Source organism: Lactuca saligna, chromosome 4 (genome assembly GCF_052625555.1).
Source record: "Lactuca saligna cultivar CGN05327 chromosome 4, ASM5262555v1, whole genome shotgun sequence".
NCBI lineage: Eukaryota > Viridiplantae > Streptophyta > Magnoliopsida > Asterales > Asteraceae > Lactuca > Lactuca saligna.
In genome coordinates, this window is record NC_136420.1 from 213,859,785 (window position 1) to 213,931,873 (window position 72,089).

Genomic DNA, 72,089 nt, shown 5'->3' on the forward strand with positions numbered 1-72,089 from the left:
CGAAGGGATGCGAAAGGTGTAAGAATGAAAATGCGAAGTACTTCACAGTAGAATGCGAATTGGGGAAAGAAAACAGAAGGTTTCAAATATTGTCCCTGGAGTTTCGCATTTTTGGAAATAAATACTCAACTTCGCAAATGGGGGTCATAAAATGATGAAATTGCAGAATTTTTTTTTTTTTTTTTTTTTTTTTTAGAGATACACACACATAGACAACCACACATATATTTAGGTTAAGGAGGTATAGGTGTTCGCACTTTTTGCTTTATGATTTCTCATTAGAATAGAGAGTTATGTAGAAGTTTCATAGTGTGAATTTTAGTACTCATGGGCAAATTGAGTCGAACGGTTTGACTTGCTGACTTTAGTTGACTTTGACTTGACCGAAATTTGACGGTTGTCACATCATCCCCCCGTTAGAGGGAATTTCGTCCCGAAATTTGAATTTAGGAAAGGAGTAGGCATGAATAATCAAGCTGAGAAGTGAGGATACTTCTTAATCGACTGACTCACGCCCTCCCATGTGACTCTAGGTCCGTGGTTAATATTCCAGCGAACTTTCACTAATGGGAAGTGGCGTTGTTACATCCGCTTGACCTCGTTCCATGGTCACCATGGTTCTTCTGAGAAGGTGAGGCTCTTGTGGAACTCGATCTCGTCGAGGGGAATTGCAAGAGTCCTGTCGGATAGGTACTGCTTGTAACTTTGGGACGTGTTGGGTAGAGCGTACTTTACTAAACTCGCGGGAGTAGATTGAAGGAGCGAGTTACAGGGCTGATTCTGACAAGAATCTCGAAAGACACAATTATTTGGGGTATTGGCTTTCCATGCTTTCCGAAGCGTACTAAGCCTTCCCAGAGTGAGTGTTTCTAGAGGAATTCGGTCGGTCATACCGGAGTTCTAGAGGTTTCTTCTTCTTGTTTCTCTTCCTGTCACGGGTTGCTCCCTTTAGGGTCAAAGTTGGGAGGGGTTTCGTATTTTTTTGAGAAGTTCCAAAGGAACTAAGACAGTAGGTCAGCAAGACCCAGAATCTTGGCGTATTTCTGCTAACGCCTTCGGTGCTGACTGTTTCTCTATGGTTTTGATCGATTGAAAGGTTCCTTATGAATTTCCACCCTGGGTAATGATGTGTCTTGGGAATTGAACTCCTCAATTCCTAAACTCGTATCTGGAGAACTTCGGGAAATACTTCTCTTATCGTATTTCTTCCGTGGTTTGTTGTAGCTGCTCTCCTTGGTTTCCTTCTTACTACGAGGGTAGATAAGTAAGTCATTTGTAATGACGATGATGAGTTGATCTTAGCAAGAAGGGTATATCCTATTTATTACGTTCATGAATCCAACGAGTGGATCTGGTCCTATCCGAGGGTTATCACAACGAACTTTCAGCGTTCTTATCGAAATTGGAGGATCGTTCTCAGATATCTTTCTTCAATACTCGTGACTGGTGATATTCAGATCTCAGGTCCAATTCCTGAAGGGTACCTCGTCTCTTGAGGTTGGCCGGCCTATTCGTCAATGCGAGGTAGATAGTAAAGGTTTCTATAGAGATGTTGTCGGGGCCTCTGAAGTCGATGGAATCATGAGCAATTTGTCTTTCTAATTTGAAAAAAAAATAAGATGAGAGCTTTTCAGGGTGAGAAACTTGGTTCTTCAATTTCATTGTTGAGTAGTTCGACAGGTTTGACCCGACAGCTCTTGTAGCTCGGTAGGAAGTATGTGGGTTTGGTCCACACGACTATGACCTTTTTTTTTTTTTTTTTTTTTTTTTTTTTTTTTTTTTTTTGAAAGGTAGGGGATTTACTCGTCCTTCTGGGCAACCTTAGCCCAAAGCTCATGGCAGGACTCGTACTCTATCTGTCCCAAGCTTCTATGCTTGAACCTTGTCAGCTACATGTGTGACATTCCCGAAGGTCTCCTGTATATACATGTGATAAAGCTTCGGGAAGTATGACACTCCTCTGGTGCGTGTTTTGGAGCTCCACAGCGAGAGACGACCCAAAGGTCCGTGCTGGGTGTTTACGAGAGACGATAGTTTCGATAATCAAGGGTTAGGCGAAAAGCCCCTTTTTATAGTCGTTTAATCAAGAAGACGAGGGCAATATCAATCAAAATTGGAATACGACAACACTATCTTTTTAGATAGCAGGAGATAAGTTGTATTCGAAGGAAGAGATCACTAGAGTGATAGAGTGTCCTGTATTTCTTTTCTGTGTGTTCCGTTTTGTTTAATGTTATGATTATTGTAGATGATTTCATACCACAGTGTCTAGCACTGGTAGCGGGTGTGTTTTCGATAGCCAGTAATGATACTTGATATCATGACTCCTGGAAGGTCTCCTTACGATCGAGCGGTATATGATTGTCGTATGAAAATTGACATCGTGAAATTTGTCGAGTGGGTGACCCCACTCAACCCCTAATACTAGACATGGAATCGGAGCCAGGATGGAATTTTCTATTTCAAGACTTAAGTATTTCGATTTTAAATTAACCCCGATGTATGGACAAGGTCATTACAACTTACAAGTAATGCTCCTATGGTCACATATGAATGTCTTTGGTTTGATTTGCATGAGAGAGAGAAAATATTTTAGCTACTTTTTTTTTTTTTTTGGAAAGAAGGTTACTTTAGTAAGTGTACCAAATTCATTACAAACATATAGTACTTAAACGTTTTATCGTTGGGAACATTACAAAAGTCCTAACATGGTTCCCTTGCTGCTCCTGTTGGTGTGTTCATCACATTCCTCCTGTTCCTTCGTCATTCTTCTCAGTTGGACATTTTCTCTTGAAGTGTCCCATTTCACCACATAGGTAGCATACTGGGCCTACCTTGGTGAAGTTGATTGAAGGGAGGTGATGGGCCGAGGCCCTACAGAAACGAGCGGTATGGCCTTTCCTGTTGCAGTTTTTACAGTGTATCTCCCGGCAAGCCCCATGGTGATGAAAGCCACATTTGTTGCACTTTGGGAGTGATCCCTCATATGGTCTGGCAGGCATTTGGGTGGCAAACCCCGAGGCTAGTGTCGAGGCATTTGTCATGACTGCTGTTGTGATGGTAGGGGCGGCCTTAGGCTGTTGTCTTTTAGTGTATCCCTTTGATTGGTGGCACTTTTTCGTGTCCCAAAACTTTCTCTTCTTGTTCGTAGGTTCGTGGCCTGAGGTATTTTTGTTGGTAGGTACCGATTGGTGTCCCTGATTGTTACCACAATTTGTATTGTTAGTACCGCTTCCACCCTTGTTGATGTTGTTAGCATTGAAATGCACCATGATGGCTGCCACGGCTGCTGTGACTGCAGCTTGAAAAGTAGCAGCGTCTATCCGAAGTGTGGGCGCCTTGCTAGTTGGTTTGTTGCCTCTTGGTGAAGACATAGCTCTGTTTCATGACGAAAAACGACTTCGTTAGTGGAAATGATTGTCTTAAGTGCATCCTTACAATTTATATTTACGCATATAAATTTTTGCACATTACTGTACTATCCTTAGTGTTTCTACTAACGCTCCCGAGATGGAGTTATGGCAGTAGGTAGGAGTGGGTTTCATACGGACGTTAAATCTTACTCCTCTTAGAATCATGTTTGTCCTAACAATCTTGGCTGAGGAAATTTTGAGGGGATCCGGTGCATTAGTGCTGGTATGATCGCACACATAGGTCTGTGAAGAAGAAACTTCTCAATAAATGCTTAAAGGCAAGACGATAATGAGTTTCTGGGATGGCTATATGTCGCGAGTTTTTCTAACTAAGTTTATCTCATATCGATTTGTATCAAAGTTTGGTTGTTTAGGGTGTTCTGAAAACAATTTATAACGAGATTCTTTGTATAATAAACTCATGTACTTTAGTAGTTCTGTTTCCAAGTGAAACCTTATACTTGACCCAAGCTAGGTCCTTATCACGACCTATTGATGTATGCTTAATTATATAATTAAGGCTAGATAATCCTTCGAGTCTGTTAGGTACGTCCTAAATCCATCTTGTTAATATGACTCTAGAAATCGTGGTTTCAGTGAAAATTCTGACCTCGATGCAGGTCTACTTCACATTTGTGCATGGGCGGGTTTTGATAATAGATAGTTTCCTCGATTAGTATGACCATTTAGTTTGTAGTGTCGTGATTTTACTTACAATAGAGTAGCACCAACGCGTACTTATGGAGCTAATTTACCAGGTCTGGTGAGCGGCATGAACTCTACTCACGATGATCCATCCCTTGTGATGCCTGAGGCAAGGTCGATGCAATTTTGTAGCTTTGCCAATCAACGCCTGGCTACAATCATCCTTTCTTTGAATGATGTGTGTCCTACCCTGTTACTCTCTTTCCTCTTCACGAGTTGCGATAAGGTCCTAAAAAGAGAGTTGGTCTCGGGAATAGTAGTATAATTCTGAGTCACCGGTACATGAGATGGTGGGGTTTATAGTAGCGTGCAGTTTTCTGAACTCAGATTGTAGTCTTCCTGTTTTGATCCATGATCATCGCGATCTGCCGGGTCCTTGCCGAGAGGGCTTTGTCCGTCGGTCCCCCGTGGTTGAGGTCATAGCACCCTCGTTGGTCTCCACATGGTGGTTGTTTTCATTGTTGTCGACATTCAACCCTCGATCACGATTGCCCAACGGTTCACGGTTTCGTTATAGTCGAAACGGTTCACGGAACCCTTGCTATGCATGGAGGATTGATTACCTCCGGTCCCGCTTATGATTCTTCTCATAATCATTCACCATTCCTCGAGTTCAGATTAGGAAAGTAAGGATCGTCCGGTGAGTAGGATTTTTTTGCTAGGCCGTATTTGCGAGAGTAGAAGTGGAGGAGTTAAGTACTATGCGTCTAACTCTATTATCAATTACTCATAGGGGGGGTGATCCTTATTAGTTACTTCTATAATGACATAGTGCATACTAATTACATATAACACGATACGATAGACCTTTGAATAAGTGATCCCACTCTAAGTCCACATCCAAACAAGAAAAAGGAAATAAAGTAATGACCACAAATTCTAAGTCTATAATTTCTAAGTTATATATAACCTTAAGGTATCCACCTAGGGACTATAGACCTATCATTGAGGATCTATTTACTTTTCATATAAATTATGATATTACAAAATACTCCTATAGTATTTTAAACTCATGATCTATTCTTATGTTCTCATTGTGGTAGTGTTGGTAAGTTTTTAGACTTGTTGCCGTATCACAACTATTCTTGGGCATGTGCTAATCACTCCTCGGACCAGCATAGTTGATCAGGCTATGCCACTCCCAAGACTGACCATACATCCCCGAGCTTACCTGTGATATTCAACAATCATTACTTTTCTTTTATTCTAGAGTGGTGCTGACTTTAATATGTATGTATGCATGTATACCTTTTATAAGAAACTATTTATTTCTAAAAGTATGGTTGTTTTGAAACTTTAAATCAGAGACTTAGTCCCAATGCATTTATAGTTTGTATATCTTATGTGGGTTGATATACTGAGTTCACTATAAACAATGCTCTGATACCAATCTGTCACACCCCCAAACCAAGGATGGCGGAAACGTCCGGGGGTGGAGGACTTCATGTAGAGTATCACAACAATGAGTATAATAGTGCTCAAAGTAAAAACAACCAACACAAATATAATTGAAAACGTTACATCAAAGCACAAGTTTACATAATTCACATCAATTACATTATAATACAAAATGAACTGTTTGACGATTTATCGTCCCATCCTCAAAACGTTGTTGATTTCCTGTTTTCACTGAATTCCTGAGAATACAAGTAGTTTTGAAAAGTGTCAACACAAAGGTTGGTGAGTTCATAAGAGATTTCGTTAGAACAGTAAATCGTTTTCCAAAAAAAAAAAAAAAAAAAAAAAAAAACGTTAGAGTATGTATCCAGAAAACCCGATGTTTTCTTTAAAACCTGTGTAATGTCGTTCTACGACTGAAGACCAAAATGTATAAGTAACCCTTCTTATTGGTAGAAAATGTTATGTATTTAAATGGACATGGACGCTTTTGAATTAAACGAAATTTCTGTACGTTCTCATGTTTGTTAATACATTATCTATATGTAGCCCTAAATTAGAGGACCGAGTAATACAAGTATTGACCATACTTAAAAGTATAAATGTGGTTTCAAATGATGTGTAGTCGTAACTACCAAAACCAAAGGTGTACAGTAATATCTGTACTCATAGAGATAAAAAGGTGATTTTAAATCGACATAAAACTCAGCTAGGTTTTAAAAATAAAATCCCGTAAACTTATGGATTGTTCCCTATGTGAGCCGTTATAATCATACTATGACTATGTGAACCTGCCACGACGTTCTCAGTGTCGCGAAAAATAAAATGACATTTGTCACCCGTAGACCTGCAGGTCCAACTGTAGCTAGCAGCAAGGTGTGGGGTGTCAATCCCAATATAGATCTATATACAAGTATCACGTTCTCCCTCAAGGAGATTCTGATTATAACTACCAGGAATTATATCCCGCACTCGGACGTACGGGGAGATAGAGAGATAGGGATCGAAAAATAGAGAAACTCACAATATAGGATAACAAGTTTACGTTAATTGTGTGTGAATATAAATATTTCTTGTATGAATGTACCTTTCTTGTACGAGTGCGTAGAGTGATGTATCATAAACTATACCTATTATAGTTTATCTAAAATGTATGTACTATGTATGAACCCTTTTTATGGAAATGTAACTAGTGTTGTGAATTTATCAAAACATAGATTAACTTTCGTGAAATGTGTGCGAATAGAAATCTTTCTTGTATGAATGTACCCTTTTTGTACGAGTGCGTAGAGTGATATATCATAAACTATACCTGTTATAGTTTATCTAAAATGTTTTTAATATGTATGAATTCTTTTATGAACATGTATTAGTATTGTGAATTTATCAAACTATACCTCTTATAGTCTAATAATACGTGTTCCAAAATGAATGAATAATATTTAATATTTAATATGAATGTCTTAATTCCAGTTCATAATGATAAACTAACATGGAAACACATTCAAATATTAGAACTTATGATTATACACTTTGCTCAACATAATACAAAGTGTTATGATATTTACACGCTGTTGGCTAACTTTAGCCATTCTGCCCTGTATTTGGAAAAATCATAGAAAAATCATACGAAGTCGAAAACTAGATCCGTAAATTTTGAGAGTTCACAAAATGTGTCTAGTTTGCTCATAAATTTTATCTCAATTTATAATGACCTCTAACTTGGGTGAAAAAGTCCAAAATCACAGACTGGTCCGGATTGTTGTTTGAAATGATAGGCAGTTTTGTAAAAATCACCATAAATTGTAGAAAAATCGTATGGAGATGTGCAAGTAGCCATTTTAAAGCTAAAAACTCGAACTATTTGCACCTTGTACAGTTTTGAAAACAAAATGTTTAAGATGCCCAAAACAGTCCGTGAATGGAGTTGAACTTTTCTGATGAAGGCTGTTAGAAAAATCTAGTTATATTCTTAGTGTTTTAACTTGTATTCCCCCCCTGAAAACTTGAGAAAACATGAAAATGTAGGGGTATGAACTCACCTTGAGTGATTTCAGTAGATGATTGTTGAAGAATGGAAGTGTTTAATTCAAGAACACTTGGAGATGCCTTGAAGGTTTCGAGAATCTAACATCATAGTTAGGGAGTTTGTGTAAGATATTCATGACTTGAGTAGAATGAAGTGAAATAATCATAAGGAGGATGACTTTTACTTACTAAGAGTGGAAGAACACTTGAAAACCAGCCTTGAATCTCGAAATTTGAGTGGGAAAAGTTTGAGAGAAAAGTGGTGTTTGATACTTAGTGAAATGAGGGCAAATGAGAGGAAATGAGGAGAGAGGATGAATAATCAGCCCTCAAAAACGTGGGAAGAGGGATAATTGAGTGGAAAAGACATTGATGTGACATAGGTAAGGTGGGGAGGTATGGCTGGTCATAGAGTGGGTGTGGGGTGGTTGCTTGTGACTGCGGATCAATAACACTGCTTTGAATGCGAAGTTGGATTTAGCTTTGCTATAAGTTTCAATCGATTTTGAAATTGAGTATTGTTCGCATTTGTATGAGTGTAGTCGATGAATCGATAAAGCAAGAACATATGAGTTTTGATTCGCAATTGGATTGATGATTGAGGGATGATTCGTGAAGAAAAACGCGAAGTCAAGGACTATGAAATTGTTGTTTGCAAGAATTTAAAACCTCGATTGTGGATTTGTTGATGCTCATTTTGCGAAAGTAAAACAATCGAGTGTTCGCATCTATGAATCAATTTGAAGTCAATTGGGTTAATATTCGCATATGGGTTCAACATATGAATTTTTGATTTCGCAAGTTTAGAGTTCAAGAACTAAACTGTGTTCGCATCTGGAATGAAAATTTTGTGAATCGCATTTGATTAATTAGGTTAAAATGCGAAGGTGATTAATGCGAAGGGATGCGAAAGGTGTAAGAATGAAAATGCGAAGTATTTCACAGTAGAATGCGAATTGGGGAAGAAAACAGAAGATTTCAATTATTGTCCCTGGAGTTTCGCATTTTTGGAATGAAAATTTTGTGAATCGCATTTGATTAATTAGGTTAAAATGCGAAGGTGATTAATGCGAAGGGATGCGAAATGTGTAAGAATGAAAATGCGAAGTATTTCACAGTAGAATGCGAATTGGGGAAGAAAACAGAAGATTTCAATTATTGTCCCTGGAGTTTCGCATTTTTGGAATGAAAATTTTGTGAATCGCATTTGATTAATTAGGTTAAAATGCGAAGGTGATTAATGCGAAGGGATGCGAAAGGTGTAAGAATGAAAATGCGAAGTATTTCACAGTAGAATGCGAATTGGGGAAGAAAACAGAAGATTTCAATTATTGTCCCTGGAGTTTCGCATTTTTGGAATGAAAATTTTGTGAATCGCATTTGATTAATTAGGTTAAAATGCGAAGGTGATTAATGCGAAGGGATGCGAAAGGTGTAAGAATGAAAATGCGAAGTACTTCACAGTAGAATGCGAATTGGGGAAAGAAAACAGAAGGTTTCAAATATTGTCCCTGGAGTTTCGCATTTTTGGAAATAAATACTCAACTTCGCAAATGGGGGTCATAAAATGATGAAATTGCAGAATTTTTTTTTTTTTTTTTTTTAGAGATACACACACATAGACAACCACACATATATTTAGGTTAAGGAGGTATAGGTGTTCGCACTTTTTGCTTTATGATTTCTCATTAGAATAGAGAGTTATGTAGAAGTTTCATAGTGTGAATTTTAGTACTCATGGGCAAATTGAGTCGAACGGTTTGACTTGCTGACTTTAGTTGACTTTGACTTGACCGAAATTTGACGGTTGTCACAGTTCAATACATACGTGGGAATACACAAACATCGATACACCATCTTTGGGCCCAAAAGTGTCAAATCTTGCTTGTTGGGCCTAGCTAGCCCAATGACCTGATCTTTAGGCCCGAAGACAACTTACTTACATGGTTGTTGGGTCTTACATGACCTAACTCCGTGTAAAAGGACTTTCAATGGCTTTTAGGCTATTGGGCCCCAAGGGTCCTTTGGTATGGCTAGTAAAGTCGAGAATTCACAAAAATGCGGGTCGGGCCAAGGGCCCTTCGCATTCACTATAGCCTTGAACGACTTATGGAATTATTGAGGTCTTTGTGCCCTCTTTTCTCCTCGGTTGTGGGGCTACGAGAAGTCAGAGTGGTTGGATTAAGTGAATAGTACGGATGACGCCTAAGGGATCGTTAGTATGGTTGTAAATTAGTCGTTTCTATTAATGCGTGTTTATAACAATTCACAATTCACATTTAATTCAATGTCACCTGGAATCATTGACTTCACATGTCGCAACGATACAACACCACACAAAAAGCGTAATTCAAAGTATTAGGAAAACATCGGGTTTTCCTAGGGTTTTTCAATACATACAACTACGAGATGCATAACAAGTACAACATTTTTTTTTTTTTTTTTTTTTTTTTTTTTTTTTTTTTTTTTTTTACATTTATAGAAACAAACAAGCATACTTATGGATCCTCACACTTTTTATACGATACTCTTTTTAGAAAATATCGGATTTTCTGGTGGTTTTTAAAACGTTTTATTTCAAACATTACTTATGAACTCACCAACATTTCATATGTTGACGTTTTTCAAAATGCTTGTATTCTCAGGTAATAGGTAAATCGAAGGGAAAATGTATTCAGTGACGTCATGTTGTTTGTTTAACTATTATCTAACAATTTACTTTTGGGGATGTAATGTTTAAAACAATGTACTAAGTGTAAACTCTACCAGTTCTACTATCTCAATGCATGGTGATGAATGATGTTATGTTTCATGTATATTCAATGTAATGGTATTCAATTGACTTACAACAGCCCTCGGACGTTTCCGCCGTCTGGTTCGGGGGTGTGACAGTTTGATTCTAATTGTGATTCTTATTGGCTATTTGAATTAGGGTTAGATCATTCAAGTTATCTAATTGCAAAATCCGCAATTGTTTTGTAAATTGGACTATGTAACAAACACTAATATGATTTCTATTGAATGAAATTAGTGTAAATCTTTTCACACATTCTTACGCTCCCGAGCTTGTGAGGTGTATTGAGTGTTGTTGGGAACTTTCACATAAATTTTAAAGCAACATTTTAATCTAATTCTAAGAGATTGTTTAGATTATGTTAGTAAGGTTAGGATTAATCACAGAGCTTATTTTGGTTAATTATTATGGTGAATGGGAAGTGTTAGAGTTTGTTAACACTTTCAAGTACCAACTTAGATAGAATTAAACAAATATCTTGTCATCCATGGAATCACATTTCTAATTTGTCTTGCATAGAGTTGGAGTTCTCACAAATCCTGAATTTGTTTCATTTAATTGATCATTTACTTATTGCTTTATTCTTTTGTTTAAATCATTGCATACCAACCCCCCATTTATGTGACCATTATTGTACCTTCTGCAAAAAGGTATAAACACTTGTCTTGTGTCTCTGTGGATCGACCCTGCTCACCTTGTATTACATATTTAGTGCAAAGTAACAGTGTTTTGGAGTCATTTTGTACCATTTTATTTGTTGGGTTTGACACGCCTAACAAAACTCAAGTTGAGATAAAAAATCAAATGGATTAAAATCCGGGCCGGGTTGTGGTAGTGGTTGTGCTGGTCGTTGTGGAAAATATGGAAACATACCGCCGTAGTGGTAATATGGAGGTGAGAAAATCGGTTGATCAAATGAAGGTATTGGTGTTTCCGACTGGTGTTTTTTCTTTGATGGGTCGTTTGGAATATGACATTTTTCAAAAAAAATTGAGAATAGGTGTAGAGATATGGTTAAAGGTTGTGTAAAATGGTAATATATATATATATATATATATATATATATATATATATATATATATATGTGTGTGTGTGTGTGTGTGTGTGTATGTGTGTGTGTAGTAAAGTTAAAAAAAAAAGAAATTAACCACAAAGACTGATTCAACGGTCAAAAAAGCAGTGAAAACCCAAGGACAAATCATAGCACGCGGTATTTTCTAACCGCAGTGCAGCCAAGACTACACCAAACCGCGGCCTGGAGGCGGTGTTCGCAGTTGACGTGGCACAAACCCCGGTCCTAGACCGCGGCCACACCCTTCAGCCGTTATAAACATTGATTAATTTTGTAGTAAAAAGACATTATGGTTATTAAATTAGAATTATGATTTGGTGAGGACTCAAAAATTGATAATGGACAAATATTTACCGTAACATTAAAAAAATAAAGTATAGAGATTTGATTTTATTTATCTGCAAAATCTCAAAAATTCATATGACATTTTGATAATTATGTATGTTATATTAATAACTTTTGACATTATTAAATGCTAAGGGTATGAATGAAAAATCAAAAATAAAAATATGGAGAAAATAATGGACATACCAACTCTTTCCTCCACCCTCATTTTCTCTCTCTTACCATTGGGTGAATTCTTTTTAATGTATTTCGTTTTTTAACCACAACTTAAAAAAAAAATTAAAGTTTTTAAAATTTAATTTTTTACAAAATGAATATAATCATGAAAATTAAAAATAATTTATTATATAAAACCTACAAAAGAATTTTCTAAAAATCATAAAAATTTAAGGGATACTTTCATTCACTATACTGGTGACTTATACTAGTGATTTTGTAAAAAGATTTTTTTAAAAAATAATTTTGTGAAGTTATAATATTTTAATTTTAAGAAATAATAGTTTTTATGGGATATCATTTTGTCAAGGGATGAGCATAACCGGGTACCCGCCTATTTTAGTTGGAACCGGAACAGCTTCCGAAACCGGCGGTTCTTAAGTTATTGGAACAGAAACCAGAACCACCTACAACGGTTCCTATAAAATTGGAACTGCTCCAGGAACTGGTTCCGGTTCCAGGTACCCTTAAATATAAATTTTTTTATTTATAAATTATAGATTACATGACATGGATATTAATGTTTACAAACATCCGAATTAGAAATGGTATGAAACTAAACCAATTATAAAAACTTGATCTTTTACATAACCACCTATTAAACTTTAAAAACACTTCTCACAATTAAAAAATCATAGAAAACAATTGCCATCAAGTGAAATTTAACAAATAGAGATGACAAAAATGACAAATTACGAACAATAAACATAAAACAGCAACATCAAAAACAACACATCAAAAAATCATAACCTTGAATTGGATCCATTGATCTTGTCAGCTCATCTGTCGAGAATAGTATACTGCATGGATATAACACAAGATTTAGTATGTGACTGTTAAGATTCCTGTAAAGGTATATAGAAGAACACCATCAGAAGTTAACGAATATGGTAATCCATTTTAACAATCAAACTAACAAAAAAATCAACAAAAAAAATCAAAAGTAACAGTTTAACAATCTAATCGAGATTCACAGATGGAGGTTGAACAACCTAATAAATCGATAATAGAGATATCCGATTTCACAGTCAACAGATACAATCATATTTTAGAGTTATGATTGAGAATCTGACCTTGAAGATGAGAGAGGCGAGGAAGACGAGGGAGAGCGTAAGTAGGGATGATCGGAGCGACGTGGTCCACCTTGAAGTGTCGAACGAAGTGTTGATTAAGAGAAAGAGAGACAAGGGAGACAAGTGAATTTCAAGTCCTAGAACAGATTGAAGTGCCGACTGAAGCTTCGATTAAAGCTTGGAGATTGAAGTACAGACTGAAGCTTCGATTGAAGCTTAGATTGAACAGAACGATGATTGGAGTCTGGAGCGATTGAAGCTTCGATTAACCAAAGGATGGATTTGAGAGGGGAGAGAGGATAGAGACGAGAATAGAAGACGACCTTTTTTTTTGGAATGAAAATCATAAACCCTAAAAATGAATAAGGACTAAGGTAATCGGTATAAGTTCTCAACCCAAATTTTTTAAAACAAATGCACCAAAATATAAAAACTAAATATTTTTTTTTTTATAAAATGGTGGGTACCCGTCGGTACCGGTTCCGAGTAACCACCAATTCCGGGTACCCGGTATTGGAACCGGAACCGGCGGTTATCTAGCGGGTTTGGATTTCGTAAAATGAGAATTGGAACCGAAACCGCTTAAGGTGGTTCCTAGACTTTAGGAACCGGAACCGCCTAAGGCAGTTCTAGTTCAAGAACTGGCAGTTCCGAGGCGGTTCCGGTTCCAAAAGCATGTACCCGCTTCCGCTGCTCATCCCTAATTTTGTCTATATTTCCTAATATCAAGGATTAGATTATCCTTTTCAGCCCTCGACCCTTTCAAACGAAACCCAAACTTCCTTCGAGTGAATCTTATTGTACTGCTGGTGATTCTTGAAGTTTTAAGCTTTGCCTTGCATTTTTGGAAGATAGAGTCGTGTGCTTGTTGTAACACCCGGTTCCTGGTACATAATTTATTTATAAAATTTTGCATTTTTGTTCTGGGACTCGGCAAGTTGGAGGCCCCAACTCATCGAGTACAGGTTAAATTTGGACATGGGAAGGAGAACCTACTAGCCGAGTCGGATGCCCTAACTCGACGAGTAAGTGTGTCTGGATAAAACCCTAATATTTAGGGTTTGCACCCTTTTTAAACGCCTTATCTTATCCTAACCCAACCTCCATCATCCCTTTCAATCCAGAAAATCCCTAACTCGAAACCCTAAATAAGTTGGAGTGTCCTTGAGCCATTTTTGTGTGTTTTTGGATGTTTTAAGCTTGAAGAAGGAAGTAGAAACTTGGGAGTTCTAGAAGAAGCAAGTAGATTTAGAGGTTTTACTTCATTTCCAGCTCATTCAAGGTAAAAACCTTCAACCTTGACCATCTACCTCTTAGATCTCTAGTTAGGGTTCATTTCCACCTTTTCTAAGCTTTTATAGAGTCATACTCGGGATTTTGTGGTTATAAAGGAGTATGAATTTAGATCTAGAACCATAGAGGGTTCTCAGGGCATAAAGGTGACAACTTTATGGCCATAAGCACCCCATGCATCTTGTAGAGTCCATTTTAGGGCCATTTGAGCCAAATACCCCATGCATGGATGTCAAGTTTGGAACTTTACGTGTATTATGGACCCTAAGAGGTCAGATCTATGTTTTGAACGCATCAAGACCCACCGAAATCGAGTTTATAATTTTGGACATAGAGGGACTCGGCGAGTCGGGTCGAGTTTCCCACAAAAACCCTTTTGATAACGGACCAGAGTTAAGTTAGAAGAAAACGCAGTCAGTTGGACTCATTGAGGACCTGGAAAACCATAGGACTCGGCGAGTGTATGAACTAACTCGGCAAGTTCAAGGCTATGTCCCAATAATATGAAGATGGACTCAACGAGTCAAAGAAGAACTCGGCGAGTCCAGTACTAAGAGCACCACCTTGCATGAAGATGAACTCGATGAGTCATGGACCAAACGTCCCGATTATCATGAAGATGGGCTCGGCGAGTCAAAGGATGAACTCGCCGAGTTAATTGCAAAGGGTCCCGAATTAGTAATAGGGAACCCGACGAGTTGGTGGACCAACTCAACGAGTTGACTCAAAGTTGACTTTGACTTTGACTTTGACCTATGTTGACCATGAAATGGTAATTAAGGAAGATGATTATGTGTAGTATTTGAGAGGAGTTGATCCCGACAGCGAGGAAAGTTCAGACACTTCACGACACTGAGGTGAGTTACCTTCCAGTAGAAGTGGGTCAAAAGCACTAATATCGGCCTACTAGTAATTGATTATAGTTGAGATGATTGTCTTTTTGATAATCTTCTGGTTTGCTACTACCTGATATGTTTATATGCTAGCATGATACATTTTATGTGATAGTGATAGTATGAGGGGAATAGTCCCAAAGTTCGGTTGTTAGGACCGAAGGGTAGGTTGGGCACCCCGTATATACTTGACCGTATGTTTATGTTATGTTTTGTGTGGTAGTAGTAGGGGTGAAATAGTCCCCGAAGCCAGTTGGAATAAATCGGAGGGTAGGTCAGCACCCCAGAACTGTCTGACATGGGTAGGTCGGGCACCCAAGAATCGCCTGGCAGGGTAGGTCAGCACCCCAGAACTTCTTGACATGGGTAGGTCGGGCACCCCAGAATTGCCCGGAAGTATGTTTGTTGTATCGTATGTGGTATGATGGGGGAACTCATTAAGCTTCATGCTTACAGTTTTCAGTTTTGTTTTGGGTACCTCTTCAGTGAAGGGGAAGGAGCCAGTGCGATAGCTACACATCACACACACACACACACACACCAGATTTCCGCATTTTAAGATTCTTCGGATTGTACTCTGACATTAATAGTATTCCACGACACGTTTTATGACATTAACTCATGGGATTTTGTATTTATATGATATTGATGATTTTTTTAGTAAGTTGTTTTATAAGTAACATATCTAAAATGAAATTTTTTTTCTTGAAATTTGGGGATGTTACAAGTTGGTATCAGAGCCTTGTTTTGAGGGATTCGGACACACCTTCAGGGGTGTCTGGACTCAAATTGAGGGTTTGGAAGATTTTTCACAAGAAAATGGTTTTTCTAAAGTTAAAGTAAATTTTTTTGGAGAAAGAACAAGGTGTGTGATGTGCGCGGCCGACCGAGCTCAAGTAAGTTTTCCCTAAGATACTCATACATTTTATGTTATGATATGATTATGAGAACTGCATGCTAGATTAGGGGTAAGGGTCTAGGAAGGATGCCTTTTTTTGCCTATTGTATGAGTCTGAAGAACTGCATGCTAGAATAGGGCTAAGGATCCAGGAAGATGCCTGATATGCATGTTGTATCTGCTTATTGAGTTGCATGATAATATTGATTAGACAGTGATATGATATCCTGAATAGGATATGTTTGGTTTGGGTTACTCAATGCCCAAATGTTGCCTGCTTCGTGCTAATAGGAGTTCTAGCTACATTTAGCTAACTAATTAATGAATACATCACATTACATATTGCGAGGGCTGAATAATTTCAGAAGGTTTGGTTTAGCCCTGTTTCGTAGCTCTTGTTTGAGTCCAATCGTTGTAGGGCAGAACCTATCATTCGAAGAATTATCTAGTCTTAGTAATATGTAATGGTATTCGCAAGATAGTTATATAAAGGTGGCAGGGACTTCTTATGCAATTGATGGCGGAGAGTGGGTTGGAGAGTTACCCTAGGGTAAGCCTAGGATGATATTAGCAAAGGGTGCAGCAGTAGTAGAAGGGACTTGGTGAAGTCGAAGCAATCCTTGAGGAAAGTACGGATAGATGTGGAAGGTAGTATGGGCCTGTACTACTGAAAGTAGAGGATTCGTACTCGGGTCAAGGAGGGCCGAGATAGAACCAAGGAACTTATAGAATGTATGAGATCTCTCGAGATTATGTATGACCCTGGTATTTATGTATTTTGTTTCAGAATGGTGATGATTGCACATCACAGAGAAGGAGGATCGCGATTAGGGTTAGGATCAGGATCAGGATCGGGTTCGGGTTCCGAGCCAGTGAATGAGAGACTACGCGAGTTCATTGCGTTGGAGATCACGAGAGGTATCCTTGAGGTGACCTCAATTATCTTTGGGTCGATCAAGGAAGGGATCACAGAGCTGATGGAGAATCGCCTCAGGGAGTTTATGAGTGACATGACATCCAACCAGTCAGGATCGCGCACACTATCCTTCAAGGACTTCAGGGGGTGTTGTAACGCCCGTAGATCCGGGCTAGTCAATTTAGAGACGATAAGCATCAAAAATGAATTTTTGATGGAAGATTATTTAGAAGGATTAACCTTAACCAAGTTTTAGTATATGTCACAAGGTTTCCATGTATATAAAGAACGCCAAAATCTGAGTTATAACGAAGAAGTTATAATCTGTCGAAGTTTCACGATAGAACCGGCACGACACAACGTAATGTAAATAGTGAATTTACGTTAAGAGCGATATTTATCCAAAACAATCTAAATGAGAATTGAATATCTCATCGATAGTAGTCCAACAATAAAAAGACAGACGAAAACGAAGTTCAGATGAAGGAGTTATGACTTTATAACGGAGTTTTCCTGTCCCGGCCTACTAAAAATAATGTATAAGTAATATAATTATAATATATTAAAAATAAAGTCAAAATTATCCAATGGAGTCTAAACGAGAGTTGTAGAGCATAATCTCACCTTCGCGTCGATATAAAGAACGTTAAAAACGGAGTTCGTATGCGAAAGTTATGAATTTCTGAAGTTCGGGGCGCGAAACCCCAAACCTGTCAGAGACCACAACGTGGAAAGCAGTGCCACGATGTGGCAAGTCCCCTGACACCTTCGGGAGTCCCCCAGATGCAACTTGGGATGACGCATGTAGTGACGATCAAGCCCACGACGTGACAAAAGGTTCCACGACGTGGCAAGGGTCAGTTTTGCCCTATAAATAGATTTGAAGGGCCATCCGAGTTTGGTTGCTCATTCTATCATTTCTCTCCCATATTACATCGATTTACGTGCAAAGAAGTACCCCCGAAGACCCGGTATAAACCCCGAGACCCGAAGCAAGTACCGAAGCCCGAAGATCACGAGAAGAAAAGAGTTTCTGAGCCGAAGCTCTACCCGCGAGAAACTAGGTGTGTGAAGTGATCCCGGTTTCACCAAAGAATACTACTTCTACAAGTCGTAGTGCTGTCCGATCATCTTCTGATCAAGTGAGTGTATAGTAACTTTCATCTTACACATAGATATGAAGTATTTTATAAAATACGTGCTATGTGTATATATCTTGTTTTTATACGTGTGAGTATGTGATCACTTTCTTCTAACATATATATATATATATATATATATATATATATATATATATATATATATATAAAGTATTTGCTATGAAATACATGCTATGTGTTTATATATTGTTGTTTATTTGAGATGAGTGTGGAATGGATGTTTATATAGGTGTTAACTGAGTTAATATGTATATGTATTTTATATCTACAAATATGTTGGGTAGAACATGGGTATATGAATTAGATGATGTGTGATGATAATTAGGTGATGATAATTAGGTGATGAGAAATAGGTGATGATATAAAGGTGATGATAGATAGGTGATGATAAATAGGTGATGTGAGATGAGAGGAGATACCATAACCTTGATCGGCGATGTGGCAATTCGGCGATGTAGTCATCTACCAGAGTATAGATGGCGACCACGGACTATTCTAGATGACCCCGTGGAAACACCAGCAGGCTCATAACCTGTAGGTGATGAATTACGAGTCCAGGCGATGTTGTGGCTATGTATTCATGCGATGATACTCTAACCCTTACTATGAATCACGAGTCCAGGCGATGTTGTGGCTACGTATTCATGCGATGATAGACTAACCCTTACTATGAATTACGAGTCCAGGCGATGTTGTGGCTACGTATTCATGCGATGATAGTCTAACCCTTATTATGATTTACGAGTCCAGGCGATGTTGTGACTGCATAATCAAGCGATGATACCCTAACCCTTACTAGACATATATTGAGGGAGTGATCCCCGAATTAGTATTGTCTATGAAATGTAGGCGATGATCCTTAGGAAAAGTTCTTAGGAACAAGCATATAAGAATATAAGATGTAAGGAGATGAGCGGTAAATATGATATAGGAGATGACCCTTAGGATAATATCTTTAAGGAAGATTAAAAGAAGATAATGGGGATGGGTAATTGGGTTGATTGTTTGATAATTAAATATAATAATTATATTATTATGGGTTGAAAACCCTATATACTCACCAGGCTCCCAAGCCTGACCCACTCAGTTTAATTGTATCACATGTATCGATACGAAGCTGCTTTGCACTGAGAGATTAAAGGAGATGTAAATCACTAGAGCAAATAAATGTATGTTCTGTTTATGCTTATGTGTCTGTATCAGAACATGACATCCCGAAGTTTTATTATTTAATGAAAATACATTCTCTTTGAGAAATGTTTTGATAAGTTTTTATCATATCTTGTTTTGGGAACAAATTCCGCAACCGTTTTCTTTAAATGAATACTCTGATTTATAAAACAAAGCATAAACAAATCGGTCTTTCTGGCCGTGAAATTGGGGATGTCACAGGTGTGGTGCGTCAGATTTTAAAGGGGCAAAGGATCCCATCATTTCCAGGAGATGGATTACATACATGGAGTCTGCTTAGTTAACTACCTTCTGCCCTGAGGGGTTGAAGGTTCGGTATGTGGCTAAATGTTTGAGGGACAAGGCGAGAGATTGGTGGGAGTCAGTTGGTTATTCCTTAGGAGCCTCAGCCATTGAGGCTATGACTTGGTCAGAATTTGTGGCCCGATTTAGGGTTGAGTTTGCGCCAACTGTGGAGCTTCAGAAGCTGGCCAGGGAGTTTCTTGATATAAGGCAGACGACAGAGACGGTGGCGGAGATTATTGCCTAGTTCCGAGAGAGGGCCTTATTGGTGCCTCAGTATGCAGGAGATGAGGAGATGTGGACAACCCACTATCATGACATGTTGAGAGATGATATTCGGGAACATGTCAGCTACTCGGCATGCCCGACTCTGGATTCTATGATTGTCAGGGTGAGGGAGAGGGAGAATGACTTGGAGCACATTAGAAAGAGGAACGCAGAAGAGGGGAAAATGACTGGGTTTTCAGGGAAGAAACCCAAGGGATCCGACACTAGGTCGAAGGGCCAGCCAGGCCACAACTACTACAGGAAATGCGGCAGGCCACATGAGAGGATTTGTAAATTGGGGTCATCGGGCTACTATAAGTGCGGCAAGACTAGGCACTTTAACAAGGATTGTACTGCCCCCACCCCCACATTCCAGACATCAGACCTGATTTGCTTCCATTGCAATCAGAAGGGCCATAAAAAGGCTAAATGCCCGAGATTGACAGCAGCAGCAGCGCCAGTGGCGGCGCCAGCCCCAGCGACCCTGTGGATTACTGATGGCCGGCAGGGCAAGACAACGACTCTAGTAGTGAGGAGCCGAGCCTTCCAGTTGACCACCAAGGAGGCACGCGTTGCACCCGATGTGGTGACGGGTATGTTTTTTTCTCCCTTGCTCTTATTGTATGTTGTTTATGATATTTATGTATATGTTTCATGTGTGGTTTAGGGTCGTTCCATGTGAATGACATCCCAGTATAGGTGTTGTTTGACTCGGGGGTACTCGATCATTTGTCTCTCTTGTCCTTATCAAGAGGTTCCCTGAGTCTTTAGGCATGTTGGATTTCCCTTTAGAGGTCGACATTGCTGACGACCGATCAGTACGAGTAGCAGAGGTTTTTAGGGATTTTGTTTTGGGACTGTATGAGGAGCGCTACCTAGTAGAATTGGTTCTCATACCATTACGTGGGAACAAGGTTATCATAGGGATGGACTGGTTGAGCCCCAATGGGGCGGTGATCGACTGCGCGCAGTAGTTAGTCCGGGCTAGGACCCTAAGTGGGGGAGAGCTGGTGATTCAGGGCGAGAGGCCACAACGTAGACCAAATTTGTGTTCAGCAGGGAGGGCTAGGTGCTACCTTCAACAGGGTTGTGCCAAATATGTCGCCTATATCATGGATACCTGAGAGGAGGGTAAGGCGACTATGAGTGATGTACCAGCGGTGCGAGAGTACCCAAATGTATTTCCAGAGGAGTTGCCTGGGATACCTCCAGAGAGACAGGTAGATTTCAGGATCGACCTGGTCCCTGGTGAGAATCTGATAGCCAAAGCATCATATCGGTTGGCTCCTCCTGAGATGTTGGAGTTGTCTACACAACTGCATGAGCTGTTAGACAAGGGATTCATTAGACTGAGTAGTTCACCCTGGGGAGCCTTGATTCTGCTTGTGAAGAAGAAGGACGGGTCATATCGGATGTGTATAGACTACCGGGATCTGAACAAGGTAACGTTGAAGAACCGTTACCCACTCCCGAGGATTAATTATCTATTCGACCAGCTTCAGGGGGCATCTTGGTTTTCCAAGATAGACTTGCGGTCAAGCTACCATCACATGAGAGTCAGGGACGAGGATGTGCAGAAGACAATGTTCCGGACTCGCTATGGCCACTACGAGTTCTTGGTGATGCCCTTCAGGCTTACTAATGCACCTGCCGCGTTCATGGACCTCATGAACCGCGTATGTAGGATGATGCTTGATCGGTCTGTGATAGTTTTCATTGATGACATCTTGAATCCAAGATGCAGGAGCAGCATGAAGAGCATCTACGAGAGGTTTTGGATACCCTGTGGAGGGAGAGCTTGTATGCCAAGTTCTCCAAGTGTGAGTTCTGGTTGCGCGAGTTGCAGTTTCTTGGGCACCTTGTCAACCAGAACGGTATTTTGGTCGACCCAGCCAAAATGGAGGCCCTAATGAGATGGGAGGTTCCGAGGTCTCCATCTGAGATTCAGAGTTTCCTGGGATTGGCAGGCTATTACCTGGGGTTCATTCAAGACTTATATAAGATAGTCGTGCCCTTGAACCGACTGACGAATAAAGTCGTTGTGTTTTGTTGGGGGCCTGAGCAGCATACATCGTTTGATACTTTGAGGTGGAGGTTATGCGAGGTGCCAATTCTAGCCTTGCCAGAGGGCGTGGAGGATTTTATAGTATACTGCAATGCATCCATTTTGGGCTTGGGTGAAATATTGATGCAGAGAGGGCATGTCATTTCCTACGCCTCGAGGCAGCTGAAGCTTCACGAGGCAAATCACCCCATGCATGAATTGGAGTTGGGGGCGGTTGTCTTCGCCCTAAAGATTTGGCGACACTACCTCTATGGGGTCTGATGTATCAATTACATGGACCACAAGAGTTTGAGGTACCTCATGGATCAACCAAATTTGAGCATGAGGCAGCGTCGGTGGCTAGATGTGGTAAATGATTGCGATTGTGAGATCCTTTATCACCCGGGAAAAGCCAATGTTGTGGCTGACGCGCTCAGTCGAAAGGCAGCCCCGATCAGAGATATTAGCTTGAAGATGATGGTAGTGACTCCACTATTAGAACAAATCTGTGAGGCGCAGGTCGAGGGTTTGAAGGAGGAACACCAGAAACACGAGCGGATCATAGGCCAGGTGGCCTCGTTTTATTATGACAGTTGCGGGCTGCTAACCTTGCATGGGTGGGTCTAGGTTTCGTATGGAAGGTTTTGATGGATGAGGCCCACAAATCCAGGTTTTCTATTCATCTCGGGGCAACGAAGATGTACAGAGATGTTCGTCCTGATTACTGGTAGCCCTACATGAATCGGGATGTAGCCTGGTATGTTGAGAGGTGCCTGACCTACATGAAGGTCAAGGCTGAGCACTAGAGGCCTCACGGCAAGACGCAACCGTTGGAAATCCCGATGTGGAAATGGGAAGATATTACCACATATTTCATCACCAAGTTTCCCAGGACCGCACGAGGGGTGGATTCAATATGGGTCATTGTGGATCGGTTGACCAAGAGTGCCCATTTCATACCGATCCAGGAGAGCATTTCAGCCGAGAAGCTGGCTGGTATCTATATTCGAGAGGTTGTAGCATGACACAAAGTGTCAGTCTCCGTGATTTCTGACAGAGACATGCGGTTTACTTCCAGTTTCTGGAAGAAATTTCATGACGATTTGGGTACTCGTCTGCACATTAGCACTGCTTTTCACCCACAGACAGATGGTCAGAGCGAGCGGACCATTCAGACATCGGAGGATATGATGCGGGCTTATGTTCTAGACTTTGGTGGTAGTTGGGATACCTACCTTCCCTTGGCAGAGTTTTCCTACAATAATAGCTACCACACAAGTATTGATTGTCCTCCCTTCAGGATGTTGTACGGAAGGAAGTGCAGGACCCCGATATGCTGGTGTGAAGTCGGACAGAGGGTCATAGGGAGTACTGAAATGGTACTCAAGACGACAAAGAGGATCTAGCAGGTCCAGAGCAGCTCCAAACTGCTTAGAGTCGACATAAAAGTTATGCCGACAAGCGTCGTTCAGACTTGAAGTTCCAAGTCCGGGATATGGTTCTCTTAAAGGTGTCACCTTGGAAAGGTGTCATCCAATTCATGAAGCGGGGCATGTTGGGCCCCAAGTACATTGGACCTTTCAGGGTTGCAGCCTGGGTGGGCAAGGTGGTGTATAGGCGGGATCTACCAATAGAAATTAGCCAGATTCACAACAACTTTCATGTCTCTCAGCTACAGAAGTGTCTGGTAGACGACTTAGCGGTATTACCACTAGAGGACATTCAGGTGGATGATAGTCTGTACTACATTGAGCGACGAATGGCTATCCTTGACAGGAAGTTGAAGAATCTGAGGAACAAGAGGGTCGAGCTAGTGAAGGTGTAAGGGTAGCACCGCAAGGGCTCAAAATATACTTAGGAGTCGGAGGACAAGATGAGAGAGCACTACCCCGAGCTTTTCCCGGATGCGGCAGCAGACTTCGAGGACGAAGTCTGAAATAAGTGGATGAGAGTTGTAACACCCGGTTCCTGGTACGTAATTTAATTATAAAATTTTTCACTTTTGTTATGAGACTCGGCAAGTTGGAGGCCCCAACTCGTTGACTAGAGGTTAAATTTGGAGGTGGGAAAAAGAACCTACTTGCCGAGTCGGATGCCCTGACTCGACGGGTAGGTCTGTATGGATGAAACCCAAACATTTAGGGTTTTCACCCTATTTAAACGCCTTATCTTGTCCCAACCCAGCCTCCATCATCCCTCTCAGTCCATAAAAGCCCTAACTCGTAACCCTAAAGCATTTGGAGTGTCCTTGATGCATTTTTGTGTGTTTTTGGTTGTGTTAAGCTTAAAGACGGAAGTAGAAACTTGGAGGTTCTAGAACAAGCAAGTAGATCCAGAGGTTTTGCTTCATTTCTAGCTCATTCAAGGTAAAAAGCTTCAACCTTGACCATCTACCTCTTAGATCTCTATTTCGGGCTCATTTACACCTTTTCTAAGCTTTTATAGAGTTATACTCGTGATTTTGTGGTTATAAAGGAGTATGAATTCAGATTTGGAACCATAGAGGGTTCGTATGGCATAAAGGTGCCAACTTTATGGCCATAAGCACCCCATGCCTCTTGTAGAGTCCATTTTAGGGCCATTTGAGCCAAATACCCCATGCATGGACGTCAAGTTTGGAACTTTACGTGTATTATGTACCCTAGGAGGTCAGATCTATGTTTTAAATGCATTAAGACCCACCGAAATCGACTTTATAGTTTTGGACATAGAGGGACTCAACGAGTCACTCATGCGACCCGACGAGTCGGGTCGAGTTTCCCACAAAAACCCTTTTGATAATGGACCATGAGTTAAGTTAGAAGAAAACGCAGTCAGTTGGACTCATTGAGGACCTGGAAAACCATAGGACTCAGCGAGTGTATGAACTAACTCGTCGAGTTCAAGGCTATGTCCCAATAATATGAAGATGGACTCGGCGAGTCCAGTACTAAGAGCACCACCTTGCATGAAGATGAACTCGACGAGTCAAGGACCAAACATCCCAATTAGCATGAAGATGGGCTCGGCGAGTCAAAGGATGAACTCGCCGAGTCAATTGCAAAGGGTCCCGACTCTGTAACAGGGAACGCAATGAGTTAGTGGACCAACTCGACGAGTTGACTGAAAGTTGGCTTTAACCTAAGTTGACCGTGAAATGGTAACTAAGGAAGATGATTATGTGTGGTATTTGAGAGGAGTTGATCCCGGCAACGAGGACAGTTCAGACACTTCACGACACTGAGGTGAGTTACCTTCCAGTAGAAGTGGGTCAAAAGCACTAATGTCGTCCCACTAGTAGTTGATTATAGTTGAGATGATTGTCTCTTTGATAATCTTCTGGTTTGCTACTACCTGATATGTTTATATGCTATCATGATACTGTTGGGTTTTGAGCAATCTAACACTTCCTAAGTGTGCATGCAACCCTAATAAACCTTGGATCTATGTTTGTCTAAATACATGCAAAATAGTAATTTTTCCAAGGTTTATAACCTATCTAACATGGCATGGGGAACATTTCAACATAAAGGAGTTAGAAGAGATTACATACCTTTTGGTGAGTTTGGTTCTAAGGAGTTTGAGGGCCAAGCACCAATAGTGTGAATGCCTCAAATGGAATCACAAACACCACAAACTCTTGGAAAACTTTGATGAGAGTATACACCTTGTATAAATTCGGCCACACACATGCACACACACACACTAGTTCATTAGTTTTCTCTTAGGCTCCATTTCATGCTCCATAAGCATGCTTATATAGTGTGCATGGTTAGGGTGAAACCCTAATAACCCATGTCTTTTCCTTTTCCAAGGATCCATGGGTTAAAAGCTCCATGGATCATCCATGGACTTCCACATAAGCCTAGCCCATTAACAAATGAGTATTAGCCCACACTATATAAAACAAATAGCCCATAATTTAATTAGTCTTCCTTTTAATCTCTAAATTAATTCATAATTAATTTAAGACTAAAACTAATTAAATAACGTAACTTCATATTAATATATTATAACTCATAATATATTAATAAACATATGTGTATAACTCTCATAAAATTATCCATAATAGTTTGGATGAGATGCAACCCAAATGGACCATGCCGGTCGGGTCAAGTATATACCAAATAAGTTATGGACTTAGACACCTTATCCAACAGACTCCCACTTGGATAAGTCTAATAACTATATTTGCCTATAACTTCAGGAACCAACCAACAATCGTAGCTCTCTAAAAATCCCTCGAACAATGAAGACTCTGTCGAACTATGAAGCGCCATTTTAGATAAGTGATCACATAATCCTCTGTTCTCATGATATCAGCCGGACAAACACATGGAACTATGTCTTGCTTATTGTCTAGCAGTTGTTTCTCGATTTTCCGATTTGTTTGACGAAGAACTTCACTGAACACATCGGTTTAGTTCTGACCAGGCCTGGTACATGGGTCAACACAAAATCATCGAGGGGCCCAGATATCGCTTCTATTTCTAGAAGGAATAGATAAACTTCGACTGATATGCTTGTTCTACTACTTATTGAATTGTACACAAAGGCACGTTTTATAACATCAAGTTACTGATGCGTTTACGTGCAATCAATGCACAACCAACTCATAGGTAACAACTCATATCTCTAGGTTTAAAGATTTACATGATGTTATCATCTCACGATCACTCGAGATAAATTCCATGAAGTGATACAAGTGAGCGTGGGTTTATACCAATACTCATAACTTATGAGTACTCATGAATGTTGCAGCAACCATTGCCATGTCTAAACACCTTTAAGGCATCTACAAACCCAATTCATGACAATCTTGATTCATACCTACTTCCGACGTATGATCGATTGTGGAGGTTTGAATAAATTAATTATTCTGGAAGTCAAAACATGCAAAACTGAAACAATAGTAAATAATTGACAATGATAGTAACACTTTACTCATAAATAAATCACAAATTTTATTCATCATCAAACGTCGATTACATTTTACAAGTTTCAGGAAAACTATCTAATCTGTAAAACTAATATCGTCCCTCAGCCCGATGCGTCTCGCATGCTGAAAATGCTTAACCCTCGTCAGTCCCTTCGTAAGGGGATCTGCAGGATTCTCATCCGACGATATCCTCCTTGTCACAAGGAGTCCTTCTTCAATCTTGTGTCTTATGAAGTGATATTTTCTATCAATGTGTCGGGATCTGCCATGATCTCTTGGTTCCTTGGCTAAGGTAACCGCACTATTGTTGTCACAGAAAATCTCTATAGGTTCCTTAATAGCTGGTACAACTCCAAGGTCTCCGATGAAGTTCTTTAGCCATATCGCCTCCTTCGCTGCTTCACTCCCTGCTATATACTCTTATTCAAAAGTTGAATCAGCCACCGTCTCCTGCTTGGAACTCTTCCAAGAAATTGCCCCTCCATTTAAGGTAAAGATACAGCCCGACTGAGAGCGGAAATTATCCCTATCAGTCTGAAAACCAGCATCACTATACCCTAATATTCTCAAGTCATCACTGCCACCAAGGGTAAGGATCCAATCCTTAGTCCTCTGCAGGTACTTGAGAATGTTCTTTACCGCGGTCCAATGAGCCTTGCCAGGGTTCCCCTGATACCTTCTGACCATGCTCAAAGCAAATGCCACATCAGGACGGGTACAAGTCATAGCATACATGATCGAGCCAACTGCGGAAGCATATGGTAATTGGCTCATCTCAGCTATCTCTACCTCTGTACTCGGACTCTGAGTCTTACTCAGTTTGGTATTGCTTTGGATCGGTAAATCTCCTTTCTTGGAATTCTCCATGTTGAACCTTTTCAACACCTTATCCAAGTAGATACTCTGACTAAGTCCAATTAGTCTTCTACTCCTTTCTCTTAATATCCTTATCCCTAGGATATAGGTAGCCTCCCCTAGGTCCTTCATAGCAAAGCACTTCCCAAGCCAGGACTTAACCTCCTGCAAGGTTGGGATGTCATTTCCTATGAGTAGTATGTCATCCACATACAATACCAAGAAGCTAACTATACTCCCACTAGTTCTGACATACACGCAAGACTCATCTTCGCTTCTCAAGAAGCCAAACTCTTTTACCTTCTCATCAAAACAAAGATTCCAGCTACGAGATGCTTGTTTTGATCCATAAATGGATTTCTCAAGCTTGCATACTCTATTAGGGTACTCTGCATTGACAAAACCCTCTGGCTGATTCATGTACTCATCCTCAGCCAACTTTCCATTAAGGAAAGCGGTTTTGACATCCATTTGCCATATTTCATAATCATGAAATGCTGCAATGGCTAACATAACCCTAATAGACTTAATCTTTGCTACCGGCGAAAAGGTTTCATCATAGTCAAGACCTTGAGTTGGAGTAAAACCCTTCGCAACCAGTCGAGCCTTACAAGTATGCACTTTTCCTTCCATGTTTGTCTTCTTTTTGAAGATCCATTTGCACCCGACTGTTTTACGGCCTGGTACATTGTCAACCAAGTTCCAAACTTGATTGTCATACATGGACTGTATCTCGCTGTCCATAGCCTCCTTCCATTTAGCAGACTCCGGGCCTGCCATGGCTTCCTTAACACTGCTAGGTTCATCCAAATTTACTAGTGTACTATCACTAATAAACGTATCACCTTCCGTAGTAATATGAAAACCATAATAAAACGAAGGTGTGTTCCTAACCCGTGTGGAACGCCTCGGAGGTACAGACTCGTCAGCTGGATCAACAGGAGTTTCCTCCTCGGGTTGATTGCTAGTGTTTGAGGTTCCTTCACCAATTGATTCTTGAATTTCTTCAAGATCAATCTGCCTCCCACTGTCTCCTTGGCTTATAAATTCTTTCTCGCGAAAGATCCCTCTTCGTGCTACAAAGACCACATTCTCACTGGGTCTGTAGAAGAGGTAACCGAAGGATTTTTGTGGGTAGCCGATGAAAATACACCTTTCACTTCGGGGTTCAAGCTTATCATGAGTTTCACGCCTCACGAACGCTTCGCAACCCCAAATTTTGATGTGGTCCAAATTGGGAACCTTCCCAGTCCACATCTCATGAGGTGTTTTGGTAACCTTCTTTGTAGGGACTAGATTAAGGATATGGGCGGCAGTCTCTAAGGCATACCCCCAAAAAGAGATTGGTAACGAAACTCGACTCATCATAGAGCGAACCATGTCCAACAAGGTTCGATTACGCCTCTCAGATACACCATTCAGCTGTGGTGTCCTGGGAGGAGTCAATTGTGAGACAATCCCACACTCCTTAAGGTAGTCAAGGAACTCGGTACTAAGATACTCACCACCTCGATCGGATCGAAGCATCTTAATGTTCCTGCCCAATTGATTTTCTACTTCCTGCTTGAATTCCTTAAACCTTTCAAAGGTTTCAGACTTATGTTTGATTAAGTAGACATACCCATATCTACTAAAATCATCAATAAAAGTCACATAATACCGATTAGCATCCCTTGTGGCGGTTTTGAATGGCCCACATACATCAGTATGTATTAGGTCCAACAAACCTTCACCCCTCTCACAAGTTCCAGTGAAGGGTGATTTTGTCATTTTTCCAAGTAGACAAGATTCACAACTATCATCTGATTTAAGGTCAAATGATTCCAGGACTCCAATCTTTTGGAGTTGGCCTATGCGTTTCTTGTTTACATGTCCAAGACGACAATGCCACAATGATGCTTTATCTAGGCTAGTAGAAGAATCAATATACAACACATTATTTCCTAAGTTGTCTACAATCGACACAGTTTCATACACGCCATCACAAGGTAATGCTTTAAAATAAAACACATTATTAAAGAAAGCATTAATACCACCACATTCATTATCAAACGAAAAGGTAAAACCTTGTTTGTACAAAGCATGAAAAGAAATAATATTCCTCGCCATTTCAGACGAGTACACACATTTATTCAAATCTAATTTTAACCCATTATTAAGCAACAAAGTATAAACTCCAATCTTGGAAACAGGTGAAGCCTTCCTATTCCCCATGATTAGGTTTATCTTCCCGTGCTCCACATCCTCACTTCTTCTTAGGCCCTGCAAATCAGAACATATGTGAATACCACATCCTGTATCAAGCACCCAAGAGTTAGAATATGTTGAGTAATTAGACAATATAGTGTAAATACCTGCATAGGTGGGTTTCACTTTCCCATCCTTTAGATCCTGCAAGTACTTAGGGTAGTTTCGCTTCCAGTGTGCCTTTTCATGGCAATAAAAGCATTCAGCATCCTTGGGAATGGCAGAAGGAGTGACAGAACCGTTCTTAGTCTTTGATGAGGAGCCTTCAAGAGACTTTCCCTTGGTACCCTTCGAAGGGTGCTTCCTCTTTTTCCCTTTGCCTTGCCCAATAGCTAAAACAGGGGTAGAAGTTGGAGTAAGAGTAGTAGAGGTAACAACCGCTTTACCCTTAAGACCGGTTTCAGCGGTCTTCAAGAGTCCTTGAAGCTTGCTGAGGGTAACTTCCTCCTTGTTCATATGATATGTCATTCGAAAATGATCATAACAAGAAGGCAAGGAGTGCAAAATGATGTCAATTGCCAACTCCTCGGGGATGTTAACATTCAGCTTCAGCAAACGGTCCACATACCTTTGCATCTTTTGCATGTGGCCCGTGATAGATTCACCATCCTTCATACGGGTAGTTATTATGGAGGAGATTATTTCATACCGCTCCTGACGAGCACTCTGATGGTACCTTTCCATCAGGTCTTGGTGCATCTCAAAAGGGTAGAAATCTTCATACGACTTTTGGAGCTCGGCTGTCATCGTGGCCATCATGATACATGCCACCTTAGTAGCATCTCTCTGATGAGTCCTGAATTCAGCGATCTCCTCAGGAGTAGCAGTAGACTCATCAAGTTCTTTTAACTCCTTATCGAGGACATATTCCTTGTCCTCGTAACGAGTAACCATCCTGATGTTCCTAATCCAATCCATGAAGTTGGAACCATCAAAGATGACCCTCCCACAAAGATTCATGAGAGAGAAAGAACCAGTTGGGTTAGAGCCTGAAGCATTAGTGTTAGAAGACATCTGAAAGAAGAAAGTAAGTTTAGATTAGATATTTAGGATCCTTAATAAGACACCCAAATGTAATATTAAGGCTAGGATCCAATCACAATATATTACACTTAGAAGAGGGATGCCGTAATCTAAGTAATAATATATTTGAAAGGTAGGTGAATGACGATTCACCAATTTCCACCATGAAAACGAAATGATTTATTAGGTTTAATTGGATTTGAAATTCCTAGATTCTTTTGAGATTCATTGAACTTTTCAATGGCATGTTTCAATCTCGATTGTGCCCTTCAAGTTTTGTGACTGGGATGCCGAGGATCACAAAACAAGGTGTGAATAACCATGCTAATTCACTTGGTACTCTTAATATTATCACCTAATCAATGTGCCGGTTAACCACACACGCTCCATTGATCTATGACAAACATTAAGTCACCCTTCGTGATCCTTACTAGTCCTAGTTAGTGTGCCGGTTAATCACACACGCTCCACCAATGACTTGGTAACGTACAAAGTGTGAATTCCATGGACTAGCACCATGTTCACATTTTTCCTAAAATAACTAAGATTGGGAATTAAAAGAGTTTAGTTATTTTATAATATTCATTATACTTTTAATGAGGATTTAAAGTCATTGTTCTACCCGTTCGGCTAACGACCCTCCACCGATCAAGCAAGCGGTGGGTGAGAGTATACACCCATTAAGTCGCCATTTTATAGGCAACAACCTTATACCCACCTTATAGACCGGCTTCGTGAATGAGGCCTACTAACGGTAAAACGACTTATTCTTATACATATATATATATATATATATATATATATATATATATAATAATTAACCATTAATGTTATAAATAGTATAAGGGTTGAATTTTAACTATTAAAACTCTAAGGTTTGGAATTAAAGTTTATTAAAGTGTGTGAAACTTTACAAATTCCAAAACTTGAGGGCAAGTTTTGTAACTTTGCAAAACTCTTCATTTCATAACTTATGAATTAAAGGTTCATAAAAATGAAGACTCTTCATTTTCATGTAACTTATGTGTTTTAAGTGTGTGTTAAATGAAAGTGACCTTTGGTAATCCATAACTTGAGGACAAATTATGGACTCCATTAAAACACATAAATGATAAAGAATTAATCCTAAACAATTCAGCAAATAATTCCTATCATTTTCTAAATTCATAAGAACATGAACATGATCATCAAAATTCAAGAATTACATAAAATCATGGAATTTTGATATATGCTATTGTAAATGGATTAGAACAACCATTACACCAACTAAAATAAGTTTTATAACACCAAAATAATTTAGGGTAATGTTTCTAGTCCATTTCCAGCAGCAAAAATCGAGAATCTGCACTCTTTCGATCCTACTCGTCGAGTGCATGAACTGACTCGTCGAGTAGGTTGAATTTTGCCTTGGACTCGTCGAGTCCCCCCAATGGACTTGGCGAGTCCACCATGCTGACAGCAACGATTTCGACTTTTTTCACTATTTTGCATCAAGTATCAAACAAGCAAGCCTAGGCTCTGATACCACTGTTGGATTTTGAGCAATCTAACACTTCCTAAGTGTGCATGTAACCCTAATAAACCTTGGATCTATGTTTGTCTAAATACATGCAAAATAATAATTTTTCCAAGGTTTATAACCTATCTAACATGGCATGGGGAACATTTCAACATAAAAGAGTTAGAAGAGATTACATACCTTTTGGTGAGTTTGGTTCTAAGGAGTTTGAGGGCCAAGCACCAATAGTGTGAATGCCTCAAATGGAATCACAAACACCACAAACTCTTGGAAAACTTTGATGAGAGTATACACCTTGTATAAATTCGGCCACACACATGCACACACACACTAGTTCACTAGTTTTCTCTTAGGCTCCATTTCATGCTCCATAAGCATGCTTATATAGTGTGCATGGTTAGGGTGAAACCCTAATAACCCATGTATTTTCCTTTTCCAAGGATCCATGGGTTAAAAGCTCCATGGATCATCCATGGACTTCCACATAAGCCTAGCCCATTAACAAATGAGTATTAGCCCACACTATATAAAACAAATAGCCCATAATTTAATTAGTCTTCCTTTTAATCTCTAAATTAATTCATAATTAATTTAAGACTAAAACTAATTAAATAACGTAACTTCATATTAATATATTATAACTCATAATATATTAATAAACATATGTGTATAACTCTCATAAAATTATCCATAATAGTTTGGATGAGATGCAACCCAAATGGACCATGCCGGTCAGGTCAAGTATATACCAAATAAGTTATGGACTTAGACACCTTATCCAACAGATACATTATATGTGATAGTGGTAGTAGGAGGGGAATTGTCACCAAGTTCGGTTGTTAGGACCGATGGGTAGGTCGGGCACCCCAGAAGCTGGTTGGAATAAACAGGAGGGTAGGTCAGCACCCTGGAACTGTCTGACATGGGTAGGTTGGGCCCCCCAGAATCGCCTAGCAGAGTAGGTCAGCACCCCATAACTGCTTGACATGGGTAGGTCGGGCACCCCAGAATTGCCCGGAAGTATGTTTGTTGTATCGTATGTGGTATGATGGGGGAACTCATTAAGCTTCGTGCTTACAGTTTTCAGTTTTGTTTTGGGTACCTCTTCAGTGAAGAGGAAGGAGCCGGTGCGGTAGCTACACATCACACGCACACCAGATTTCTGCATTTTGAGATTCTTGGGATTGTACTTTGACATTATTAGTATTCCACGACATGTTTTATGACATTGACTTATGGGATTTTGGATTTATATGATATTGATAATGTTCTTTAGTAAAAAAAATTTATAAGTAACATATCTAAAATGAAATTTTTGGTCTTGAAATTGTGGAATGTTACACTTGCTAGTTGGAAGAATGCATCATTTCAGATCTTGCACCTAATGCATCTTGTGGAGCTTTGGAATGTATAAAGTTTCCACCTTTTTGGTTATCTCTTCATATATCTAAGATTTACTGCATTTCTTGGATCATATTCTAGTTTCAGTTGGTTTGAAGAGATAAAGTTTCCAACCTTATAACTCATTTGGTCCCTTGGTCACTATATCTTTTGGATCTGAAGTTTAAGTGTGTTTTAAGATCCATGTATGAGATTTTAGTTTTTTTGCCCCAATTTGACCTAGATTAAGATCTAGACTTGCATTGGTCGTGCATGTCAATAAAGTTGCGACTTTTATGCTGGAATATATGTAAGAAATTCTTCTGGAAGTTGTGGATTTGTGGCTATGGTTGTTAAGAACTTAAAGGTTAAGTCCATGCTTTAAGTTGTCATTAAGGATCTAGGTTTAGGGATCTAGACTCTTTGGGATGTCTTAATGGGTAAAGTTGGTGACATTATCCATCAAGGAATTGAGAAGAACTAGATCTGAGCTTTGGAGCTATTAAGATCGAAGGAAAACAGCTTAATGCATTAAGTTCTTGAAACCTAGGTCCCACGTCATGGAAAATGGAGACCACGACATGGTGAATGGGGGATTTCTGACTATTTTGTCGTTTTTCTCCCATGGCGTGGCAATGGGAGGCCATGATGTGATGACCTATTGAAGTGGACTTTGACCTTGACCGTTGACTTCGACTATGGTTGACTCTTGGTTAGTTTTGGGGTTTTAGGGTGTAAATTGAGAGGGTACTTCTTGATTGATGTAAGGTGTGTCATTATACCTACTCGGTGTGTGAGTTGTTGTGTGCTAGTGGCTATTCGCAAGGTGAGTTTTCTCACTATACTTACCTGTGAAGTAGTGTGACAACCCAAGTTGTCCCGTTACATTTCTCCGTTACCGTTAACGGAATTTTCCACTGTTCAAAAGTTCCGTTAATATGAAGCCGTCAAATTTAATAAACATTTCAATTGTGTATGTTTATATGCCGTTAATTCCTGATAAAAGGAAATAAAAACACAGGACACATATTTCCATTTATTTGGAAAATGTCAAGTTTTATTATTACGACCACTAAATCGGGTGCGACCAAAAGCCCCGTTTAACGGCAGTATCGGGTAGAATTCCACTGTGTCCCGACTCAAAACCCTATATAAGGGTGAGTGGAGTCTATTAGAGACTTTTTACACTCTCTCTCTATACTCTCTCTCTAGACCCGTTTTCGCCCCGAAACCGCAACCAAACGCTTCCAAATTGTAAGTCCGCTTACCCTAGCTTGTTCTAAACATTACTAGCTGTAGTTATAGCCCAAAAACCATCCAAGAAGGCATGGGATAAGGAGTTTACGGCCCAGGAACATTCTAGGGCCGTAAACCCCTAAATTGGTGCCAAACATGCCTCTAAACTTGTCCATAAGCTTGGGAATAATTAGGGGATATAGCCTAGGAGTGTTTAAACATTCAAAGGCATGATTTTAGGACTCAAACAAGAGTTTACGGCCCAAGCACAAGCTTAGGCCGTAAACTCCTCAAAATCATGTCAAAATGTCCCAAATGTGCACCAAACTCATCCTAGGGCTTATTACATAACTTAGGGACTTATCCTCTTGAGTTTAGACACTTGAAACACTCCAAAATGATTTAAAGAAAGGAGTTTACGGACCAAGCATTTATCTAGGCCGTAAACTCCCCAAAACCCCCTCAAATGTTGGATTTAATCACCCAAAATGGCATCAAACTTCATTAGAAATCACTAGAAAGGCATTAGGGGCTTGAAACATCACCAAACTCAATGATTTAGAGTTTATGGCCGTAAACTCCTTTAGGATTTGTTCTTAGGCCTTAAACTCCATTATAAGGCCCTTAGGAACCTCAAATCCACTCATGCCCTTTAGGAAAAATGGTTAGAATAATTCAATGAACAAGCTAGAAGCATCAAACACCCAAGAATAGGACCTTGGGAGTTTACAGCCATAAACTCCCTTAGGTTGGACCGTAAACTCCTTGTTTGGTCCATGTTGGTGTTTTAAATCCATTTACACACTTGATATGTGAGTATAGCAAAGTCCCACAACTGATAAGAGACCCTTAGCACCCGTAAACGCTACCCGGGACCCCAAACACTCAACCAAAAGTGTTTTCACTCCTTTGAGTGTGTATAATTGTTTAATTAGTATATTATATGCTAATTGTATGTGAACATATGTTATCATATCGGACCTACTTACACCAGGTGAGTTCATACCCCTGAATGAACCTTTTAAATGCTTTTAAATGTTTTATAGGGGGGGGGGGGGAATACAAGTTAAACATGCCAGTTATCATGTCGATCGCATATGATTGATAACCCGCATGCACAAGATTTTACCACTTTACACTGTTTTACCGAGTGGGACACTAAAATGACTTTTACCTGTTTCATAACTTTTACTTATACTGATTTATTCAAATTCATTCTAAATTGGTTTAGGAAAGATCCTCTAAGGTTTTAAACGTATTTTACGAAGGAATACAATTTGTGATTTTCTCTGTACATAAAGATTTTTCATTAAAGATTTCCCTTTTCGACGTATACTTTTACTTATAAAATACTGCTGCTTCACTTATACTTATTTTATACTCTGACTCGGAAACACTTTCACTTATACCCATAGTCGCTTATACTTGATGACGCTCATACTTATTCACGCTCTTACTTAGTGATACGATTTCTCCTTCACTTATACTGGATAACGACGTTACTCCACTTATACTTGATAGACGTTCTTACATCACTTATTGTCGTCTCTGCTTCGTGATACACTTATACTGGGTACGCTTATACTTCATGGTTCGATTATGCCACACTGTACACGTATACTTCACGACTCGGATGTTCCACTGTACTCTTATACTTCACGACTCGGATGTTCCACTGTACTCTTATACTTCACGACTCGGATGTTCCACTGTACTCTTATACTTCACGACTCGGATGTTCCACTGCACTCTTATACTTCACGACTCAGATGTTCCACTGTACTCTTATACTTCACGACTCAGATGTTCCACTGTACACTTATACTTCACCGTATGATACACACTCAAGCGTAGTTAGATGTATGTTTATGCTTGTATAGATGCATATAAATAATGATTGAAGGACTTAGGAAGGCTTGTCCGCCCTATTTCCTTTTCTTCGTTGAGATGTGGTCTGGTGGGATCGGATGTCCATCTGAAGGTCGTTCGATTTATTAGTTATATATTATGTATACGAGCATAGACATACGAGTTTTCTTCAGTCAATTCAGTTAAGAGTCTATACCTCTAGTCTACACTTACATAAGAAACCCACTCCCTCCTAGTAACACACTATCCTCTATTTGGGATGCATCTTCGGGACGCGGCCGTCTCCGTCGTCTAGTTGGTAACCAGAGTCTCCTGTAGGGAGAGCAGACATTGTGTGTATAGGTCTATACGGGATTGACAACCCCGCACACTGACTGCTAGCTACAGTCCACGGCCTACCAAGCCAAGGGGTGACAAATGTCACATTATATAGATGCTTGTAGGGCGTCTAGTACTCTAGTCAGTATGGTTACGAGTATCCTGGGTTGCCTTATAATTCATGGCTTTAAGGTAACGGTATTTCGTCAGCGATTTACACTATATGCTGATATCACTGTTTTTCAGAGTCACACTGTTTGACCTTACAAGATGTATCTTTCATTTGATACCGTCTGGGGTCTGTTATCTCTGTTTGACCTTGCGAGATGTACCTTTCATTTGGTAACGTCTGCGGTCTGTCTTCATTGTTATGACCTTGCAAGATGTACCTTCCATTTGGTATCGTCTTCGGTCTGCGTTCACTGTTTTAGACCTTACCAGTTGTACCTTTCATTTGGTACCTTCGGGGGTCTGTTTCTCCATTTGTTAAACTGAACCAGGCGTGTCGTTAGTTCGACACTTTCCTGGAGTCTATGACTCTTTTGCCTTAGTCAGCAGTCCTCACTGCTGAGGCATATGTTATTCCCTGATGCCTCTGCTTTCTTTAATAATCAAATTCAGTATTTTGATATTATTAGCAATTAAGGGAAACTTCTTCTTACCACAATACACTGACCAGTCTTGGTAGAAGGCTGCTTTTATTAAAGAAAATATAGGATTTTCTGGAAAGAACACTAATACACTGAAATCACTTAAACTACTGCTTTATAAAGTTATTTGACTAAATGACACTAAATACTTATGAACTCACCAGCATTGTAAAAATGCTGATACTCGCTTTTCAAATAACTTGTATTCTCAGGTTAGCATTAGACAGGTACATCCCCGGAGCTGTTGATGAAGATAGCTTAGTACCACGCTGTATTTATTCTATTACTTGTATTACTTTAAATTGTTGTAATGTAACCTTGTAAAACTATTACTATTAATGCAATGTTTTGTTGTACTTTGATTACTATAATGCATGTGTTGTGATACTTGACATGACCTCATCCACCCCAGAACGTTTCCGCCGTTCCGGTTTTGGGGTGTGACAGATTGGTATCAGAGCATTGAATATAGTGAGCTAAGTATATCAATTCATAAAAGATATACAGCCTATAAATACAAAAAGGGATAAAACACTCTGACCAAGAATTATACTTTAAAATATAACCATATTTTACCAAAGTATAATAACATCCGGAATCTAAGCACTCGAACACAAGTATCACAAGAAGAACAAGAATAAAAGTCTTCGGATGTTGAGCACTACAGGCAAATCTGGGCAGTTATGTAATCGTACGCTGGAATAAATGTAACCTGATCAACTACCTTTATTCGAGATGCGATGAACGTGTGCTCGGGAGTGATTGTGGTGCGCAACAGGTCTGAAACTTACCAACTAGGATTGTTAGAGCCAAACATAAAGTTAAAAATACTATAGGAGTATTTTGGAACACTAAAAGATCCACACTAATCCCAGAACCCATATTCAAAGATAAGAATCAAACAAGAATTAAAATACCATAGGGGTATTTAGGATACATAGATAACCTAGTGTGAGAACTAAAAGATCCTTATTGATATACCTACAACTACAGCGGGTATACTTCCAAGGTTATATATAATAAGGATCCCATAGGCTAAGAATGTGTTGTTTCGCTCTACTTCCTTTTCCTCGTTGGGATGTGGTCCTAGAGTAGTATCACGTATTTGAAGGCCTATCGGATCTAAGCTATATATGATTTGTATACACTATGTAATCGTAGCAGGACTCGATATGGATCATGCAGCGAAATGTTAATAATCTGATAGGATTCTTTAGACATTTCCATTCTCGCACGAACCCTGTAGAAAACCCTATCCACTTCAGTACATAACAGAAGAGTTGATTCCGACCCCGAAGAAGTTCATTGAGGAGATTTCCTGTTCGAAAATAAATGAACTGGGTCGAGACTATTGAATACACCAAGTGTCCGTGTTCTTTTAGGGACAATGGTGAGAAACTCGCCTAAACTTCAGAGATTCCCAGTCATCCATCGCGAAGTGATGACACCCAGAGTTGGAATCAGAAGGAAGGCGGAGTACAAATTCAATATGTCCATACGAGAAAAGAACCCTAGGAAACTACTCGAAGGAAACCAACGCCGATTCCAGTCAAGGATACGAGGCAGACCGAGGGAGCCAGTACGTGGAACCCCGAGAAGTGTCTTTTCCTTGTGTTCTTCACGCTAATACACCCATAAAATAATACAATTTAGTGAGTTAGTGGTTACACCGCTTACGCTATGTGTTAGGTAAATCGCCTTGTTCCCGTTGCCAGTAATGCGCTTAGAGCGGATCCTCACACCTCTGTGAGGTGGTTAGCCATAAGCCCTCATGAGCCTCTCTTTCCGCAGCTTCGTTCCGAACTGTTCTCAAATCTCTCCAGGCCGGAGAGTGAAACCTTTCTCGGTATAAAGGTAACTTAGTAGGAACGGCTCGCATCTTATGGCCTTCTTCTGATATTCATACACCCACTTTGATTACCAGGACTACATCATAGGGATGTAGGTCGACGTCCAAACAACCAATACTTATGGCACGGGAAAAATTTATGCCTAATGCGATCGGGACAGAAATGTCCAGGGTTAACCATCGTCTCTCATTGCCTTGTATTCCTTTCCATGTAGGAAAACCATGCCACCGAAGAAGCGTAACCAATCCACAAGCAAGAAACCTACTCTCCTGTTCGATGAAGCTACATTCCAAGCTGCAGTCTCAGCAGTCGTAGCAGCTGTCATGGCTCACCTGAATGCTAACACCGCCAGTGATAGCAAGAGCCCTGTCGGGAATTCCAATCCTGACAATTGACAGCAACAACCAACACTTTCATGCCCAGCCACCCAAGAACCTCAACCGAACCCACTAAAGAGAAAACTCAAGATAGAGGAGGGAAGTACCTCGGCTCAAGGACCTTCCGATGGACAACGAGCTGAGGCAGTCTGTACCCCTGCCAACCCTTCCCTCCCGACTCCAAGAAGACCGTATCTAGGAGACCTTCCCCACTGCAGCAGGTGCAGCTACCATCATCATGGTGCCTGCCGAGAACTTTATTGTGCTAGGTGCCATAGGAAGGGGCATACTGCTCGTGTATGCAGAGCTCCGGTGGAACGTATTGCATCAATCGCCAATGCGGCGGCCACACAGGTTTGCCGCCTATGTGGCGAGTTCGGACACTTCAAGAAGGATTGCCCAACCGAAGGAAAAGACAAAGACACAGAAGGAGCCTGACACTACTGCTTAGGGAGAAACGTCAAGGAACTCGGTAGATTTTTGGTACGACTCTCGATCTCAGATAACAAAGCTAAATACATTAAAAGACTAATTCAATGTAAATTCTTTCCAGAAAGGCGAAAGTCGCAGCACTGTTATAAAATTTAAAATTTATTAGGTAAAACTATAATGGCTAAACATATACGTTACGGCCATGTATATTTAAGATGGACAGACCTAGAGTGAGCGAATGCCGCCTCATCTCCTGTTCCTCGTTTGGTTGTGGATTTAGGGCGGGATCGCTCAGTCGACAGTCCTCCCCACCTTAAATGTACATGACTAGTATATGGGAGGCAATTATAGAAATGCCTTGTGAGAACCAGTTCATGAAAAGATACTCTATTCGGAAACACTTAGAACTCTCTATAGTTCCGCGTCGACTCTATCAGTCCAAGTATCTGCGGTAGTGATACGTAGGACGAAACCCGAGACGCCTCAAACTGGTGTGCCTGTTTGGCACATGACTCTATCGATCTTCACTTTATATCATGTCGGAGTGTGCAAACTTCAACGACTCTATTGATCATGGTTTGATTTCGTGCAACCATGTGTAAATCCTTAAGTGCTGTGTAAAGAGAACTTTCTCCATAGCCCTGTCGGAAAATAAAGGTTCTTCCGAACCTGAACCTAACACAAATAAACCAACTTAATACGACCCGTAAAAATCATCCCTCTTATCTCAAACCTTTAGAAGTACCCACAGGAGGGTACCATACACTGTTGACCGACCCCTCGTAGTCAGATGACAACCGAAGCGAAGGACACTGCAGATACTCTAGAAGACGACAACCAGCCGGAGCATACTCCGTAGATTCCCCTGGGTGACCCTTCTCACCTCACACAACAGGTTCGTGAACCCAGAGAATAGAACTCATGAGGCTGGCCACTATGACCAGGTATACTGCTGGCATCCATCAAGTATTGGCGGTTAAGCCAAGCATGAGTTCTACCATGAACCTCTTCGCGAAACACTTTCACCCCATTCGATAACATAGGATCAGAAATCAAGAGAACTACTGCGGATTGAGCTAGTAAAGTTCCAAGTGAAGATACCCTATACCCACTAGATTTGACTTAGACCGAGAAAACTCAGAACCTTCGGGAGAGTAGTCGCGGTAGGTGCTCGCACTACTCATGCACCTTGTCCACCCAGTTATAGACCAATGGTGCTTATCATCCTCCACCCTCTCGCAAGGAGGAAATCATCGTCGCCCTGTAGACGATAGACTTCATTCTCCGAAGTGAACACTAGGATACCGAGAACCACAGGGTAACCTTCGCAGCCAAGAATACTTGATCAAAGTGCAATAGTAGTTGCATTGAACCTCGTGACCCAAATCCCGAAGAGATTATAGACTTGACACCAGCCCTGGTGTTAGTCGAAGGGTTATGCAGGAACATACACTTTCCGCGCTAGAATAAACCACAGTCTTAGAGATTCATTGGACTGTTAGGTGTTCCACGAATACGATCTCACGCAGAGATAATAGAACTACCTCCCGAGATAGTCCAACACTCGTTAGGTGAAAACCTATCTCCTCGACCCTCAAGGTTTCCGTATCTCAAGCTTCGTTAGTGCAGGTTCATTTTGCACAAGTGCGAGGTAGACACTCTATAGCAAACCGATAACCATAGTCACACAACCCACTCGACGATCTAGAAAGTCTCTATCAGCCAGTTGAAAGAAAACACGAAACCGACGACCACCTGAGCTTCCTAAGGACTAACCTGAAGGACTACACATCCAATACAAGTGAGAACGTTAGGAAATTCGTAATGGAGATCACATCAGTGTTGATCTTGCCATAGAAGTACACTATGTTCCTAGTACTGAAAAGCTCTACTCCTTTCCGAGAGCTTAGGACCATCCGAGAATCCTCATGGAAATATGGTCCAACCCCTTTCCAGGCCGCTACTACCTTCGGATATACCACGAGATTCACACCGGTCTATCCACTCTTAGACTTGATACGTGAATTCCCGACAACACTCTTCGTACCCCACTCATGTTGATAGAATCCATCGAGAACCCTAACCTTGTAGATACACCAGTTGGAACCTACTAGCTACACGAGACGGAATCTGCATCCCGTACGCGAGGGGCTGTTGAAATGACAAACACAGACCAGAGATCACTTGGGGATGCAAGGACAACCACATAGGAAGTACTCTCTTACCTCTACTTGGCCATTCATACCTACTTCCTTGCCGAGATCTGAATTTCGGGACGAAATTCCCTCTAACGGGGGGATGATGTGACAACCCAAGTTGTCCCGTTACATTTCTCCGTTACCGTTAACGGAATTTTCCACTGTTCAAAAGTTCTGTTAATATGAAGCCGTCAAATTTAATAAACATTTCAATTGTGTATGTTTATATGCCGTTAATTCGTGATAAAAGGAAATAAAAACACAGGACACATATTTCCATTTATTTTGAAAATGTCAAGTTTTATTATTACGACCACTAAATCGGGTGCGACCAAAAGCCCCGTTTAACGGCAGTATCGGGTAGAATTCCACTATGTCCCGACTCAAAACCCTATATAAGGGTGATTGGAGTCTATTGGAGACTTTTTACACTCTCTCTCTATACTCTCTCTCTAGACCCGTTTTCGCCCCGAAACCGCAACCAAACGCTTCCAAATTGTAATTCCGCTTACCCTAGCTTGTTCTAAACATTACTAGCTGTAGTTATAGCCCAAAAACCATCCAAGAAGGCATGGGATAAGGAGTTTACGGCCCAGGAACATTCTAGGGCCGTAAACCCCTAAATTGGTGCCAAACATGCCTCTAAACTTGTCCATAAGCTTGGGAATAATTATGGGATATAGCCTAGGAGTGTTTAAACATTCAAAGGCATGATTTTAGGACTCAAACAAGAGTTTACGGCCCAAGCACAAGCTTAGGCCGTAAACTCCTCAAAATCATGTCAAAATGTCCCAAATGTGCACCAAACTCATCCTAGGGCTTATTACATAACTTAGGGACTTATCCTCTTGAGTTTAGACACTTGAAACACTCCAAAATGATTTAAAGAAAGGAGTTTATGGCCCAAGCATTTATCTAGGCCGTAAACTCCCCAAAACCCCCTCAAATGTTGGATTTAATCACCCAAAATGGCATCAAACTTCATTAGAAATCACTAGAAAGGCATTAGGGGCTTGAAACATCACCAAACTCAATGATTTAGAGTTTACGGCCGTAAACTCCATTATAAGGCCCTTAGGAACCTCAAATCCACTCATGCCCTTTAGGAAAAATGCTTAGAATAATTCAATGAACAAGCTAGAAGCATCAAACACCCAAGAATAGGACCTTGGGAGTTTACGGCCGTAAACTCCCTTAGGTTGGGCCGTAAACTCCTTGTTTGGTCCATGTTGGTGTTTTAAATCCATTTACACACTTGATATGTGAGTATAGCAAAGTCCCACAACTGATAAGATACCCTTAGCACCCGTAAACGCTACCCGGGACCCCAAACACTCAACCAAAAGTGTTTTCCACTCCTTTGAGTGTGTATAATTGTTTAATTAGTATATTATATGCTAATTGTATGTGAACATATGTTATCATATGTTAAAATAGGTCCTTGTGTGTGTTCAAGTCCGTGCGTGACCCCGAACGCCCAATCGGCACTTTCGTCGGACCTACTTACACCAGGTGAGTTCATACCCCTGAATGAACCTTTTAAATGCTTTTAAATGTTTTATAGGGGGGGAATACAAGTTAAACATGCCAGTTATCATGTCAATCGCATATGATTGATAACCCGCATGCACAAGATTTTACCACTTTACACTGTTTTACCGAGTGGGACACTAAAATGACTTTTACCTGTTTCATAACTTTTACTTATACTGATTTATTCAAATTCATTCTAAATTGGTTTAGGAAAGATCCTCTAAGGTTTTAAACGTATTTTACGAAGGAATACAATTTGTGATTTTCTCTGTACATAAAGATTTTTCATTAAAGATTTCCCTTTTCGACGTATACTTTTACTTATAAAATACTGCTGCTTCACTTATACTTATTTTATACTCTGACTCGGAAACACTTTCACTTATACCCATAGTCGCTTATACTTGATGACGCTCATACTTATTCACGCTCTTACTTAGTGATACGATTTCTCCTTCACTTATACTGGATAACGACGTTACTCCACTTATACTTGATAGACGTTCTTACATCACTTATTGTCGTCTCTGCTTCGTGATACACTTATACTGGGTACGCTTATACTTCATGGTTCGATTATGCCACACTGTACACGTATACTTCACGACTCGGATGTTCCACTGTACTCTTATACTTCACGACTCGGATGTTCCACTGTACTCTTATACTTCACGACTCGGATGTTCCACTGTACTCTTATACTTCACGACTCGGATGTTCCACTGCACTCTTATACTTCACGACTCAGATGTTCCACTGTACTCTTATACTTCACGACTCAGATGTTCCACTGTACACTTATACTTCACCGTATGATACACACTCAAGCGTAGTTAGATGTATGTTTATGCTTGTATAGATGCATATAAATAATGATTGAAGGACTTAGGAAGGCTTGTCCGCCCTATTTCCTTTTCTTCGTTGAGATGTGGTCTGGTGGGATCGGATGTCCATCTGAAGGTCGTTCGATTTATTAGTTATATATTATGTATACGAGCATAGACATACGAGTTTTCTTCAGTCAATTCAGTTAAGAGTCTATACCTCTAGTCTACACTTACATAAGAAACCCACTCCCTCCTAGTAACACACTATCCTCTATTTGGGATGCATCTTCGGGACGCGGCTGTCTCCGTCGTCTAGTTGGTAACCAGAGTCTCCTGTAGGGAGAGCGGACATTGTGTGTATAGGTCTATACGGGATTGACAACCCCGCACACTGACTGCTAGCTACAGTCCACGGCCTACCAAGCCAAGGGGTGACAAATGTCACATTATATAGATGCTTGTAGGGCGTCTAGTACTCTAGTCAGTATGGTTACGAGTATCCTGGGTTGCCTTATAATTCATGGCTTTAAGGTAACGGTATTTCGTCAGCGATTTACACTGTATGCTGATATCACTGTTTTTCAGAGTCACACTGTTTGACCTTACAAGATGTATCTTTTATTTGATACCGTCTGGGGTCTGTTATCTCTGTTTGACCTTGCGAGATGTACCTTTCATTTGGTAACGTCTGCGGTCTGTCTTCATTGTTATGACCTTGCAAGATGTACCTTCCATTTGGTATCGTCTTCGGTCTGCGTTCACTGTTTTAGACCTTACCAGTTGTACCTTTCATTTGGTACCTTTGGGGGTCTGTTTCTCCATTTGTTAAACTGAACCAGGCGTGTTGTTAGTTCGACACTTTCCTGGAGTCTATGACTCTTTTGCCTTAGTCAGCAGTCCTCACTGCTGAGGCATATGTTATTCCCTGATGCCTCTGCTTTCTTTAATAATCAAATTTAGTATTTTGATATTATTAGCAATTAAGGGAAACTTCTTCTTACCACAATACACTGACCAGTCTTGGTAGAAGGCTGCTTTTATTAAAGAAAATATAGGATTTTCTGGAAAGAACACTAATACACTGAAATCACTTAAACTACTGCTTTATAAAGTTATTTGACTAAATGACACTAAATACTTATGAACTCACCAGCATTGTAAAAATGCTGATACTCGCTTTTCAAATAACTTGTATTCTCAGGTTAGCATTAGACAGGTACATCCCCGGAGCTGTTGATGAAGATAGCTTAGTACCACGCTGTATTTATTCTATTACTTGTATTACTTTAAATTGTTGTAATGTAACCTTGTAAAACTATTACTATTAATGCAATGTTTTGTTGTACTTTGATTACTATAATGCATGTGTTGTGATACTTGACATGACGTCATCCACCCCAGAACGTTTCCGCCGTTCCGGTTTTGGGGTGTGACAAGTAGTATATACATGCCGATCAACTGGGTCTTATTTGTTGATTTCTGTTACATGTGTAATGAGTTGCAGATAACTCCTAGACTGTTGTAAGTCCATGGGACTGCTGATAGTCCCCATGGTTGCTAATAACTCGAGAGGTGTACTGTTAATCCACATGGCATGTTGTTAGCCCATTGGGACCACTGATAGTCTCCAGCGTTTGATGATATCCTTAGTTGATTATTATATTGTGTTGTATGTGGTATTTTTGGGTAACTCACTAAACTTTGTGCTTACAGTAGTGGATTAACTATTTTGCTGCTACTTATCAGATTGTGAAGGCAGGAGTGTACATACACATCAACAAATTTATGATTTAAGATTCCACATTATCTTCTTATTAACTCGGATATTAGAATAATGGTTTCTGAACAAATAATTGTAACTTTACTATAAATGGATGTTATATTATTTCAAAAGTGACAAATTTATCCCTGGTTTTTGGGATGTTACAAGTTGGTATTAAAGCCATGGTTTGAGGGATTTTGATGAACACCTGTGGGATTCTAAACTCAAACTATGGAGTTGAGAGTTTTTATAAACTTTTTTTTAGAAAAAGATTCATTTCAAGAGCAAAAAAGAGAAGATATGATGTGTACAGTCAGCCGGATCTCGGAAAAATGATTTCCCAAGGATCCACTTAGGGTTGCATGATAGAGTGCCTGGTTAGGAGATATGCCTTTTTATGTGTGATATATGAGTTGTTAGAGGTACTCAATAGTGTGTAGGCTAAGGACCCTCAGGAATTGCTTGTTAGAACTGCTTGATCCTTAGTATGCCTTTTTGACTAGAGTGTTACTTCTCGAATGATGCTTTCATTGTGCTTTGGGGAACTCATATTGATGTGAGTTAACTAGTAAATGAATATGATAAGTTACATGTTGCAAAGGTTAAATAGTTTTAGAATGATTGACTCAATCCTATTGCACAACTCTCGTCTGAGTGTAACCGTTGTAGGGTTGGGTCTTTCAGTCAAAGGATTATTTAACGTTTTTTTTCATGTAATTTCCTTTACCAATTTGTTCAACACAGGAGCCACATTATCACCATTTCCTTTGGTGACAAAGACTTGATCTGGATACACATCTTTTTCTGAATCCTTGAACCTAGGATAAACTACTACATTTGATTCAAGATAATGTTTTCATTTGTCTTTCAATACTTTCCTGTACTCCTTTGAATCTTCAAAGACTTGATCTACCACAACTCTTGGAGTTGGTTACTCATTTGAAACTACATCCTCATCACTCACATATGTTGAATCTATATGCCCAAAAATCATTAGTGAGTAGCATTGCTAATAATATATGATCTTATAGGGTCACACCTTAATCAAGTTGGCACATTTTGTATATTTATTATTAATATGGTTATTAATAAATAATATCAACTATTGTATTTTAATTAGGGTATAATGTTTTTATGAAAATAATAATTATAAGTGAGTATAACTAATTATTATTTCTAGTATAACTAGCTAATTATTATTTCATATGGTATTAATTAATAAGTCATGTACAACCTTATGGACTAGTTGAATTCTTTTGTCTTTTATCTAAAGACAGTTTATATTTTATAAACTTTGAGTTTATAAAAAGTAAAGAACTTCTCTTTTCAAGAGGGATGGCCGAAAATATTAAACAATGAATGAAGTTCCTTTTCAGCCTCCATGTTTTGTCTCCCCATGCTTCTAAAGGCTACCATTATTTTATAGTATTTTAATGTGAAACCCTTACCTTTGTATGCGTATATAAGAGAGTGTTTTCATAAGCTTTTCACTAGTTTCTTCAACTCTTTGTCTTATGGATAAAACCTCCTTCCTTCTCTTATTCTTGTTGTCGTTTGAAGATTAGAAGTCCTCTTGAGTTGTCTCCTTTAGTGCTTATTTGATTTAAGCACTTAAAGGCTTAAGACACTCAAGGATTCAAGAAGTAAATAGCATTCTAAGTGCCTTACTCTTGATGGTGGATACATATAGAAAAATCATACTCTTTGATTTTTTGCTATCTTCATCAACACCCAAAACCAAGTGGGTTCAAAGGCTTCAAGGGTTATCATTCTAAAAAATCTTTGGTTGTTTTTATTTCATTCTAACCTCTATAAATAGATCCTTGATGGTTTGGTTTTGTTATGAACTAAAAATAAACATGTTGTTTTTATCGCTTCCCTTGACCGGTTTTTGTGAAAAACAAACTTATATTATGTATCAAAACCCATCAGTGGTATCAGAGCCATCTTTAATATGTTAGAATGATTTTTAAGTTTGCTAATCATTGGTTTTTGGAATACAAGCATGGATTTCTTTTGGTTAAGAAAAATTCATATTTGTCTTCTTTGGCAACTTCTTGGTTAAAATTGTTTATTTATATATATATATATATATATAACCATTTTTCATGCGTTTTGGTTATATAAAAGTTGTCATAGTAAAAACAAAGAGTTGTTTGTTATAATATTTGATATGTTGTTGTTTATAAACAAACCATTTGGGCATTTTTTTGTGTTTGGTTGATATTTATTTATTTATAAGATGTAATAGATAGATAGGTATTTTTTTTCATTTGTTGATTTGTTGTAAAAAATTAGTTAGACTAGCTGTATTTCCTTTTAAATGTAATAAGATGAAGAAATGACCTCTTTGAAGATGGCTTAACCATTTAAGACCATAATCCCAACCGTAAGCTTCTATTTTTGGTTTTAGGCTTAGTTATAGTCTTAATGGTTTAAGTGTTGCAACTTTCACAACATGAAGATTTGAAGTCCTTTTGCAAACAAGAGTTAACTTGGCAAGTGGGAGCTTGAAGACCTTTTGAAGTGTCCCTTATGTCCTTTAGGAAAGACTTAATAGTTCTTGTGATAGCTCACAAACTAGACATGGCTTGGTTTATACACATTATAATGCATGCATATGATGTTTATTTTATGTTATTGCATGTTATGTTTTGTGTATGAAAATTAGTTTTACATGTCAAAAAACATTTTAACATAAGATAATATCACATGGAGTTTGAGTAAAAATATATTTAAAAGATAATAAAAAAATATTTATAAATGGATATTTATAAAAACATTTTTACCAGTTACCGGTTAAAAACTGATTAATCCCTATGTACTCACCATGTTTCCCAACATTACCCATTCAGTTTAGTTGTATCACAAGTATCGATATGAAGCTACATTACACTGAGAAAGTAGATCACTAGTGTAAACGAATGTATGGTCTGTTTATGCTTATGTTTATGTATTGATGATGACATCTCAAAGTTTTTATATAAACAAAATACATTTTTTCGAAAATGCTTTGATAATATATTTATCATGTTTTTCTGGGAAAAAATCTGTAATATTATTCTTTAAAATGAATACTTTGATTTTCAAATAAGTACAATAAAATTTTTAAAGCGACCGCGAATTCAGGGATGTCACAATACACACACACACACACACATATATATATATATATATAAATATATATATATATATATATATATATATATATATATCATAATAATTATGTAAGAAAACTATATTAAAGAAAAACTTAAGGATTAGCAACATACTTAATTGTACACTGCCCTAATATCCTGTCAAGGAATATCAATACAAAGAATCATTATTATATATATGGTTAAATATATATGTATGATTATGTAAGGAAATCATACTAAAGGAAAAACTAAAGGAAATAATAATAAAGACAAATAATTATACTATAGAGGTTTATCAAAAAGAGTCTTATTATTCATCCTTTAGCTTGATTAAATTCAGCTAACTCCGCGCCTATAATCGTTAATCATAAATAAGCATTAAAGGTATGTATAGATCTATACGAGATTAACACTCCCAGCTATGATTGCTAGCAACAACCCTGATGTAACGAGTTTTTTCATAATATTTTTTCATTTAAAAACATAATAAAATTTCATAGTAAAATTTCAAAATTCATGTATCAACATCAATTTAATAAACAAATCCCAAGATCTCAATGTAAATAAAACTCCATCTGTGTGTACGGTCATGCCGACACCTTCCCGCGATCCTCACTGGTACCTGAAACACATAACACACAACACTGTAAGCATAAATGCTTAGTGAGTTCCCCAAAATACCATATACAACACATATTAGCCACTCGAGGCTATAACTCTATGGACCCTCTGGTCCTAACTCTGTGGACCCTCTGGTCCTAACTCTGTTGACCTTCCGGTCCTAACTCTGTAAACTCTGGAACACACACATCATAAATCACATAGAAATAATGCAGTGTATCACAATCACATAAATAACATACAAGATACTTTGTCACATAACTCTAAGTAGAGTATAGTGAGAAGACTCAACTCGGATAACTCGGTAAATCTCGAACTCGGAAATACTGATCTAGCCTCAGTCTAATCACATAAAATAATTACTCCAATCAATATGACTCTCAAAGGCCAGGAAATTCCATCTTTAAGTTCTATCATAAGGGTAAAAGATCATTTTACCCCTCTAATGGCTCAAAAGTACAAACATTGACTAGACCCTAAAAGTCAACAAAAGTTAACTCTAGTCAACGGTCAAACTTTGACCAGACTCGTCGAGTGCACATGGGCAACTCGGCGAGTCCACGCAGGTCCTCTAAATCCCTCTAAACCTCACTTGGCACGTCAAGTCACCCTCCACTCGACGGGTTACTTCTGTCACGGATCGTGGGGCAACCCTACTCGACTCATCGAGTCCACTTATGAACTCTGCGAGTTGCTTCCATGGCAACACTTAAATGACCTTCTGAGGTCATATTTGCTTCTCTATCCTATAGATATGACCTTCCCATACCCAATAATCACGTAAAGGTCCAACCTTTACGTTTATGCAACACACGTAAGGCTCCTTTTGGTGAATTCACTTCTAAAATGGCAACCTAAGTTCATTTCTTCCATGGAACAACATAACTCAGGAAGGATAAGGCTCTCTGAACCTCCAAAGGTCCAAATCCAGAGTCTAACACTCAAAGGGACAACATACTCATCAATTCAAGCCAATAAAAGGGTATAGAAAACCCTAGATTCAAGGATCTTAAGCTAAACAGAAGAAGGGGTCGAATTACTACCTCAACAATGGAGATCCAAGCTTGAAAACCACAGAATAGCAACCCCCTTGACCTTCTCTTACTGGAAACACCTACTTCTTGCAAAATAACACCAACAATGGATCAAAATGGCTTTCTCTCACACACAACTCGCTCAAGCTCTCTAAGGTTTCTCTCTCTGGCTGGCAGCCGCAAATGAGGGCTATAAGGACCCTTAAATAGGGCACAGGCCCAAAGATTTAGGGTTTCTGTCATCAACACTGACTCGTTGAGTCACCTCGCCGACTCGTCGAGTCCATTCATTAATCCAGTCAACGAATCGTGATCTTACTCGACAAGTCTAGGCGTCAACTCGTCGAGTCCCGCTCTTTAACTCAAAAAAATGATTAAAATATAATACCTAGAAATTCAGATGTTACAATTCTCCCCCACTAGAATCAGACTTCACCCTCGAAGTCTCACTCTGCAAACAACTCCGGATGATGCTCCCGTATCTCCAACTCCGGCTCCCAAGTCAGCTCGGACCCTCTTCGATGTTGCCACTGGACCTTAACCATAGGAACCTCCATGTTCCTCAGAACCTTGACCTTTCGATCTCGGATCGCGATCGGCCTCTCAACATAATTCAGGGTTACATCCACCTGAATATCCTCCAGCGACACCACCGCTGACTCGTCGCCTATACACTTCCTCAGCTGAGACACGTGGAAGGTATCATGTATCTGGCTCACCTCCGCAGGTAGCTCCAAATGATATGCTACTCTGCCCACCCTCACGGTCAACCTGAACGGAACAATGTACTGGGGACCTAGCTTGCCCCTCTTCCTGAATCGGATCACTCCTTTCCAAGGAGATACCTTCAGGAGAACGAAGTCTCCCACCTGGAACTCGAGCTCGGATTGTCGCCTATCCGCATAAGTCTTATGGCGACTCTGAGTTGTCAACAATCTCCGTCTAACCTGTTGTATCTACTCTGTCGTCTGAAGCACTATCTCAGTGCTACCCATCACTCGCTGCCCTACCTCTCCCCAGCAGATGGAAGTCCGACACCTCCTCCTATACAACAACTTAAAGGGAGGCATGCCAATACTCGAATGGTGGCTGTTGTTATAGGAAAACTCAGCCAACGGTAGATACTTGTCCCAACTTCCTCCGAAGTCCAACACACATGCTCGAAGCATGTCCTCGAGCGTCTGAATCGTCCGCTCACTCTGTCCGTCCGTCTGTGGGTGGTAGGCGGTACTAATATGCAACATAGTACCGAACTCAGCATGGAAATTCTTACAGAACCTGGAAGTGAAACGCACATCTCGATCTGACACAATCGAGATCGGTACTCCATGCCGCGATACCACCTCTCTCACATACAACTCTGCCAGCCTCTCTGCGGAAGAGCTCTCACTGATAGCAAGGAAGTGAACATTCTTCATCGTCCGGTAAACGATCACCCAAATTGCATCGACACCCCTCGCGGTCCTCGGTAATTTGGTGATAAAATCCATAGAAATATGCTCCCACTTCCACTGGGGAACCTCAAGTGGCTACAACTTGGCATGTGGATGCTGGTGCTCGGCCTTAACCCTGCGACAGGTCATGCACCTCTCAACAAACGACGCAACATCCCTCTTCATACAGGGCCACCAATAGTCTCTCTTCAGGTCCATATACATCTTAGTATCCCTGGGATGGACCGAAAACCTCGATTTATGCGCCTCCTCCATCAGAATGGTACGTGCCCCGCCCTCAAACGACACCCAAATCCGACCCTGAAAGGTCATAAGCCCTCGGCTATCGGCAACAAAACTCAGATATCAGCCCGATCACCCGCTCTCTCTTGCGGTTCTCCGGTCTTACGGCCTCTACCTAGGCCTCCCAAATGGTGTCCAACACCGGAGTCATCACCGTTAACCGCATACAGACATCTCGTATCGGGGCACTCTCCGCCCTATGGCTCAGGGCATCGGCTATAATGTTAGCATTTCCCGGGTGGTACAGGATCTCACACTCATAATCCTTTACCACATCCAACCATCTCCTTTGGCGCATATTCAGGTTGGGCTGATCCATCAAATACTTAAAGCTCTTGTGGTCCGTGTATATGGTACATCGAAGCCCATACAAATAGTGATGCTAGATCTTGAGGGAGAATACCACCTCCCCCAACTCCAGATCGTGGGTGGGATACCTCGTCTCATGAGGCTTCAGCTGCCTCAATGCGTATGCGATCACGTGCCCTCTCTGCATCAGCACCGCACCCAACCCCGATATCGATGCGTCACAATACACCACAAAATCTTCCATTCCCTCTGGAAGGGCTAACATCGGGGCTTCGCATAATCTCTGGAGAAGTGTCTCGAATGAGGCCTACTGCTCAAAACCCCAACTAAAAGCTATACCCTTCGGGGTCAACCTGGTGAGAGGAACGACAATCTTGGAGAAATCCTTGATAAATCTCTGATAGTAGCCGGCCAACTCCATAAAACATCTTATCTCGGCACCTCCCAACTCATCACATGCTCGATCTTGACCAGATAGACCAATATTCCATTCTGGTTGACGAGATGTCCCAAGAACTGGACCTTTCGTAACCAAAAATCGCACTTGGAGAATTTAGCGTAAAGCCTCTCCGATCTCAGAACTCCGAGGATCTCCCTCAAATGCTCCTCATGCTACTCTCTGGATCTCGAATACACCAATATATCATCGATGAACACGATCACCGAACGAGCCAACATCGGCATGCACACCCTATTCAAGAGATCCATGAACGCCGCCAGTGCATTAGTGAGCCTAAAAGGCATCACCATGAACTCGTAATGCCCATAACGAGTCCTGAACGCCGTCTTCTGGATATCCTCCTCACGCACTCTCATCTGATGATATCCAGACCTCAAATCAATCTTGGAGAACCAAGATGCTCCCTGCAACTGATCGAACAGATCATCGATCCTTGGTAACGGGTAACGGTTCTTGACCGTCAACTTGTTCAACTCCCGATAATCAATGCACATCCGGTGTGAACCATCCTTTTTGTTGACAAAAAGGATCGGTGCTCCCCACAGCGATCTATTCGTTCGAATAAACCCCTTCCCCAGTAGCTCCTGAAGCTGCGAGGATAACTCCTGCATCTCTGGCGCCGCAAGGTGATAAGGTTCCTTGGCAATAGGCACCACTCTTGGAACTAAATCGATGCGAAACTCCACCTGCCTCTCGGGAGGCACACCGGGCAACTCCTTGGGGAAAATGTCCGGGAACTCTCGCACTATCTGTACATCATCAACCGAACTCGGCCTCTCCGCGACCACTCGTGTGTCCATCACATAAGCCACAAACCCACTACAGCCCTGCTGTAGAATCTACCTCGCCCTAGCAGCCGAACAGAACGTTAACCAAGAATGGGTACCCTCGCCATACACCGTAAGTACTCCCCCACTAGGGTCTCGTATGGTCACCAGTTGTCGCTCACAGTCGATAACCGCTCCAAATCTACTCAACCAGTACATGCCCCCGATGACAAAGACATCCCCCATCGTAATAGGAACCGGATCAATCGGGAACTCAACACTGAAGATCTCGAGCACACATCCTCGAATCATATCAGTGGCATACGCCGCTCGCTCGCCAGCTATGGTAACTCGTAGAGGTCGACTCAACGCCTCTCAATGGACACTCATGTGCTGACTAAAGGCTAACGACATAAAATATCGACTCGTACCCGAGTCAAATAACACGAAAGCAGGTACATAACTTACAAGAAAAGTACCTACGCATATCATAATAAGCACATTATCTCAAACTCAAAATAAATAAATGATAGAATACATACCAGCCACAACGTCGGGCGTTGCGCGGACCTCCTCCGTGGTCAACTGGAAGGCTCTCCCTCGAGCCTTCGGTGTCTCGGCCTTCACTGGCTGACCCTCAGTAGCTCGTACGACAACAGGCATAGATCCCTGCGGTGCTCCCTGTGTCGACCGCCACAGCTATGGACACTCGGCGTTCCGGTGTCTTGTCTGGTTTCAGTGAAAAGAGACCGCAAATCCCTTGGGGCAATCCTTCTCCATGTTCCCCTCCTTGCTGCACTTCCCACAAGTGCAGCCTTTCTGGTTCCTTGATCTCGAATCGGTGGGCTTGGCCCACTTGGCTATCGGTTGGGACTGAGCTGGTCACCGATCCCTCCCCTGAGACTCCACCTCCTCCCTTGCCTGAGTCTCAAGCTCAATCTCCCTCTTTCGAGCATTTTCCTGAAGCTCGGCAAATGTTTGGTACGACGAGTTCACCACGAACTCGCAGATGTCTCTCCTTAAAATGCTCAGATATCGACTCATGCGTGCCTGCTCGGAAGACACATGCTCAAGGCAGAACATTGCCCTCTCGTGAAACATCTTGGTGATCACAGTAATAGACTCAATACCCTGCTTGAGGGTTAGGAACTACTGGGCCAACCGTTCCCTTTCCACCGGGGGAACGTACTCATCACGAAACATAGCAGTGAACCTCTCCCAGGTCACCGCAACAAGCTCTGCAGAAGTGAAATACGCCGTCACAAACTTCCACCAGTCCTTCGCTCCCAGGCGAAGCTGGTTCAGCGCGAACCGAACTCTCAGATTCTTCGGACATGAATACGTGTAGAAGCATCCCTCGATGTCAGAAATCCATCTCATCGCAGCAATCAAATCTTGTGTCCCATCAAACTCTGGTGGCTTTGTGTTGCTGAACTCCCAGAACAGCAACGAATCACCACCCTGAGGTTTAGCAGTAGCAACAGTTACAATAGATGCAGTAGCTGCAGCCTTAATAACCGCTGCATATCTCTCATCAAATGTCTCGATCAAGGTGGTCTTGATAGACCCAAACATCTCCGGTATCTCTGCGCGGATAGCCGCGAACAGCTCCTCGTGGATCATCTGACGAAGCTCCTCGTCACTCACGCTGCTGGTCTCTAGTCTGTGGCGTGTCCCAACCATGATGTCTCTGAAATACAACATAAGAAATATCAGAGACTTGCTTGGGTATACTCACACTACTTGCTCCCTAGTACCCTAAGAATTCTTACTTGGACTGCGCATTAATTCGGTGTCTTCAGTAGTATGAGCCCTATACTATTGTCTACACCGTATCAGTATTCACCCCAAGTCCTCCTCATAGGATCCCAGATCACAAGTACTCTAATCTCGCTACGCATAAGCTACTCTCCAGCAAACCCCTCATAAGCTCCTCGTTGCTACCTACTCACTCTCAAGCGTCTCATAGCAGCAGTAATCTCCTAGGCTAAGGCATCACAAATCAGACCACTCTAGTCCTAATATGAATACCTTGCATACTTTAGCATGACTAACATATCATATCATATCTCATAACACGTAATATAAGGGTATTATGGGAAATCACCGTTCGGGCGCTGGATGATCGTACACACTGCTTTGTTCTGCTTGTTTCGTAACCTTTCACTCTTTTAGAAAATTGTTTTATCATGAAAAATTTTCTCAAATCCTCAGTTTGAGTTTAGATACTCCATAAGGTGCATCCGAAACCCTCAAACCAAGGCTCTAATACCAACTTGTAACGACGAGATTTTTCAAAATAAATTTTCATTTAAAAACATAATAAAAATTCATAATAAATTTTCAAAATTCATGTATCAACATCATCTCAATAAACAAATCCCAAGATCTCAAAGTTAATAAAACTCCATCTGTATGTACGGTCATGCCGACGCCTTCCCACGATCCTCACTGGTACCTGAAACACATAACACACAACACTGTAAGCATAAATGCTTAGTGAGTTCCCCAAAATACCATATACAACACATATTAGCCTCATGAGGCTATAACTCTATGGACCCTCTGGTCCTAACTCTGTGGACCCTCTGGTCTTAACTCTGTGGACCTTCTGGTCCTAACTCTGTAAACTCTGGAACACAGACAACATAAATCACATAGAAATAATGCAGTGCATCACAATCACATAAATAGCATACAAGATACTCGTCAGCTCGGACTCGCCGACTCATCTTGTTCATTCATTAATCTAGTCAGCGAATTGCGATCTTACTCTACGAGTCTAGGCGTCAACTCGTCGAGTCTCTCTCTTTAACTCAAAATAAATGATTAAAATATAATACCTGGAAATCTGGATGTTACACCCGACAGACATAACTTTATAGTTTTGCAACGTCTGATGAAGCAATGTGGTGGGGAATTATTAAGTCATATAGGTCAATTATAGGAACTCATTGTAACATTGTTCTCCAACCTTAATTAATTAAACTACCTAAAAGGAAACACCATGAAAGTAGTCAGAGTATGAAAGGATAATAAAAATGGATATATATATATATATATATATATATATATATATATATATATATATATATATATATATATATATAAGATAAAGTTATAGGATATATACTAAAACAGTAATTTATCCTAGAAAAATAAGATATAAAGAATAAACACCTTTAAAGGAAGTAATAAAAATATTATAAAAATATGAAACTATAAAAGCATGTGAACTCACCAACATTATTTTGATGTTTTCAAAACTTATGTATTCTCACGGAAATAAGTATCAACAGTAGTGAAGTGTTGAAGGAAGTGAACAAGTGGTTGAAGGAAATCTTAATTTTCTAGTATATGTTTAGCAAGTGTGTTTGTATATGAAACAATATAACCTCTTGTTATTAATGATACACAGAGAAAATATTTGTGTCATAATTATGTGTGTTGTTCAATATACCTGCCTCCAAATCCAACATCTTAACTTCATACAACTCAATGTTTCCACTGTCGGATGTGATGGGTTTTAGCCATAAGAACTTTCTTATGTGCGCATGCAAAACCCTAATGCTTGGATCTAGGCTTTCTAATCAAACATGCTTTGAATCTAAGACTTCTAATGACTATTTAGGTGTAATAACAATATTGAAACGGATCTAGAATCATACCTTTGGATTCCTTGTTAATCTTGTTGTCTTGGAGCTTCTAGAGTCACAATTATCAGTCCTCTAATGGATTACAAACACCAACTAGCAAAGAGGATGATTTGAGAGAAAGAAGAGATGGGATGGAATTCGACCAGAGTATCCTTACTTTAGAAGATGTGTCGAATTCCTTCAGCCGTAGGGTCTATTTATACTTGTAGACTCCTTAAGGGTTACAGCTTAAACCCTAACTGGATAACTTAGACTTTAAGTTAATCCATATCCTTACCTTAGATACCCTTTGGACGATTTTGGCTTATCTAATCCCTAGAAATCGTCCAACCTATCTTCCATAAGGATTTACAGTCTAAAGTGTAACTATCAAACAATTGACAGTTTATACCCTCTTATTTAATTAATCTCTTTAAGTCACCAAATTAATTCCAATTAATTATATGACTTATATTAATATATTATTCTTTATATTATTCTCATAATATACTAATAATATTTACTCTCTCTTAATAAATCATCCTATCAAGTTGCTATGGTGAAGGCAACCCAAAAGGACCATGCACAATCGGGTCAAATACTTGCCTAATATAGTTGCAACCTTAGACACTATTCCAACAGTCTCCCACTTGGATAAGTCTAGTAACTATATGCGCGGGTACATTCCGATTTGCAATCGTAGCTCTCAAAGATGCTGTCAAACTCTGATCTAATCAATCTTGTCCTTTAGATAAGGGATCGTACAGTCCTCTATTAGATATCATGCTGACAATACTATGGAATAGTTAGTCTAGCATTTGGTTTCTCGATCTCCGATTTATTTGACATAGAACTTAATCGAACACATCAATTCAGTTCTGACCGGGCCCGGCACATAAGTCAAATCAAATCATCGAGTGGCTGAGATATCGCTTTTTCCTTCTTATGATAAAAGTTACAGATAAACTTCAACTTATATGCATTTACTTATTCATTAACCAACTACACACAACAATGCGTTTTATAACATCGAGTTACCAATGCGTTTTCGCATTATCAATGTACAATCAATTAACCAATAACAAACCATATATCTAGGTTTTAAGACTATATGATATTATCGTCTTGCGATCACCCATTTAATATCACATTCCATAAGGTGATTCCAGCAAGCGCGGGTTTGTTCCAATGCTTAAACCTAGTTCATAAGCACTCATGAACGTTGCAACAATCTTTTTGCTATGCCTAACACCATTTAGACACTCTACATACCTATTCATGACAATCTTCATTCATATCTACTTCCAACATATGAACAATTGTGGACTATTTGAACAATTCGATTATTCTTAATAAACTCAATTATTCTGGAAGTCAAAACATGCAAAGTGAAACAATAGTTAAACAATTAACATAAGACAGTAACATTACTTATAAATAAAACTCCTTTATTTAATCATCAAATGTTAATTACATTTATCTATTACACGTTTCTAATACTATCTAATTTATACTAATATCATCCTTCAACCGAATACTCCTAGCATGCTGCAAATGCTTAACCCTACTCAGTCCCTTCGTAAGCGGATCTGCTGGGTTATCTTCCGATGATATTCTCTTCACTACGAGTTGTCCTTCTTCTACACGATGTCTAATGAAGTGATATTTTCTGTCGATATGTCGTGATCTACCATGATCTCTCGGTTCCTTGGTCAAGGCAACCGCTCCTTCATTATCACAGAAAATCTCCATGGGCTCTTTTATGGCAGGTACAACTCCAAGATCACCAATGAAGTTCTTTAGCCATATTGCCTCCTTCAACGCTTTGCTCGCTGTGATGTACTCTGATTCGCACGTTGAATCGGCTACGGTTTCCTGCTTGGAACTCTTCCAAGTTACTGCTCCTCCATTTAGGGTAAAGACCCAGCCCGACTGCGAACGATAGTTGTCCCTGTCGATCTGAAAACTGGCGTCACTATACCCTCTCACCTTCAATTCATCACTCCCTCCAAGGACTAAGAACCATTCCTTCGTCCTCCGAAGGTACTTAAGGATATTCTTCACCGCAACCCAACGGGCTCTGCCTGGATTCCCTTGATATCTACTAACCATGCTCAAAGAAAAGGCTACATTAGGGCAAGTACAAGTCATAGCGTACATGATTGAGCCTACTGCGGAAGCGTATGGAACTAGGCTCATTTCAGCTATCTCGGCTTTAGTACTCGGACTTTGAGTCTTACTCAACTTGGCATTGCTTTGTATTGGTAATTCTCCCTTCTTCGAGTTTTCCATACTAAAACGTTTTAGTACTTTCTCTAAGTAAGTGTTCTGACTAAGTCCTATTAGTCTCTTACTTCTTTCTCTTACTATCCTTATTCCCAAAATATAGGAAGCCTCTCCGAGGTCCTTCATAGCGAAGCACTTCCTGAGCCAGGACTTAACTTCCTGTAGAGTCAGGATGTCGTTTCCTATGAGTAATATGTCATCGACATATAGAACGAGAAAGCTTACTACACTCCCACTGGCTTTGACATATACACACGACTCATCTTCGCTTCATACAAATCCAAACTCTTTGACTTTCTCATCGAAGCAATGATTCCATCTGCGAGACGCTTGCTTTAGTCCATAAATGGACTTCTCAAGTTTACACACTCTATTTGGATGCTTCGGATCCACAAATCCCTCTGGCTGAGCCATGTAAACATCCTCAACCAACTTTCCGTTAAGGAAAGCGGTCTTGACATCCATTTGCCAAATCTCATAATCATGAAATGCGGCAATAGCTAGCATCACTCTAATAGATTTTATCTTCGCAACTGGTGAGAAGGTCTCTTCATAGTCAACTCCGGGAGTCTGAGTAAAGCCCTTCGCAACTAATCGCGCTTTAAACGTGTGTACCTTTCCATCCAAGTCGGTCTTCTTCTTGAAGATCCATTTGCACCCAACGGTCTTACGTCCAGACACATTATCAACCAAATTCCAAACTTGGTTATCATACATGGATTGGATCTCGCTATCCATTGCCTCTTTCCATTTTGCAGACTCCGGGCTTGCCATGGCTTCCTTATAGCTATTAGGTTCATCAAGGTTTATTAGTGTACTATCACTAATATACGTGTCCCCTTCGGTAGTAATATGAAAACCATATAACTGGGGTTGAAACCTAACTCTTTCGTAATGTCTAAGAGGTAATGATATGTCAATCGGTTCAACCGGAGTTTCCTCCTCGGGTTGAGCGCCAGCGGTTGAGGTTCCTTCATCTATCGACTCTTGAATCTCTTCAAGATCGATTTGCCTCCCAATGTCTCCTTGGCTTATGAGTTCTCGCTCTCGGAAAACTCCTCTCCTCGCAACAAAGACAACATTGTCCTTTGGTATATAGAAGAGGTATCCAAAGAATTTCTGCGGGTAGTCGATGAAAATACATTGCTCACTACGAGGTTCGAGCTTGTCGTGAGTATCTCGTCTTACGAAAGCCTTGCAACCCCAAACCTTGATATGTGCTAACGAAGGAGCTTTCCCCGTCCACATCTCGTGAGGTGTTTTGGAAAGCTTCTTAGTAGGGACTCGGTTAAGGATATGGGCGGCAGTCTCTAAGGCATACCCCCAAAAAGAGATAGATAGTGAAGCACGACTCATCATAGAGAGAACCATGTCGAACAAGGTTCGATTACGCCTTTCTGCCACACCATTTAGTTGTGGTGTCCTAGGTGGCGTCAATTGTGAAACTATTCCACACTCCTTGAGATAATCGTGGAATTCAAGACTTAGGTACTCTCCTCCTTGATCGGATCGAAGCATCTTGATCTTCCTGCCCAATTGATTCTCCACTTCATTCTTGAACTCTTTGAACTTTTCAAAAGTTTCTGACTTTTGCTTGATTAAGTAGATATACCCATATCTACTATAGTCATCGGTAAAAGTCACGTAGAAGCGGTTACCATCCTTCGTGGTAGATCTAAACGGTCCACACACATCGGTATGTATGAGGTCCAATAGACCCTCACCCCTTTCGCACGTACCAGCGAAGGGTGACTTAGTCATCTTTCCAAGTAAACAAGACTCGCATGTGTCATCTTCCCTAAGGTCTAATGACTCCAATACTCCATCCTTTTGGATTTGGGCTATGGGTTTCTTGTTGACATGTCCAAGACGACAATTCCATAAGGATGCTTTATCCATACTATTGGAAGAATCCAAGTACAAAACATCATTTCCTAAGTTATCAACCATCAAAACAGTTTCATAAATTCCATTACATGGTATAGCTTCAAAGTAAAAGACACCATTTAGATAAGCTAAAATAGAACCATTCTCATTATTAAAAGAAAATCTAAAACCTTGTCTAAACAAACCATGAAAAGAAATGATCTTTCTAGCCATTTCTGGCGAATAGCAACAATTGTTCAAATCTAAAGATAAACTATTCCTAAGCACTAAAGAATACACTCCAATCTTGGTCACAGGAGATGATCTTCTGTTCCCCATGATTAGATTTATTCTTCCATGCTCCACATCTCTACTTCTTCTTAGTCCCTACACATTAGAACAAATGTGATAACCACAACCGGTATCAAGAACCCAAGAAGTATTGTGGGAATCATTAGATTTAATTGTATATATAACTGTGAAAGATGGCTTAATCTTTCCTTCCTTGATGGCTTGCAGGTACTCCGGGCAGCTTCTCTTCTATGTCCTATCTTGTGGCAGTGGTGGCACTCTGCCTCCTTCGGATTAGAGCAGGGCTTAGCGGGATCAACTTTGGTCCCACTAGAAGAGGCACCATCTCGAGCTTGCACCTTGCGATGGTTCTTTGACAAAGCCTTCCTCTTCTTTCCTTTTCCTTGTCCAATTGCCAAGCCAGGAGCAGCGGGCGGATTGGGAGTTGGTGCAACGGACTTGTCCTTGAAGTTTCTCTCTGCGACCCTCAAGAGACCTTGGAGTTTGCTTAGGGTGACCTCTTCTTTGTTCATGTGATAGGTCATCCTAAATTGATTGTAGCTCGGAGGCAAAGAGTGAAGCACCATGTCGATCGCCAAGTCTTCCCCAAAGTCAACATTTAACTTGCGAAGGCGGTCAACATACCTTTGCATCTTTTGCAAGTGCACGGTGAGAGATTCTCCATGACCCATCTTAGCAGAAATCATGTTCGTGAAAATCTCATAACGCTCTTGTCTCGCGTTTTGATGGTATCGCTCCAATAAGTCTTGATGCATTTCGTACGGATACATGTCCTCGTAGGACTTTTGGAATTCGGAGTTCATAGTCGCGATCATGATGCAATTCACTTTCGTTGCATCACGCTCGTGAGTTTCGAAAGCGGTGATTTCGGCAGGAGTAGCAATTTCGGGGTTGATTTTCTCAAGCTTCTCATCGAGGACATACTCCTTATCCTCATAGCGAGCAATCGTACGAATGTATCTTATCCATTCGCTAAAGTTTGTTCCATCAAAGGTAACATTTTGACAAAGGCTCATCAAGGTGAAAGAACTCGCAGCAGCATTGTTAGCGTTCGACATCTACAAATAGAAAGGACAAAGATAGATTAGAATATGAATCCCTAATATTCACCCAATAAGAAATTAGGGCTAGGATCCAACAATAATATTTACACATTAGAAAAGGGATGCCGTAATCTAACATGCAAACATTTTGAAGGTAAGTGAATGACGATTCACTAATTCTCCACCATGAAAAACATAACTTTAAGTCCTAAATGTATTTAGAATTCCTAGGTTCGGATGAGATTCATTGAAACTTTTCAATGGCATGTTTAAATCTCGATATGCCCCTCTCGTTTGTGATTGGGATATCGAGGATCACAAAGCGGGTGTGAATTACCATGCAAATTAACATGGTGCCTTCATTGTAACGATCACCTATTCGATGTGCCGGTAAACCACACACGCTCCATCGAACTATGATAAACAATGAATCACCCTTTGCCACCTTCGCTTAGAACCAATTAGTGTGCCGGTAAACCACACACGCTCCACTAACTTCTTAGCAAGGTGCAAAGTGTAATTTCATGGGATTGCATCAATTCACTTTTCCTAAAGTAACTAAGATTGGGAAATTTTAATAAAACATGTAGTTACTTTGTATTTCTTAATATACTTTTAATGAGAGGATGAGGTTGCCCTATCCTACCCATTCGGCTAACGACCCTCCACCAATCAAGCGACCGGTGGGTGTGAGTGTACACCCATTAAGCGCCATTTTATAGGCCGCAACCTTATACCCACCTTATAGACCGGCTTCGTGAATGGGGCCTACTAACGGTAAGACTAGCATTTAAGTTATACATACATACATACATACATACATACATACATACATACATACATACATATATATATATATATATATATATATATATATATATATATATATTAATCTTGTAATATCATATTAGTATAGGGTTGTATTTTAAACTTGTAAAATTCTAGGGTTTGAAATTTAAATTGTCTAAATTAAACTTTTAATCACAAATCATAAATTTCAAAACTTGAGGACAAGTCTTAAACATTTAAAACATAAAGGATCAAATAACAAATAATCTAATGACATAATTATCCATATTTGATTAATAATTATCATATAAGGAAATCAAATATTTTATTAATTGATAATTATCTTCAATTAGATCAAAAATACAGTCATATATATCACAAAATCAGATTAGGGTTGATCTAATATGATTAAGGTAAGTTTCCATAAGATAAATATGAAAAATCCCGTTCTTGGCTAATCTTGACGCTCGGACTCGCCGAGTACACAAAGGGACTCGCCGAGTCAGGCCTACTCGCTGAGTCCACTTTGGAACTCGCCGAGTCCATGACTCAGAAACATGAAAATCGAATTTTTTAGTTTAGTTTCATACAATCCAGCAACAATTCAATGAAAACCAAGCTAGGCTCTGATACCACTGATGGGTTTTAGCCATAAGAACTTTCTTATGTGCGCATGCAAAACCCTAATGCTTGGATCTAGGCTTTCTAATAAAACATGCTTTGAATCCAAGACTTCTAATGACTATTTAGGTGTAATAAAAATATTGAAACAGATCTAGACTCATACCTTTGGATTCCTTGTTGATCTTGTTGTCTTGGAGCTTCTGGAGTCACAATTGTCACTCCTCTAATGGCTTATAAACACCAACTAGCAAAGAGGATGATTTGAGAGAAAGAAGAGATGGGATGGAATTCGACCAGAGTATCCTTACTTTAGAAGATGTGTCGAATTCCTTCAGCCATAGGGTCTATTTATACTTGTAGACTCCTTAAGGGTTACAGCTTAAACCCTAACTGGATAACTTAGACTTTAAGTTAATCCATATCCTTACCTTAGATACCCTTTGGACGATTTTGGCTTATCTAAGCCCCAGAAATCGTCCAACCTATCTTCCATAAGGATTTACAGTCTAAAGTGTAACTATCAAACAATTGACAGTTTATATCCTCTTATTTAATTAATCTCTTTAAGTCACCAAATTAATTCCAATTAATTCTATGACTTATATTAATATATTATTCTTTATATTATTCTCATAATATACTAATAATATTTACTCTCTCTTAATAAATCATCCTATCAAGTTGCTATGGTGAAGGCAACCCAAAAGGACCATGCACAATCGGGTCAAATACTTGCCTAATATAGTTGCAGCCTTAGACACTATTCCAACAGGATGGGGGTATGACAGATTTCAATCCTAAAACACACAACAATAGGATTTCAAATACGCATACATACATACCTTGAAGTATATCAAATCTAGAACACACATAAACACGATTTAGAAGAGAGAAGATGTAATTATATTTAGAAGGGGGGGGTGGTAAGGTTAGGTGTGGTGATGTAGGTGGAGCCCTGAATCATTTCCCATACATCGACACTAGTTGTGTGTGTGTTGAATCTGGTCTTTGAAAATTAAGTTTTAGTCGATGGTTCCACCATGACAGATCAAGAAGCTACACTAGGAATAAATAGGAGAAGAGAGAGAGAGAGAGAGAGAGAGAGAGAGAGAGAGAGAGAGAGAGATATGGTGATGGTAGCTAGAGAATCAATGATATGGTGGTGGTAGCTAAAGGATCGGTTTACGATGAGGGCAAGGTAAGGGTGGTGACTTCTTCTCCGAAAAAGGTAGGTAAGGGCGGAAAAAAGATGGGAGGAGTTGAAATAAGGAGAGTGGTAGGGGATTGGATTAAATGGGGTTGTATTGGTTTTAATTTAAAATAGTAAAAATAAATATAAACTAATTAATAGTAATTATATTTATAGTTTAATTTTGAACCCCCTTAGTGAACAGTACTCTGTTCCTATTGCTAGTTTTTTTTTTTTTTTTTTTTTTTTTTTTCTTATACTGCTTTAGTTTTGTTATATATATATATATATATATATATATATATATATATATATATATATGATATGTGTTGTTCTCTGCTCCCACCTCCAGCTGCTGCTCACACATGTCTTCCATCGTTTCCATTCACCAATAAGAGTACTCCACACCACCAACGCCTCTATACGTAAATACCAAATGCTTTTAGTCAAAGGTCTCCATCGACTCAGTCCCTGCTTTTGCTCCCTCTTCAACCTCTCCACCTTCTCTTTCTTTCTTCTTCCCATTCGTCTTCTACCACACTTCCTCCCCAAACTTCATCGATATCTCCTCATCGGTGTTGATGTCCACCAGTGCAGAAGAACTCGGTGAACATGCATCAGACGTGTTTTATATAGAGGCGGTTTCGATTTTTCCCACCCACCTCCACTGCGTCTTCTGAAAACTCTTCACCCGCTTCCAATTATCTCTTGCTCTTGCTGAAAATTGTCACCGATTAAAGTCGGAACTTCCCCAACTTCACCTCCAGTTCATTTTCTTCGGTTTCCGACCTTCCGATGTGGGTTATAACAGTGACGAGGGTTGGCAATTTCTCTTCCCGACAACGTCACTACAGGCAATCCAATTTGGGGGAAAAAGTTCTTCCATTCACTAATTAAACCGACTTTTCTCTTGCTTCTTCTTAGCACACAGATTGAAGAAAGGGTTTTGGCGGATCCTCAGTTGTTTGGTATTTGCTTACTACTATCATTTCGAAGGTAAGAGTTTGTTGAGGCTACTGGTAATTGTTACTATGTTCGATCGTTTGGATTAAAATTAAAAATCTAATTGAGTCGTTTTTTTCTACGGGATTTTGTAAAAAAATTATTCCTGATTGGATACTGTTTTAATCTGCAGATTAGATGTTTCATAAAATGTAAATCTCTTTCAATGGATAAAAAACTAAGATCAACCCCAACTGCCATCAACTAATTTGGTTTGGGGGGAGACAGAAGGTGAGGGAAGATAGGGAAGAGTGTAAGAGCAGGTTGATTTTATCATTTGTTTCTCAATTTCACAAATTTTAGTGTTTTTTAATCCTATTGACTCTATTCTTTGTGCTTTTTAAGTTTTGAACACCATCTGCTCGACAAAATTCTTCAACTAAAAATCTGTAACACCCATAAAATCATGCCAAATTTGAACTTTTTAAAAACAATTCAAAATCATTAAATCATTACAAGCTTGTTTTCAAAATGTATAATATCAAAGTTTTCCTAGAAACATAAACAAAACATGAGGAGATGTACGATCACGCCTTTGCCTTGCCGTGATCCCCTGATGTACCTGAAACAATAAACTGAAGCTGTAAGCCCGAAAGCTTAATGAGTTCCCCCAAAATACCGATACAATGCACACAATACACATACAAATAACAACATGTATTGGTCCGCAACTTTACAGACTGGATTACCCCTGGGCCTATAATGTGAGTCTGGATTGCCTTCCAGGCCCACAACTCACATCTGGATTGCCATTGAGCCCACAGTACGTGTCTCCGTCAGCTCGTATCTGGAATGCTCTCGGGTTTGTTGGTTACCGCACAGAGCAATATCACCTCAACCCATCCCAGATAATATGTCAACATATAACACAACTAATGCACATACATATAACCACATAATACTACAGGTAGTCCTATAAATCTACCTAACTAGCATAGCAACTAAAATGCAACACTAACTCATACTGAGCATACTACAAACTGCTAGGATATCATATTCAATGGGCCGACCTTGGTGCCTTAGACCCCTTAGTATAGTGAGGATAATTCACCTCTCAACTGTCGACTCGAAATGATAAGCTCAATCTCTCGGATCACCGCCACAAACTCCACCACCTATATTCACCATAGAAACATATTCATAAGTCTCCAATCTTCCCAAAATGCCCCAGAAGTCAAATAACCAACCCTTGGTCAAAGTCAAAGTCAACAGTCAAGGTCAACATTCCATGTTGACCCGACTCGTCGAGTGCAGTCACTGACTCGTCGAGTCCTTGAAGAACTCGAGTAGTCGTGAAATCCCCCCACTGACTCGTCGAGTTTCCTGCAACTCACCGAGTTCAAGCGTGTCCAAAAGTCAGGAAAACCCAAGTTGAATCGTTAAGTCACCCCGTTGACTCGCCGAGTCCATGCAGAAGTCCATACACGACAATCTTCATCGGACTCGCTGAGTCCCTTCAGTCCATTATCCATTCAGATGCTTTTTAAGTCTTATAATGTCAAAACCAAGCTTTTAATGGAGTTTTACACTTAACGAGAGGTTCATACTTGCTAAAGCTGAAAGCTCTATGGACTTAAAGACCAAAGAGAGTTCAGATATGAAGTTACAACTTCAGCTCTTAGCTCATACCCAAGAATAGCTTCTTAATATGCTAGAAAAGCCCTAATCTTTAACCAAATGAGATCTAGAAGGAAATGAGGTCAAGGTAACGACTTGATACCTTCCAAAAGATGCTAACTAAGGTAGATAACAGATCCTCACACGTTCCTTTCTTCTAGCCACTTGCTCTCCAAGCTCTTCTTACTAAGATTCACATTCTAAAGCTTAAAACAAACAAGAATGGAGCACATGTTGGATAAGGTGTCTAAGTCCATAACTATTTCTGGTAAATACTTGACCCGACCCGGCATGGTCCATTTGGGTTGCATGGCACCATGCAATTGGATAAACTAAATGAGAGAAATAACACATATGGTTTATTAATATATTATAAGTTCTAATATATTAATAATATTATTTAATTAGTTTGATCAAGAATTAATTTAGAATTAATTAAGTGATCAAAAGACAACTAATTAAATGTATGGATTGATTATGTAAATCATCCATAACTTATATAGTGGGATAAAAGGCTCCATGGATAATCAAGATGGGTTATACCCATTGGATGGTCCATGGAGGCTCCATAGGAGTTACAAACCCATGGGTCATGGAAATAAAGAGTCATGACACATTAGGGTGTAACCCTAGATGTGTCAACACTATATAAAGCTCATGTGTTCTCCCCAAATTGGTTAGACAAAGAAACAAGAGGGATAGAGTCGATTTTGAGTGTTATACATTCTCTCTAAGTTTACTCCATAGCATTTGTGTGGTGTGTGAAGCATTTGAGGCATCACACTTGGGGTGCTAGACTCACAAGGTTTCAAGGACCACCTACCACAACAAGGTATGTAATTATATCTATTATTTAAGTTAAAATTGTTCCCCATGTATGCTAGATAGGATCATAGCCTTGGAAATCAACTTTTCATGATAATTAGACAAACATAGATCCAAGGTTATTAGGGTTGCATGTACACTTAGGAAGTGTTAGAATGCTCAACACCATCAGTGGTATCAGAGCCTAGGCTTGCTTGTTTGATTTTTGTGCAAACTGCTTGAAAAAATCGAGTTTTCTGCTTTCCGCCCGTATGAACTTGCCGAGTCCATAGGGGGACTCGACGAGTCCATGACCAAATGCAAGCTACTTGCCGAGTCAGTTCATGCACTCGACGAGTAGAAGCTGCAGTTTAAGAATTTCGATTTTAGTTGCTGGAAATGGACTAGAAACATTACCCTAAATTGTTTTGGTTTATGTAAACATGTTTTAGATGGTGTAATGTTTATGCTAATTCATTTACAACAAAAAGTTTTTAAGTGTAATTTTTTATTCATGAAAGTATTCATATTCATGTTCTTGATCTTATGATGTTTAGATGATCATAGGAATTATTCGTAACCCATATGGTAGATTAATTCATGATCTTTATGTGTTTTAATGGAGTCCATAACTTGTCCTCAAGTTATGGAAAACCAAAAGTCACTTTGCTTTAAAACCATTAAAAGAACTCATGGGTTATAAAATGAAGAATCTTCATTTTTTAAATACCCTAATAAACTCATAAGTTACGAGAAATGAAAAGTTTTGGAAGTTTACAAAACTTGCCCTCAAGTTTTGGAACAAGTAAAGTCTTGATTAAAACTTTAGTTCCAACCCTTAGAATTTTAAAAAATTAAAATTCAACCCTTATACTTATAGTATTATGATTTAATAATTATATATATATATATATATATATATATATATATATATATATATATATATATATATATATATATATATATATAAGAACAAAGTCGTCTTATCGCTAGTACGCCTCATTCACGAAGCCGGTCTATAAGGTGGGTATAAGGTTGTTGCCTATAAAGTGGCAACTTAATGGGTGTCTACTCTCACCCATCGCTTGCTTGACTGGTGGAGGGTCGTTAGACGAACGGGTAAGACAAGGACTTATAAATTATCATTAAAAGTATAATGATTATTATAAAGTAACTAAATGTTTTATAAATTCCCAATCTTAGTTACTTTAGGAAATATGTGAATAAGGTGCTAATCCATGAAATTACACTTTGCACCTTGTTTAAGTCGTTGGTGGAGCGTTTGTCGTTTACCGGCACACTAACTTGGACTTAACAAGGAAGGCAAAGGGTGACTTAAGGTTTTTCATGAGGTTGGAAGGAGCGCGTGTGGTTTACCGGCACAACGATTAAGTGAAAAACATTAAGGGTACCAAGTAATTTACATGGTTACTTCACACCTTGTTTTGTGATCCTCGGTATCCCAGTCACAAAACATGAAGGGCACACTCGAGATTGAAACATGCCATTGAAAAGTTCAATGAATCTCAAAGAATCTAGGAATTTCTAAAAGCCAAATAAAACCTAATAATTAATATTTCGTTTTCGTGGTGGAAATTGGTGAATCGTCATTCACCTACCTTTCAAATATGTTATAACTTGGATTACGGCATCCCTCTTCTAGGTTATAATATATTGTGATTGGATCCTAGCTTTAATGCTACATTTGGGTGTTTTATTAAGGATTATCCCTATATCTAAACTAAACTTACTTTCTTCTTTTCAGATGTCTTCCAACAATGTTACTCCTGGCTCAAACCCTACTGGCTCCTTCTCTCTCATGAACCTTTGTGGGAGAGTCATCTTTGATGGATCCAACTTTACTGACTGGATC